This window comes from Vanellus vanellus, assembly GCF_965231255.1.
Source record: "Vanellus vanellus genome assembly, chromosome: 2".
Taxonomy (NCBI): domain Eukaryota; kingdom Metazoa; phylum Chordata; class Aves; order Charadriiformes; family Charadriidae; genus Vanellus; species Vanellus vanellus.
In genome coordinates, this window is record NC_138906.1 from 31,679,920 (window position 1) to 31,752,008 (window position 72,089).

The window sequence follows — 72,089 nt, forward strand, 5'->3', positions numbered from 1 at the left end:
ATAACAGACTGACGCGAGTACAAGACAAAGAAGAAAAAAATAGTTCTGCTTTTTCTTCTGTACGCAGCCAAATAACATGCATGTAAACAATGTTTAAAAACAGAAGGTACTATGCATAAGTGATGAAGTGCTGCCGTCTTTCCTAGAGACACTTAGCAGCTATTACAGTCTTGTTCCCAAAAAGGAAGCTCGCAGTCCAGTTGACTACATCAACAAACTGCAGAATTTGGGGTTTGCAGTGAAGAGTCAGAGACTGTGGGGTTTGTGCATGAGGTAGCAAAAAATGATAGAAATATACATACGTTTCAGTGACTACAAGATTTGTGTATTGAAGCTTGCCAAACTTCTTGACTATAATACAAATCTTAAAATAATGCTTCTGGATATTCCTTTCATTTAAATAAACTCTGTAATTGCCTTCAACATTCTCGCTATTTTCAAGTCTCATACATCCATGCAGCATTGCAATTTAATTGATACACTTCTTCAACCATGATGTCTTTGTGCCTTAGAGAAAAAAAATATGTAAAAAGAGACTTTAATGACTTTTATGATAAAGTTTAAGAAACTATTTTAATGAATCTCTGCTTTCCTGATATGCAGCAACACAACATTAAGTTAAATTTGTGGATACAGCTTGTTTATTTCTTTAAGAAAATGTGCCATTTTAGTCAGTGTATGATACAGCACTGTCTGATTGATCAGCAATGTGTTTTCTAGATTAAAAATACACTAATGCTTTGCAGGATAGATTTATGTAAACATTTAAATCAAAACTATTTCTTTTTTGAGGTCACATTTTGGAAATCCATAGTGCAAACATTATACTCTTTATAGGATGTGTTGGTTTATATTTTCAAAGTCTGTATGAACATTTATTAATTATTTCAATTTCTTAAACATATTTGCCCCATCTCTAGCAAGTTATCTGCTATCTGACCACAAATGGTATTGGCATTGTATATTGGACTTGATAAAGTAGAAAAATATCTGAACTCTGAGTAGTTTCAACTGGGAGAACTGAGGCTGGATGAAAGTTAAACCATTGCTGTCTTTTACCCATTTCATACTAAAAATTCCTGCACATTCCAGGCACCAGTATAGGTTAGGGGCAGACCTGCTGGGAAGTAGCTCAGAGGAGAAGGATCTGGGGGTCGTGGTAGACAGTAAATTATCCATGGCCCAGCAATGTGCCCTTGTTGCCAAAAAGGCCAATGGAATCCTGGACTGCATAGGGAAGAGTGTGGCCAGTAGGTCAAGGGAGGTCATTCTCCCCCTCTACTCTGCACTGGTGAGGCCACAACTGGAATACTGTGTCCAGTTTTGGGCTCCCCAGTTCAAGAGGGACAGGGAACTGCTGGAGCGAGTCCAGCGAAGGGCAACTAAGATGATTAAGGGCTTGGAGCATCTCCCTTATGAGGAAAGGCTGAGAGAGCTGGGACTCTTTAGCCTGGAGAAGAGAAGGCTGAGGGGAGACCTTATTATGGCGTACAAGTATCTAAAGGGTGGGTTGAAGGAGGATGGAGCCAGGCTCTTTTCAATGGTTCCCAGTGACAGGACGAGGGGCAGTGGGCACAAGTTAGAACACAGGAAGTTCCGTTCAAATACACGGAAAAACTTCTTTACGGTGAGGGTGCCAGAGCACTGGCACAGGCTGCCCAGGGAGGTTGTGGAGTCCCCTTCTCTGGAGATTTTCAAGACCCGCCTGGATGCAGTCCTGAGTAATGTGCTCTGGGCAGTCCTGCTTTGGCAGGGGAGTTGGGCTAGATGATCTCTAGAGGTCCCTTCCAACTCTGAAAATTCTGTGATTCTGTGATTATAGCAGCCACATTACAGCTTTCACATAATGTAGTAAAGTACTAAAAATATAGGAAAGATGGGAAGGATAGAATATGCTCTCTTGGCTGCAGCAGGAGACCAAAGAAATATATGGGTTTATAAAGAAAACAGCACAGGTGAGAACAGCAGCATGTAATTAAAGATGAACATAAAGGAAAAGCAGCAGCATGCAGAGCTAAAATCAGCTGGGTGATGTCCCAGCTCCACCAAAGGAATTCTACTGGCACCGGAAAAGCATCTAAATACGTTGAAATGAAGAGAAACATCACAGATGATGTGAGAAGAGTAGAATGCTTTCTATTTCAGATGTCACAAAAAAGGTTAGTGGTAACGAAATGCTTAAATTACTTCAGTGAATGACTGTCAGCACTCAAGCAAAGGAACGCAACAGAAGATTACATGACAGAACAGCGAAATGGTCATCATTCACTGTAATGCAACAAAGTAAAGCTATTCCCAAAGTTACACTGGGAATAAGGAAAGGGATGAACTGAGTGACAGTGTAGTTAGTTGAAAAAGATGAGGGCTTGACTCCATACGAGCTAAGAAAGGCAGCAGTGAGATCCTCTTCCCCCAAATGGGGCCAGATGCTGGAAAAGAGCCTAGCGGTTGCTATGAAGAGGACAGTTATCAATTCCTGCTGCAGCCACTTAGGGAATGACAGGAGATAATCGGTTTAATTTGAAACAAAGGAAATTTACTTTAGGTGTTGAGAACAGTTTTGTAAGTATTAGGGCCTATAAGTTACTGGAATAGAATGGCTCTTAGGAATTTTGAATTTTCCCTCACTGGAGACTGAAAGGAAGACATCAGACAAAACACATTTGGTGTATTTCATGCTACATCATCGGACAAAGGTGGACTAGATAGTGACTCCCAAATCACTGTATCTGAGATGGCATCTTGACTCTATACATACCTGAATTTTCTTCCCACAGAGAACTCCAGTATAACCAGGACGACAAGAGCATACGTTAGGCAATACGCACTTGCCTCCAAACAGACACTTCTGGTTGCACACCGCTAAAATAAGAGAGGTACATATTTGGCTTAATTAATGAAAACAACTTGGTGAGGGAAAAGTGACTACTATTTCTATGTACTTATTCTAGCTGCTTACAGGGGCTGAGAACTTGCTAGGTATTTTCACAGGGAAACACCCCTCAGCATAAGGAGACCTCACAGTCATGTGGAGCCAACAGTGTTTGTTCTTCTGTCTATCCCAGCCCACTGATGCTTTGATGCAGATTTATTATGGGAACGGGCTGAGGGCATGAATGAAACTGAGAAAGGGACATGAGTAAAGTGGTTTTTAACGCATCCTACTATTTCAAGCCATTGCAATGGCCTCTCAGAGTTGTTGCAGCAGCACATGGTGTTAGAGCAAGCCACTGCGTACTGCCATGGTCCCAAGACCACCGTCATGTTCTGGAGCGCTTCAGGACGGGCAGAGGGATCCCTATTATTTATCCTTCCTTTGACACAGATTTGGGTTAAAATACAGTCTGGAGAAGAGAAGACGGAGGGGGGATCTTATCAATACTTACAAATACTTAAAGGGAGGGTGCCAGGGGGGTGGGAACAGTCTTTTTTCAGTGGTGCCCAGTGATAGGACAAGAGGTAACGGGCACAAACTTGAACACAGGAAGTTCCATCTAAACATGAGGAGGAACTTCTTTCCTTTCAGGGTGGCAGAGCACTGTCACAGGCTGCCCAGAGAGGTGGTGGAGTCTCCCACTCTGGAGACATTCAGAACCCGCCTGGAAGCTGTCCTGTGCAACCTGCTGTAGGTGACCCTGCTCTGGCGGGGGGGTTGGACTAGATGATCTCCAGAGGTCCCTTCCAACCCTGACCATTCTGTGATTCTGTATAGGACTTCTAGGCACTATGTGTTGCTGAAGCATTCTTAACTGTGCTGAAGCAAGAGGTTTCAGAGGTGACATCATTCTTACGTGTTTGACACTGGATTCCTTCCCACTGCGGAGGACAATGACACGTGCTTGGTCCAATACACTCCCCACCGTTCTTACATTCCTGAAGACAGATTGCTGCACAGACATCATCACAAAGTTTGTTATATCCCAAGTGATTACTGTTACTTATTGTTTACATTTCAGGATGCCCAGGAGTGGTTGAGTGCTTTCCCTACACAAGAGTCACATCATCTTGACTGAAAACCCATCTAGGATCAACAGGATATGAAAGAAGAGAGGCAACTAGAAACAAAAAACGCTACAGCCAAAGCACGCATTGAGATGTTCAGATGCATCACAAGTTGCTGCAAAAGCCTGAAATACTGAATTAAGTCAGCACCACTAAATATCTTTGTTTTTTTCCAAATTTACTTTACTAAAACCCACACCTTAGTGAGAGATCTTTTGTCTGTCATGCAATTTAACACATGATGAATCAACTCATGAACACTTCATACAAAGTTATTTTCTATGACCCATTTTTCTGCACATTCATCCCTGCTTATTAAGCCATAATCTAAACCACTATTATTTCTCCTTGGTTAACTGACTAGTTGATAATCAAATCTCTTTTCCATGGTGGTCAAGAATATCTCACCCCTGTCAATACAGGTAATATTTTTTTCAATAAAACTTTCCAATAATTACAGAAAGTAATACAGGGGAAATTGTTTTTTCTCCATGCCGTTAGAGATGCCATTGGCCATATCAATATCTGAGCCTCGCTGGGTACTGTGACAGACAAGAACACTTTATCTATTGGATTTCTACCACCCATCCCCATGCTGATTTTCATGCACCCTGTGTTTTTACCCACACTGCCACACTTTATTTATGCACCATCAATATCTGCATTAAGATACAATATGACACAGAGCTGTGCTACTATCACAGTCCTATTTCTACCTTTCCTAAAGAGCTTGTGCCCATTGCATCTTCTATTCCAATCATTTCCCACTACGTCTCCACAGTTGTCCAATCTTTCACTGTACTTCTTTTTCTACTATATCTGCTTTTATGTCCTACAGCACAAATTGCAATTCTTTCACTTCATTGACTGAGCTCCTTGCAGAAATACAGGTGTTTCTTATTTAGACAAGAATTGAGAAAGAAACAAATATTATTTGCTATAAAAGAATTTAAAAGATATTTTGGTCTCATGATTTAGCTTAAGAACTGCACGGTATTAGTTCTCCATCCTAAATTTTGCTGCCCAGTTACAGACCATTATATTTTCAATGTGTGTATATTCTTGAGTTCTTTGGCACTAATTTCATATTACTTGTGTGGACAGAGTTGTCTTTGAGTCATATATTACTTTTAAGGTATGGTTCTCCTGCTAACCTCAAGATACTTACGAGTGTTACATCTTTTTCCTCTCCATCCTGAAGGACAAGAGCAAACATTGGGCCCTACACACCTTCCTCCATTCATGCACCTTGGCTCACAGACACCTTAAAATCAAAAACACCTGCTGTTTAGTATATTCAATTCATTACAGAATAATTTATTGGTTACTTTTGGATCTTGGAAGGCTTTTAACACTGCCTTACTTTTTTCACATCTTCTGCCTGTGTACCCATCAGGACAAGTACAGACATTATTTCTCATGCAATGACCACCATTCTTGCAAGGCGGGCTGCAGACAGCTGAAAGACACAAACAGGAGGAAAAGGCTGCAAGTTGGCACTTTGTTTGACTTTTAGCCATATACTTCTAGGAACACTAAAATTCTGATAGCTTACGCAGACATTCAGCACTATCCAGCCTGTCTCGTAAGAATCAAATTAATGTGGATTGATGCCTAAGTCAATAGTAGAGACAAAATCAGATAAAAAGCGATCAAGGTTGGCAACTGTATGTGCACATAAGTAACCAGACTACATAATATACAGTGGAACTGGTTGAACGCTGCTCAAAAGTTGAGCAGAAGACAAGGAAAATTTTGAGTCACCCTTCTCCTTAGACACTTGCTGGATCAGCCATAAAATCTAAAAAATAATGCAATCTCTGTTTTGCACCACTTCTTAGGTACGTGACTTGATTGTGAATTTTGTGCCTTAGGATAACAATGTTTTCTCACAGATTTGCTCATAATGGCAGCTAAGGGGGGAGGGGGGAAAGAAACAAACAAAAAAAAGATTACCATTCTGACACTGGGCACCGAAGAATCCATGTGGACAGAGGCAAACATCTGGCTTAGTACAGGAACCACCATTGAGACACACAGGGTCACACATCGCTGCAGAAACAGGGTCAGGAAGAGTGGGAAGCACGACATCCAAACAAAGGCTATAAAACATGTGCTTCTGTTGCATGGACAGGAATTAAACACCTAAGGTAACTGCAGGTAACACCATTCACATAAAATCTTTACCCAAAATTTTAGGAGGAGTATTAGGCTTTCTAGAGGTGCTGCTGGCAGCAGGAGACACGAGGGAGCGCGGAGGCTCTGCGGCCATAAGCAGCCGCCCATCGCTGCTGTCTGAGCCACGCGCTTCCCAATTTCAAACCATGGGAGGTCCTACCGACGCTCCCCCAGGAACACAGAAGTTGCAGGAGTGTTACCTGTACTGCAGGTAGGTCCGTACCACCCAGGTTTACACTGGCAGATGTCTGGAGTAAGACATTCACCACCATTTTCACAGTGTCTGTTGCAAACCACTGCCATCCAAAAAGTTGGGCAAAAAACAAAGGAGAAAGGTGTGGGGGTGGGGGGGGGTGGGAAGGAGGGAGAGAAAGAGATATATTACAAACTATGCTCAATTCATTTTTCTTTTTTTTTTTTTCCCAAATATTAACACCGGAAATAACATACAATTCTACAAGTAGAAGAATTGCTGAATAGATTCATCCAGTCTCAAAGCCATAAAAAGCTAGCACCAGACTATAAAGGTAAATATTCTTTAAAGACCTTTAAAAAGGTCTTTCCATGTTATTATCCATGGTCTGGTTATATTCAGTGTTAAAAATATAGGAAATTTCAAATAAATTCTAAAAAAAAGTAGGAAGGTCAATACTAAGAGACAAATGGATCACGTTACATGACGGATTTGATAGACTCCAAGAAGGTTCACTCAAGTGTCCTCCATCACTTCAGCAGATGCAGCTGCAGGCAGAGTGACATGAGACTAACAAGCAAAGACATTAAAATAACATGGCTGTGGAAAACCATGAAACACTTCTCCAGGACAACATGTCATTCTCTTTAGTATTGCTTAATAAAGAGCAGCATTTTTTTTTTTTTTCAATTGAATTGAAACTAGAATAAGAAAAAGTGAGAATGAAGAGTCCTGGGATTTGACGAGGAGATGAAAAAGGAACTTTCTCAATTCAGGGTCAATAATGCAGTGGCACATGCAGGTGAAAGATATATAAACAGCATGTCTAAATTTGGACTCTCTGAATTATAAAAGTTACCAGTATGAAATCTACCCCAAATTTGGAGTTGCCAAATTGCAGCATGTAGAATTTGATACATAAAAGACAATTTAAGTGAGATTAACTAATTCCAATCTTTCAGCTATGATCACAGCCAATTTTCCAATTTTCACGCCAGACTAAAAAAAAAAAAAAAAAAGACCTCATAATGTGGTTCTGAACTCAGTTTTCTTGTATCCCCGTTTTTCTGACTCGCCATTCACTGATACCAATTTCTGAATGTACCCCAGCCCCTAACCAATTTAAGATGATAGAAGTTAAAAAGCTGTAAGGACATATTAAACATCTGTGTTTGTTCTGAAGGTAATATCACATGCGCAACATGTTCAATGTTTCCACGTTCATGAATCATAAATAATAAACCATTTGCATTTTTTATAGTACGTTTTTGCATTTTTTTATAGCATGTTATGTTTTCAAAGTCAAGTGCAAATACTACCTAATGTGTCTGAAAAGTCAAAGTACGGGAGCCTTCAAAGAGGCACAGGTATTTCATCGCTTGTTAGCATTAGTCAGAGCACATCAAAAATTTAAACCATAATTTGCTTTCTTGCTCCTAAAGAATGGGAGAAATATTCTGTATTCTTCCCTTATGATTTTTTTGCTTACTTGTATCACATCTTGGTCCCACAAAACCATATGGGCAGGTGCAGAGATTTCTGGCCAAGCACGTGCCTCCATTTTGACAGGGTGGTTTACAATGTGCTGCAGAAACAGAATTATGTTGTTCAAGAAATCACCTCTAAAAACATGCGTGGATTGGTTATGCTTTAGAAAAAGGGAAAGGGTAACAATTGACAGTGAGCAAAGAACTTGAAATAAAATAAGGAGATGTATGCAATGCCTTTTGACAAGAATAAGTAACAAGAAGGATTTAATTCCAACAGAGCACACAGAGTCCCACCAGTAGTGGTCACCCCGGAGAAAAGAAATCTGAGACAATTTGCAGACAGGACTTCCCACTCTTTGGGAGTGTTTAGCTTAGAGATATCTACATGTACTGGTGAACTCCTCTACTTACTGTGAAAGCTAAATTTAGGAATATCCAATTACAAGCAACATTTACAGCGTGTATCAAAAAAAGCAGGGTATATACCAACATGTCACTTAGAGAGTTCTGTTAAAGTAAAAGTAAAATGAACATACCTCTTTGCCGTCTGAATGAACAGTCTTGGAAGTTATTTACAGCATCCTTTGGGTATTTATGGATTCAAAGGCAAAAAAATATTGTATTTACCTTCCTCACAAGCAGAGCCACTGTATCCTGGTACACATTCACAGACATTGGGCTTAATGCACTTCCCATGGTTTTTGCAGTCAGGTCTGCACAGAGCTGTGTAAAAAAAAAAATCAGCAGTGATCTTCAAATCATTAATTTGTGGAAATGAGTTACCACAGGCTAAACCAAAGTGCCATACTCACCAGCCTGACAGTTATAACCAGCATAACCAGGCTTGCATTTGCAAATATTGGGTGCCACACACTCCATATTTTTGCCACATGTTTGTCTACATCTTGCTGAAAGGCAGTGAAGAAAACAAAGAAAGGAATAAGGAAAATGAAAGTGGCATCTCAGCACAACTGTGTCTTGCCTAACATAATGAAAAGATCACACAGATTCCATTAGGTCCCTGCCCGTAAGTGGGGAGTCTGAGACTCATCAGCAAAAATATCTTTAAGTGCAGCTATACAACTAAAAGCCTTTAGGCTATGCCAATATTTATAATGAAAATGAGAAAATTCAATACTCTATGCATTTCACTCATCACAGAGTAACAATCTACTTTCAGGTTATAAAGACATCACAAAATTATTTTCTGCAAAGCATTTAGTCCAGTTATTTGTAATACCTCTGCAACTGAAGCCATCTCCATAATAACCGTAAGGACAACGGCCACACTTGACGCTTCCATCTTGACTTAGCTCACAAGGTACACCAGGAAAACAGGGTAAATCGGTACAGGTTACTGCTTTAGGAATCACTATTTCACTCAGTTCTTCAGGAAGCATTTTTGGTGGGGCAGTGACTTCAACGAGGACAAAAGGCAAAGGACCTGCTTTATGCTTGGCTAATAGGTGCTGAACTCTGTGAGCGTTTCCACCTTTGAATACTTGGCTTGGCAAAGAAAGCCGTTTGCTTATGTTGGTTCTGCTGCCAGGAGAAGTCTTCTTGCTGGTCTCAAAATAGCTGTAGGCCTCAACTTGTGCCTTTGTGTTCTTCTCAGGTGATACAGCATGGCTCCTTGAAGATGCAGTCATCACAGCATGTACTGAAGAACTCTCTTCCATGTTAGCAAGGTGACCACTGGTGGTGCTGAGAGCATGAGCAATGTTTCCAGTAACAGCAGGTTGTACAGAAGCACTTCTCTCAGAATTAAGTGACTTCCAAGAAGTGATTGTTTTTACTGTGGAGGCTGGTGGAGAGCTGCTACTGCCCATTTCTGTAGAAATAAATCTCTCGGGGACATCTGTAGAACTGGGAATATAGCTTGAGATGCTTAAAACCTTCTCAAAGGATGATTGTTGAAAACCTACAGCATGTTAGAAAGAAGAGGGGAAAAAAGTACAGGAATGTTATGACCCTTTTTTTTTTTTTACCTTCTGAGGGTGGGGAATGTCTTCTGAACAGAAAAACGTGCAGCCCATTCATTCTGTACTTCAGGAAGCATCTCCATGTGCTACATCAGACTACGCGTATGCAGTAGAACCTAACTCCTAACTGGCAGAACTGGAGAAGATCAAAGTATTCTGGCTGTGTCCTTTCCCACCCTCACCATGGCCTTTTCTTGGCTGGAAGAGAAGGAGAAAGCACCGTGTATATGAGGCAGATGGCAGAGATTTTCCCATACCGGGTCAATAAACAGCTTTACTGTCGGAGCAAATTACCAGCTCCGTGTGCTGCTTCCAACGAGATAAGTGAAACGGAGCTTAAAGAAAAGATATGGCTTCTGGTTCATCAGTGAGTCGAAGTGCTAGTAACAAGCCCAGAGTCTAGAAACAGATATTTAATCACAAGTATGTGCATGCTTAAACTTACTGATGCACCATGGGCAGTATTTTAGGTGAATAATCCACCACCTTGTAGCAAAAGTATTACTGTGTTTAACTCTCCAAACTTTTTTATCAACTTTCTTAAAGTTTCTGCATGGGTTTTGTTAGTGGGATGTTTCGTGTGTTTTATAAACAACAGAGACGGACTCGGACTCCTCCTTGAAAGGAGTGCAAAGTGAATGAATAGTTCTTCATATTCTGCCCAGGAAAAGCGGGTGGTCTGGTGGGTTGCGGAAAGGAGTATGGCACTGTAATCCCGGAACGGCAAAATGCTTTTAGCATTACAGGGCAGAATGATACCGGAGGAGCTTATCCAAACCCAACTTAAGCTCTGTCCCTAACCCCATTTAGAATGGTACTAATAAATGGTCTACAAAAGGTTAAACTTTACTGAATCCTATTACAGAGTGCTGTCTCCCACTGCTGAAAAGCAAACCATTTTGCAGCCGAGGAAGAATTATCCAGCACTGGCAGCGGAGTGAGAGAGTCTTCCTCCTCCCCCAATGACAATTCTGAGATAAAGGGAAAAGACACACAAGAATTTCCTGCGAAGAAAGCCCCAGCAGGCACAGAGCTGGAAATGCCAGCAGCAGCATTTGCAGAGTTTTGGAATTAAGATGTTCACATGCCATATCCTTCACCTTTCCTTTGAGTTAAAGTAGGAAATTGGCATTCAACATAATGCCATAAACTTTTGCTTATTTCATAGAGCAGATGTCCCTATCCCCATGTTACCTATTTCATGTCAGTGGTTAGTCACAAAAAGAAAAGGCAACGGCAAGAATGTCATACATCACACTGTCAATAAAATGACTTGACTGACCTAAGGGATTTGTTGATATTGACATTTCAGTTTCACTTTTCAGATCAGACTACAACCCCAGTAATGAATTAAATTGAGTCAAACTGAAAAATTAAAGTGAATAACATAAAACTGACTAGAACCTTTATTTGCCAGCTATAGTCTTATCAGTATGTGAATCAGAAATTCCATTTTCTTCATGAAAAAATCACCTTTATTCCCTCCAATTTCTCCTGTGGAATCCTTTCTTTCAACATTAGTGTCTTCAAAGCTTTCTAAAACCAAAAGATGTGAAGGCACATTAGTAGTTACTTTTTTTTTTAACTGCAAATAAATTACAAACAAAGTTAAAATTTTAGTACATAAAAATAACTGAAAATTCAGAAAGCATGTAAAGGGTAAAAATTGTTTCTTAAAATTTTTCAATAGAGTATTTTAAAAATACAAATTATTCAGTAATTGCATTGTAAATAAATGTTTGGGCATGTTATTTGGCAAGTGACTTGATTTGGGTAAATAATTGTATGTTAAGCAATCTAATAGAAAGATATTTTGTCAATAATAGCTCATATTACGAAAATAATGAAAAAAAAACCCCACATTTCATTGTATCCTACTTTGATATAAAAGAATGTGGGTATTTTGTATCTATTTTTTCTCGTTACCTCAGAAAGTGTTTTACAACTACGTGACCCAGTGCAGTCTGACTTCATGAACTGAGATTCTGTCCCAGCCATCAGTCAGAGACACCGTCTTGTTTTGTTGACTACTGAAAGGAGTTCTGAGTTACAGTTACATGAGTCACAAGCAAAGGTATTTTAACTGAATGACGATAAGATAATAGCATTCGTGTGAAAAACAAATAATTTTACCATAACATGACTTCCCATCTCCTTGCAGATTATTTGGGCACAGACCACAATAGTAAGATCCAAAAGTATTGAAGCAAAATACTCCAGGGAAGCAAGGACTGGACACACATTCATCTACATCATCTTGACAATTTTTACCTGCATTGAAATACAGATTTATTTTTTTTTATAATATTGTTTCACTAGACTTTGACAATATGTTTGTAAAAGATAAAAGTAGAATGGATGCAGGTGCTGAAATACAAAAAGGGCATCTATCCAGTGCAACAAAGTATTTCAGTACAGCTAATAAGTAGAGCTGACTAGGTTTGCTATTCACATTTTTTCATCTTAAGTATCTTGCTGATCGCAGAATATGGAGAAGATGGGCTGTGGGGACTGCATGGTTATCTGCAGGCATAGGAGGAATCACACTGCAACCAAACTCATCGCTCCTATGTTTCACCATGTTGCTGAGTTTACCTCTGCAGAGGAAAACAATGGAAATTTGCTCTCATAATATAAACCACCACTGTATTCATGCAAGAAAAATACTGAAGTACATCATATAACTTCATCACAAGGCCATAAAATTTCTTCATACTATTTACAGTCTTTTAAAAAAAAAAATTGTAGACATGAAATCAGAAATTCCTATTTATCACTAAATGTGATAAATGTGTGTAAATAGAGTAGCAATTTACCTTGAAGTTCAGGTGGACATTCACAGTAATAGCTGTTTATTCCATCCACACATCTGCCAATACCACATTGGTTAAGTTTACAGTCATCAGTATTCACTTGACAGAGATCACCTTCAAATCCAGCCACACACACACAAAGATATCTTCCACTTCCAGGTGGGAAATTAACGTTTGTCACACATGAGCCATTATTTAGGCAATCACATGATTTTACACTGACCTACAAGACATGCCCAATAAGACAGTTTTCTTTTTTTAATGAACTAGCAATGAGTTTTGTAATTAGATATCTTAAACATCTTACTAGTAGGTGTCATTTTACTGTAATATTCATTACCTCTATTTCTACCTTAGTCTTTGCATTGCAGTCATCTGTCAAAGAAAATGTTAATTTATGGAGATTCATTGACACAGCTTTCCACAAAAGGAGACCCGAAGGGGAAAGACTGGCACCTTCTGGACCAGAATCCAGTGTGAAATGAATAGCAGAGCCCTCTGGATCTGAAGCCAAAAACTGATATACAAAATCTTCTCCATAAAAAGTCTGTAGCGTACCCTGGAAAGTTTCAAGCACTGGAGGCTGGTTGTCTGTAACAAAGGAGACATTTTCCTCTTTTAAGCAAAAGTTGCGATACACTTATAAAAATTAAAAGAAGCATATCTTCCCATTAAGGAAGTCACATGTAATTATTTCTCTTAAATCCTAATGTAATTTGAATAGCACAGGAAAAACACTAGATATTTTCATTATAACTGTAACAACATAACCAAGAAATTACTTACGCTACGCAAGAGCTTGTAGAGATGCAGTGCATCTACACACAGAAAGAACTGAGAATTTATCAAATTTAACTACTGTATTTTAACTGCGCAGCGAGAGTTTGCAGATGAAAGTACAGGAAGCCATAAAACTCAGAGGTGATTGGTGTTTCCTCTGACAGATGAATAGACATTGTTAAGCAATACTTGAGAATGGGCTGCAGTGATTATCTTGGCAAAACTGAGCATGAGGTAATGGAATACGTTATTCACTCATTGGTCCTAGGAATGATTTCAACCACACAACAACTTACTCACTGGTAAGTCTTTGTCTATTGAGACGCATGCACTGTTGAGCTCTAACCTATTTGGCAGGAATAACTGGATTTCTAGAGACACCAGGTGAAACCAACTAACCAACCAAACCCACAGCACAGGACAAGTTCTGTGAAAAAGAGAAGCAGAAGTCCTGGGGAGACCGTAGGTTTTGAAGTTGGGACATAGGAAGGTGATTAAGATTGCTAAGCTTTGGGTTACAGTGAAGTGATTGCTCCAAGCAGGAACCCACCCACTGTGGCAGAAACCATGAAGGGAGAAGAAGCTGTAATCAGTGTCTCAGCAGTTAGATTCTGACACCCTGTTCTTAATGATATCCACTTTGGAGAAGAGGTTGTGCTCCTTGATTTTGGGGAATTGCCTTTGGTTTACAATCTTCCCCCATTTCCAACTTCGGCAATATTGAATTCCAGTCTGTGGCTGTAACATGGAAATCCCTTGACTCCTTGACTGCCGGATGAGTTTCATTTCATTCATTTCTTTCAGGTTTGATTCTTTTTGGAATAGGTATAGCTACCTTGGCTTTCAGTACAAGTTTGAACTAGGAAGACTCAGCAAGATAGGCACCAGAAGTCTCACTCATGCAGGATCCTTCCCAAGTCAGGCAGAGTCTTGCCAGCACATTCACCCATGAAAACACTGATGGAATGTTTGTATTTGAGATGTTATGGACTTGGTTTGATGGGGTGGGCTGGATGGCTACTAGTAAAGTTCCAGAAGACATCCCATTTGGTGAAATGACCAATATGATTTGTATATCCAAAGACTAAGGTCTGAGCCAAAAGAGCTACGGCTTCTAGGCTAGAACTTTGTACTGTGGAGAAGTAAAATGAAGAATCTGGACTTGGGTTTTCTTTTCATAGTGTGGTTTCTAACTGGACTGAAGTACGACAGCCTTGGATATACTTTCAAGTATCTGTTTAGGTCATGTATCTATGTAGATTATGTCCAAATATTAAGTGGCTAATAAATATGACATGATATTTAATTCAGTTTGCATTCTCTTCTTGTTTGGTATCAAAGTCATTTGTTGGAAAATACCTTTTATTGCTAAATGTTGAAGACAAACATTTGTGGATGTAGCTGTGCCAATTATCATAAGACTTCAAAGTGCCAATTAGGCTGAGAATTGTTAATTTTCATTGATTATTTCTAATGGCCACTAGTGAGGAGCAGGGCAAGAAAAAAGAAAAATGCCTGACTTCTACATGTATGGTCTGGAAAACAAAGTATCATTTTCAGAAATTAGGAGAAATTTTAGATGAAAACCAAGATCAAATTACAAGCTAAAGTAGTGGGTAATAAGCTTTAAAAGAAACACTTAACTAGTTAAACTTAAAATTTCACTCCTTCCATAAACTTAAAAACTTAGTAGATTTTCAACTTCTTGCTATTAAAAAAAAAATTAGAACTTACTTTCAATAACTGACCAAGTTAACTTTGATATGTCAGGTCTGCAGAGTAAGCAAGGGCTCGTTGGATTTGTGTCACCTTCACCGTAACAGAGTCCATCTATGTTGCATGTTTTCTCCTTTTAGAGAAATGACAATGTGATTCGTTAATTTTCGGTTCTCAAACAGCAAATCTGGATGAATTTGTACAGTGTCAAATAAAATCAAATCTATTCTGCATTTCCACTAAACAACTAAGGTTGTTTTTAAATCTAAACAACTGACAGTGCATTTGGTTTTATTTGGTAATTGTATGAAGTGCTTTTGGTTTGATTTTTTTTTTATTCCAAAATTGCCTCATCCCAGCTTATCTTTCTCTGCTTGCCATTTCTGTGCATTGAAAAATCTCGGTTGGAAACAGGAACAGTGTATGTTCTGCTGATGTTTGTAGATTTTTTTCTCCCTGAAAATATGCTTATTTTCATAATAAACAAAAGGAAATGAAATACATACCTTTAACGTACATAACCCAGGATCTTGTGGTTCACATGTCTGACAGGCTCCATCATATAATATCATTGTTTTAGAGTTGCTATAAATGAATCCATCATTAGAAATCTGCAAGATGTACAGTAAAAATAGATTAACCCATACAGGTATCAATATATCACCAGCATGGACTGCTAGCATGAGATTCCACCCATTGATAGACACCTACATTTAGCTGTTTAAACTCTCATAATAATAATAATAATCAGAAATTTAATCAATCCTGCCAATAAGCCTAGGCAGATATTTGACCAATCACATGTAGGTGTCTACTTTAGGGTAAATTAAATAGTGTGTAGGCTCTATTGACCTTACTGACTCGATCCATATGACAGCTCAGATATCTGCCTCACATGGGGTTTCGTACATGTAGACTGGGCTCATCTCAGTTTTCCCATAAATGTGTCTCATGTCATTTGAAATGCCCTAGGGTAACTACCTGGCCTTTAACTTCCACTCTTGAAGAACATAACATGTCTCTGTAGGTCCTAGGTTGTATCCACCAGTCCCCTGGCAGGAGAACGCTCTCAAATGGCACTCAACACTTAAGCTTAGGTGATGAAACCAAGACCCCAAGTTAAGCAAGCTGAGTTCCACCTTTAATACCATTAAAAGAAGGATAATACCTATGTAGTATATTTTCATCTTAATAGCAATATCTGTAAGTGAATATTTGAAATTTCTGTGAGTACCTTTATTTGCCACCGGGCGATGGGTTTATCATCAACCAGATCCATGATATCAGACTGCTGGCCATCATTTGGTAACTGGCAGTCGACAGTCCTGGCATTTTGGAAGGCAGCTGGCATAGTCAGAGGTTCTCCAGGAATCCATTGTCTATCACTATACTAAATGTTAAGACAGAAAATCTGTTTTTTTCAGTGAAATACGTTATGAAAATATTTTCATCAGAATAAAAAAAAAAACATGTATTGCACAGTATTTGAACGAGTCTAATTATTTGCACACATAGATTTCTACCTAAGTCTGCCACTGTGGAAGAAAAAGCAGAGCAGTCTTTCCTGCCGCACGGCCCTTTGGCACTGGCCAAGGACAAACAGTTCTTCCAGCTGGAGAGTGATGGGAGGGTTAAGCAGTGGGTGATCCTTTAACAGCACTGATCTGATGCTTAAGTGCCTCTATCCCTCTCCATCTCTGCTCCCAGGAGAGGACAAGCTTTCACTGAAGGAACAGATGAGGTTTTTGGCAAGGCTCAGGTATCATTCTGGTGCTGGAGGAACACTGGCCGTTAGCCATTAAGACCTTGCACAAGCCAATAGATTACACCAGTAACACCATTCTAAACTGGATCCCTCTTGAGAGTTTGAGGTAACAGAACAGGGATGATAACACTATTTGACTGAAGTATTGATGTGGAAGCAGGGATAAGCATATGGAAAATAAAGTTAGATGGAAGTAAGAATCCAGGCAGGCTAAGAATCAAGAAAACAGCAAGATCAAAATCATTTTGAGCTTGACTAGGTTTTACTGAGCTGGCACATTTTTTTGGTTACTGGAGCCAATCAAGACATTTATTCAATCCCAATCCTGACATGGAGAGTCATCTATTGACAAGGCTTTGCTTTGCACCCCCCCCCCCCCTTTTTTTTTTTTTTTTTTACAAAAAGAAAAATAACAGAAGAATAAAAATTTCTGCTGAAAAGACATATGAGCTATTTTTGTTCCAACCAACTATTTTGTTTTTCTTCCACCCTATACTCAGTTAACTTCACAGCAAGGGTGAGTAAAAGTGTAAAAGCTAAATATGTCAAAATATGTCATTTTGAGTGTATTTAGTACCTTTGAAATGTGATGCAGTTTATTTCTCCAGAAACCTTTTGTTATTAGCTGGAGGCAAGGTCAGATAATTTTTTCAGAAACATATTAACCTTTCAAAAGCCAATTAAAAAAATCTTCAGATCTACTAGCATCCCAGATCATTATGTTCATAGAAAAACTTAATTCTGCAGTTCAACGTAAATAAGAAGGAACTAAAACTGTATTTTCATTTTGGGGAGGTTAAACACACTCTCATCCTTTACAAAAATCTGAGTAAATTCTGGATCTATGTAATCATAGGTTCCTTGGCCATGTCCTACTCAAACCTCTATCAAGAGACACGTAGTAGTCCTGCATCTGTGAGCAACTTCAATACAGAATGCTCTGAGTCACCTCTTTCAATATTACGCAAAAGACCTACATTCTTCCTAACATGGTAGGACAGTCTATGGACATTGGGTTTGATTTAACCTTTCAAAAGTGAAAATATAAAAAAAATAAGAAATTCAGCGTGTATTAGCTCTAAATTCTGCCAAAAAGACTCTTCTATCAAATTTTCATCATTTAAGTTTAATCTCAAAATACTCTGGTTCTATACTGTTGCAAGTCCATTCACATTTGCATAAAGTCGTTATTACTTTGGCCTGAAAATTAAACAAACAAGACTAAACAAAACAAAACACCCCAAACATCCTTCCTTTTGCACTTTCAAGGAAAAAATTCTCAGCTTCCCCCTGAACTGCAGATAACAGCAGTGCTGTTCATTTTTTAACCTGGCTCTTGTGAGTGATAAGATCATCAATAAAAGTGATTAAATAGAAAGTTTTTGTAGTTGGGAGCCAAATACACTGCCACAAAGGGTGTTATATCAGAATATCTTGCCACGAGTTAAAACTGAGACATTTCAAACTGTGATAAGTGAACTCCCAATAATTGCTTCACTGTGAGCTTGGTATAAAAGTCTTTTAACCTAATGGAGTGTAAACTTACTCTCCTTGATCATTTCAAGCCAACTTGCAGATGAGTGGGCACATGTTGTGTGTAGAAAAATCTATAGCCAGCACTGCTTAATCTGTCAAAATAATTTTAGCATCTGCTGGAAGTAGCTAAGGAACTGTCTCAAGAACAAAATTTTCCCATTGAACTCTTCCCGTTTCACCATCTGCCCCCCACCATCATCACATCGATGAAACCCAATTTTACTTTGAAGATTTTTTTTTATCCACGTGTCTTACATGACATAAAAACTTGTAATTGCCGATTGTTTATTCCAGGCTAACACTTGTAAACTGCTTGTAAATTTGCCTCGAGCAAATTCTAGGTCTGAGTAACAACAGTCTCTCTCTATAGATTCCTCTTAGCTTACAGTGCAACGTTTTTAATCTCCTGTTCAAACCTGGGCTATGGAGCTGACAGGTACCATTAAATAGCCATCGTATTCTACCCCAGGGAAATGGACAACACTTCAAAAATGCCTCTCTCTCTTCATAACAGATTTATTATGTTTATAAAAGGGCTATTTCAAGCATTAGATTTGAGACAGAAATCTAGTAATGCCTTTAACCTTGCTGTCCTTCTCCAAAGAAGTGGTACTTCAATGCCTCTCCATAAGCACTTAAAAAAACGACCAACGATGTACTGGTTGTTACTAATAGGGTTGCCCTTGCCCTTTTCTGATGGATAGCTGCCATATGCTGTTATCTCCCTCTCGGCTGCTGAACATTCCCATTATGTTTTGTATTTCTGTTATCATGGAGGAAATGACAATCTTGCAAAGACTTGAGTGTCTGCTGCAAAGTGCTGAGTGCCTTTGCTTTTAGCTTCTACTAAAGCATTGGGTTGTACCCACATCAATAAATAATATGGTAGACTTTTTTTTCCCCTCGTTCTCTGAGAAGTTTAAAATGTAATTGTTACTATTCAGGGAGACCTACCTGTAATTTGACAATTTCACATTTCAGATTCAATGACTCCCTGAAGCCATGTCCAAAAGCTCTCACCGATGTGCAGTCGTACTGTCGAATATCGCAGAGCCCGGCATTCTCCAGCTCTGTAATTTCTGGAGCCTGGTCTTCGAAGTAGACATTAGACAATGAATGTCAGTATTTTAACTCATTCATATGCATTTACATTAAGCAATATGTTTATTTCTCTATACAACTAAGAAAACTATGTAAACATTGAAATCTGGACCCAGCTGAAGAAAGGCAGAAACATTTTTTTATTGTTTAAATGAATCTTAACTTTAAAGCTAGGCTTTTGTCTTCTCTTGAATATTATGAAGCAGAGAAAATACTAATCTCATAACAAACACTTGTGAATATGTGTTTTGCTTTCTCATCTATGGTTCTTTCCATCGCACTTGTTGAATAAAATCTAAATGAAACTCAGGCCCCAGTAACAGGAACTGGAAAGGTCACAGATATGCAATAATTTATAAAGGGATTCTTTTGTTTAAAGGCTAAACAAAAACATCTCAGGTGGAAGTTATTTCAGGAAATGAACTGTCAAATATTAGAAGACTCAAAAATAGTTTTTATGAAGCAAACCCAGTTTATTTGACTTCAAGAGGAATAAAATATTTCTTTTTATTATTCTCTTACCTCTTTTTCTATTTGCTTTTAAATAGGTCACTAAACATTAACACCGTTGCAAAACAAAATATTATCAGGTTTTGTTTTGAAAGGGTTTTGACTTTTGTAGTACTTTTCATATTTTTCCAGTGTACCCACTTAACTGAATTTTACTGAATGTCTTATTTGCTGAATCAAAAAAACAAAACCAAAACCTGCTCAGCTCTATTTGCCGTATCTCTTTTTTCTTCACCATCAATTCCGCTCCCACCACATCGAACAGTTAGTTTGCAGGGATGTAACATCGCCAAAGAGAAAAACATCCCACTTACAGTTAATAAACAGGATCACATAGACTATAAAAAATTAGGGAATGGATGGATGTGGCAGATCTTTCCTGAAGAAGACAGTGTGTAGAAACATCTCTTGGGGCAATACTCTGGATTGCAAACTCACCGAGTGGTAAATTTTTAAAATCTGACATACCAGAAACAAAGCCTATATTTTGCCCTTTGGAAACAAGAAGGCTGAATAGAAAACAATTATGGCTGTATCAACCTGGAACTAAATTGCTGGGTAACAAACATGGCCACTGTAGGGAACCCTTGACAGCGTACAAAAGCAGGAGAGAAAGGCAGCAAAATAAACGTATGTACGTTGCATGAACATTATTTAAATAAACCTCTTCCTCCACCACACACACTTACCAGACATTATGCTGCAGTCATATGAGCTGTAGCCTTGAAAACATGCACAGCCCCATTCTGTACATTCCCCGTTACCACTGCAGAGACTGGGACACTTTAATGCAGTAAGCAGGCTCTCAACCGAGCCTTCAAGTTCCTGCCCGTTGTAATTCATTTCTTCTAAAAGTCTTTTCTCACATTCGTTCTCTAGAAGAGCTAAGGAAGCTTCTGCCCAACTGAGGTCATCTTTAAGCTGCAAATCTTTAACACACATATTGATTGCATCCTCTATTCGCCGGCCAAGAAGGCCACCACAAGATCTTCCTATACTGGAATTAGCTATTGCCTGACGGCATAGTAACGAAGCACTAGACTTGGTGAGGCCAGACGGTGTGGGCCAAGAAGGAAGAAACTTTCGGTCTGTGTCAGTGGCATGGTCCTCTGGGAAGAAATAACTATATCCTTCTAAGTCTCTTTGGCTAAGACTCTGGAATAGAAACAGTGGATGGTATTCATAATAATTTTGGCGCTTCCCCCTGCTTGTAACAGATTGACTTTTGTGAAGAGGACTACTATAACGGTGAGAATTTCTTCTAATGCCTGAGCCTGAAGTTCCTTCTCTTTCTACACCAGTATTTCCCACTGAGGACCCAGAGACACGTGTGTTTACCAGGGATGTTTTGTGAAGTTTGGTTTGATTATCCTCTCTCTGCAGAAGTGTAGATGAATCCATTTCATGTGCAGAAGAACGTTTCTTTAAGCCTCTGACAAGATCAACAGGACTGAGATACTCAGCAGTGACATCCAGTCCTGGTATCAAAGAAAGAAATCTACCATTTTCACTTTCTTTACAAGACAGAGGAAGTTCTGACTGAGAAACTGTCTCTAGTTTATTCACTGATGGATATAATCCAGCCTCTTCAAGTGCGCAGTCACAGAAGACTACTTTTCTAGAAGATGTTAAAGAAGCAGGTGTCTTGTCAAACAAGCTATCTCCTGGTGAAATCCTAGAGAAGAAAGAAAAAGATGAAACTGTATCTGAACTATTTTCGTTGTTTCAGTTAAGCATTAACGTTGGTTTTGCTTTTTGTTGTTTAATACTACTACAACACAGATCACAGTATCTGCAGCATACAGCTATGTTTAAAGACCAGGTAAATCACAAAACCATGGGAGTAACTTATAACAGAAGAAGAGTCGATAATTTCTGTATACCTTGATAATTTGTTCAGAACCTAATCAAACTAATCTTACACCATACTACTTACACACTAATTTGGCACTTCAGTTTCAATTTTCTCTGAAATTAATTATGGAATGTAATGATGGCATTCTAACATTAACTTGAAAAACTAGGATGATTTTTTTTTTTATTATTTTGACACATTTATAAGAGTGTGAAGGAAAGGTTGAACCAAAAATTATGACATTTGATTGAAATACAAGTATTTTGTTACCTCCATTCCTTAATAAAAGAAAAAGGAACATTAGCATGGTTTGGGATTTCCACCCCACTTGCAGTGTGATAGTCATTCTCTGCACTTCCGTCAAAGGTGCCACAGAGTCCCATCGTATGTCTGTAATCTGAACTGGGTGCCCTAAGTGTTATGCTCATTCCCCATTCACTCACATCAGCACGAACAAAAGCTCCAGAAGAGAACAAAACCTAAAACGAGATTGACGATATCATCATGAGAAACGCGATTTTTATTTTAGCTAATAAAACCAGGTATGTCTGTTGGCAAGGAACAATTGGTAAAGGCCAGGCATATAAGGATATCCCATTAAATTCTCGCTCTAACTACTCTGGATCAGACAAATGTCATTGTTCTTCTTCCTATGAAGCCTTGTAAATAAAAATCCTACACATCTCAACCTTAGCAGGCAGCTAGATGGTGCACTATAGGTCCACAAACTTCATCAACTATTAGCAGGCCTATTGTAGAAGGTCAGCGACTGCAAACCCACAGAGAATCAGAGATCAGCTGGGCTGCTCACTATTCACATAGCTAACACATGGAAAGGGATGATGCTGGTAACATGAATAGACTCTTTGTCAGCACCTTTCCCAACTTTCTTTTTATCAGCTACGCGATTCCCTGTGCTAGTAGCTCCATATAGTTACTTTCTACCCGAAACGCTGATCCTAAAAGTTTAGATAGCTCAGAATAGTCTCAAATATTCACTATTTAATTTCAGGCAACTTTACAATCTCTGGAAAGAAATAGAATTCTCAAGAACAAAATCCACTGCAAATTTAAATGCTGTTTCTATTATGAACCTGCTGTACAAATCTGAGCAAGTCACTTAATTTTGCTGGTTCCTCAGTATCCTTTTAATTTTTCTGTTGCCTAATGTCATCTTAATATTTCACTGAGGTCTTCAGATGAAATACTTCAGATAAAATTTAAATATTTAAAATAGCCTTATACCAATAGCCAACCCCAAGTTGAAAAGGCATATCTGTTTTTATTGCTTGCCTTCCAGACCGACAGAGTGATTAAAGAGCAGTTGAGGGCTTCATTTTTACATTCTGTTTCATTTGAAGTTCAGTGGAGTCCTACAGCAATTCTAGGTGCAGAAGAAAAGCTACAGGAAATTATAAAAGCAAATTTGAATGTTTTATCTGAGGGCCACATTCTCTAGAGAAACCATCTACACTTCTAATTCTGTGGATGTCATTTGGCATACTTAATTATCTGCATGCACAGCCTTCCTGTATGATGCTGGCATGAGTGAAACAGAGCACACAGAGATCTCATTCTGGAACACCAGGGCTGCTAAACAAGTGCATATTGAATTTGAAAACTGCACCTTCCACACAAAGGGCTGTATACTGCGATTGACAACGTGGTTCCAGAAAGATATGCATGTTGACACATCCTTGTTCTTGAGGACAACATCCTTCACTTACAAGCAAAACACTGGCCAAAGGACTACGATACTAAAATAAACATTATGCCATTGCTTAATTGCAGAAAATAAAACATGTTTTAGTTCTGAAGTTGGTGTGAAATAGTAAAAATAACTGCTGAGGTAACCATTATGTCTGCAAGCAATTATTTGCTACTTACTGTTACTTTTCTTCCTAGGTAGGATTCAGTGATTCTGACATTGCTTCCCGTTGTGTCTGTACTTATTACAGATAAGTGTGGCTGTGACTCACGCAGCTGACCACTGCACATGTCAAACGCAATTATATCACTTCCTTCTTTGGCAACAAAGCCACAGTTACAGGATGCTGAGTAGTGAAGACTTCCACAGTCCCACTGGCGAACATGAACTTCAAAATCTCGAGACGTACTCTTATAGAGCACAAACGTTCCTGTTTTAAAATTGTCATAGAGTCTGGAATCAAAAGAATAGCACGTGATATCATTTTGGTTATAGAATAACTGTCTCGCCACATGTCAGCAACTTTGTCTTAAAACAGATTTCTAATTGGTGAATTTTGACACTGCAAGTCATGTTCCTGCAGCAGAAAAACCAAACAGTACAGCCCACAAAACAACACACAAACAAAACCAAAAAAAAACCCCAAACTCAACCTGTTTTACTGCAGAAAAATAATAGTAAGAGAAGGACCATGAGTGGAGTATATGTAGACAATGGTTGTGAATAGAAACATAACCATGCAGCCACTGCCATTCGTTGATGTTGTTTTGGGTTTTTTTAACAGAGTTTATAACAGGGAACTGGAGGGGACTTCTCAACCTTTGTGTTTCTACAGCAGCAGACATATGCAGCAAGAGCAATAAGATGCATAGCAGGGTGCATGCGGGGGGCAGTTGCTGAAAACTGCGTAAGTACCCTCAGCAAAATGATTTAGAAAGTCACATACATTCAAAAAGGCCTGCTTTATTAAGACGGAGATGGGGAGTGCTTATTCCCAAAAATTTGAAAATTATTTAAGATGAAAACCATAAATAGCGGCTTCCATTTTTTTTCTTAGGGTTAGCCATCTGTTCCCTGAAGCACAGTTAAAATAGCCAATTTAATCATTCAGCAGTGAGAAGGGGGAAAGGAAAAGGAAGGGGAAGGGGAAGGGGAAGGGGAAGGGGAAGGGGAAGGGGAAGGGGAAGGGGAAGGGGAAGGGGAAGGGGAAGGGGAAGGGGAAGGGGAAGGGGAAGGGGAAGGGGAAGGGGAAGGGGAAGGGGAAGGGGAAGGGGAAGGGGAAGGGGAAGGGGAAGGGGAAGGGGAAGGGGAAGGGGAAGGGGAAGGGGAAGGGGAAGGGGAAGGGGAAGGGGAAGGGGAAGGGGAAGAAAAAATTCCAAACTTTTGCTGCAAGTTTAACAGCCTCTTGGCTATAAATGGCATTTGACAGTTAATTGCGGAATTGCTTTATGTATAATGGCCCAACAGACAAACTGCAGATGGCTACGCTACTGGGACTGCACAGGATTACCCATGGTTCAGTAAGGACAGTTCCTTTTCTATTTGTTTCCTCAATGTGTAAAATAAAGCAGCAATAGACTTTATCCTTAAAAAGAAAGGTTTTTCACCACAGCATCATGTTTCCAGCCAGACCATATCAGAGAAACTCATTGCTTCACAAGAAAGCTTGATCACAATGTATCGATGGTTAAAATGCCCAGTGAAGCCACCCCTTTAATTTCTACCGAAGGAGGAACTGCAAGATCAGGATAACCCCAGTGACTTTATTATTATTATTATGACTAGTCACAGTGCTATCAGAGAAGCAATTACAAATTGTCTTTTCCCTTCTGTTATCAAGTTCACAAGAAGAGTGGGGTTGTGGGCTGGACATCCTTATTCGGAGGCAACATGTCCTTTTCTTCTCTCCCTGCCACATAAACAAAAGTGCTTCTGCCGAGCAGAGAATATAAAAGTCCCAGGTGTGGAACCTGTGTTTGTTTTGACACCTTCCATGAATTAGAAACACTTTGAAAGACAGAAGCATACCAAAACCATGCCAGCTGTGGCCAAGGAAGCTGTCTTCACTTTAGAAAGAATGTCAGTGATTTGCAAGTGACAGCCGCGATTAAGTCGCTTTCAATGCCACTAATGAACTCAGCACGATGTTACACAGGCAGCAGACAGCTTCTAGCAACTTAATCCTTACCAGGATTCAGATACTGACACCGAGAAACAGGGAGACTATACTGTAGATGGGAAACACCCTTTGCATTTAGGCCAAACCGCTTTATCGATCATTTTATCTTTATTCACATTTAAAAACATTTCTAGCTTTCATAGTCAACAAACTGCAGAGCAACCGCTCCTCTCTTGGCACACTCCTCTAAGAAATGAAAACAGTCGATTTACTTCACTCTTTTGCCACAACCCCAAAACTTGCATTTAGAAATACTAATATTACAAACATCATCATGACTGGCAAGATTTCACTAACTAAAGCACATTTATCCTTAGTGCCCAAAAAAAGAACGTAAAATACAGAATGCAGTTGTGGAAAACCACAGCTAACTTGTATCGCCAGAACAGATTGAAAATAAATAAATAAATAAATACATACATACTAAAACAACCCCATAAAAAAATCCCCACACACTTAAAATTAAGAGCAGCCATCCAGTGATTACCTTCCATCAAACGTAATTATATGAGGGTCTGTAAATGAGTAGCAGTAGGCAGTGGGTAGATCCTTTACTGTAATCTTCAAAACAAAGAAGCACATAGTAAGCCATGACAGATTAGGAAATAAACAGACTCAGACACGTTCTTTATCTTATGATTGTAGTTTACATTCTAACAAATATATTCAACTTTTAACCAATCTGAGTAGTTATATCAGTATTCAAATGGAAAAAAAAATTAATTCAAATGAAAACACAGCATTTCAATGAAAACTAAACAATGGAAAATTGAGCACTTGGGAATCTTGGTGTGAGTCAGCCAGTCACAACTGAAGTAAAAGCTTCATTAACATCAGCCACATTTGTGGCCAGTTTACAGAGCTTAACATGAAGATTTTCAACCTGTGTGCTTTCTGGAACATAGCCGTTCCACAGGAAGTTCTCACTGGATATAGGTTCGACTGCAATTCTGGTAATTCTGTCTCCATCCTGCATAAAGTCTGTCACAGCAGTGAAATAAATTACAGCTTGACTACAGATTCCGTTATTGCAGGGTTTCTGGAGAAGATCCACATGACAAGAAGAAAGAGCCAAGTTTAGACCTAACTGCTCTTTACCTGTTTTAATGAAAACACATCATTAGTGAGTTTTCCTCTAAGTCACATTTTGTATACTACTGTTAGTATAGATACTAACTTATTTACAAACATTTTCATAAATTAAAATAATTATGCATTTTTCTTGGATTTGGTCACACAAAACCCCCTCTCTACATCTTCGTACACACACTCAAGAAAATTATTTTGAATTTTCCAGTTCGATAGACAAATGGAAGTCATCATAGGCTTGCTAATATGACATAAAAACAGTTGTCTGCATAGGCAAGCCTCCTCCTGGGGTTCACAGGACTTGTGCTTGAGAAACTACATAAAACAGTAATAATAGTAAAAAATGAGAACTTCAAAACTGCATATACAATACTTGCAACACAACGGGTCAACAAAATGAACTGAATTATAAACTTTGCAAGTATTGCAGTATTCTGTCTATTCAAGTTAAAGAATGTGGCTCCAATATCCATAGCTGCCAAAAACACCTGCTAACTTCAACAAGTAACGGATTATGGACACATTCTTCCATACTTTCAGCAGCAGAATATACAGCCTGTGAATATTTTGTTTTAAGATTTTAGAAAGTATTTTACAATGTAAGAGCTTCTTCAAAGGAGGAGACCGGCGGGATTATTTAGAAAAACACATTAAACACACAAAATGCAACAACAATAACGGTAATACTTACCTTCATCAACAGTATTTAATCTTAGTGAGATTTTGCAGTCACTTTCAAGCTGGCTAAACTCAGGACAAGGAATAGGAATGCTACTTTCTATTGCCAGTCTGTACTCCTTCCCGTCTTCTGATATATCATACGTTTCTGGATTTATCTAGCACAGAAGAAATTGCACTTAACATGCAATCTTGGCGAGTAAACTACAGCACTGTTTACCAACCAGCTAGGACTACAGTATAAAAAACTAAAGGATGGAATGCCATGATGCACAGCCTGCTCGACTTGATCCGGCTTATTTTGAAGGTCTGAAGAACAGCAGCATACTGGGGAAAAGATGAGGACACAGCGGCAACAGTCTTGAGGAGGTGGGAATAAGGGACAAGGATAAGGAAAAGGCAAGAGTAAAGGCTAGCTAGAAAGGTAAGGAATTAGCAAACCACAATAACACCACAAAAATTTATTCTCTGGGTAGCTTCTGGAAGCTAAAATACAAGCAGTTTGGTGTATTGTCTGGGGGAAGGGAAGTATTTCTCTTGGGATTCCTCTCTGTAAACTTACAACACAGCTCACTATAGATGGACAATCAAAAACACAAGTAGAGATCAGTAACAGATACCTACAACTGAGCTTTGTACATTGGGTGAAACCCTGGATGCAGCCTCACGGGAAAACAAAAATAATGCACTCACACTTTGCTGTGTGAACCACAGACCTGCACTTACAGGAGATAAATCTGGGCCCTGATCCTGCAGAAACATAAACTCAGGCTTAACTTTACAAAGGGCAAATCCTTAAGTCAGTAGGACTCATTCCAACATTTAATGACACGTGGGATGTCTTTCTGGGGTGAGGATCCCATTCCTGGCCAGTAAGTGGGTCCCTATAGCGATATCCACAGTAGGAATTAAAATGAGTTTGGGGCTCGGCCTCTGACCAAGTGTCACAGCACAGCTCATGTCCCAGTTTCCCTCTCTAAGCCCAGACCAAGTTGGCCTCAACCTTCCCTTACCACCATGGCCAGCTGGGAAGAGGCCCTGGCCAAGGCTACCCCGTGAGCCTCGTGCTGGGAGAGCCTGTTGGAATAAGCCAAAATCATGCCAGAAAAGGCAGCGTAATGGTCAACAATGTGTCAGGGCTCAGGTCTGAGCCGTGGCCCTCCAAGTTTACAGATACAGTGTCAGAGTCAATTTTAGGAGCTGGAAATCAAAGGCTTTCACTACGTATGTGAGCCTTTCTGCACCTTGAGCACATGGGGAGCACAGAAACAGCTTCGACTCTTCTGCTTTTTGACAAATTTAAGTTCACTACAGTCAACAACATGCCCTAGTAATTCACAATTAATACATTTTGAGTGCCTTCTAGTCAGAGGATTGACTGCTGTAGCAATACTCAGAAAGATTCCTACTATGACAAAGTAAAGCATTATTTTCTTTCAAAATTACCTTAACGCCAGCAAAAAACTCCTTGCTCTCAGCAGAGGAACTATGTATATCCGGCTTCTCCGTGAAAAATGCAGAACTGCTACAGTAGACCTGTAGGGCAAAACCAGTATAGTAGAATACATTTTTGGTACAAAGTGGTCACGTGGAGACAAAACCCAGCCATCATGAGTCAATTCGATGGATTCATCACACCCATCCTTCTGTTTGCACCAGAAGCTACCAATTGCCAGTGGTGCTGCTTAAGAAAAACACAGGAACAGATTGAGCATCCCAAGACCTTTTCCTGGCATATTCCATCAGTGGCGCAGAGACTTCTTGAACTAAAGGCCACATACAAACCATGGTGTTTAACAAGCTCCTAAGTCTCTATGGATTTAACAAATCCCTTCTGTAGCATTTCTGCACCCCATGACATCTGGTGGAAACGCATTCTATACTTTACTGTTGTTTACTTCTTTTTTGTCCATTTCACATTTTTTGCCTTTTAATTTTGTTGAATGCCCATTTGATCAAAACAATCATCCCCTCCTCCTCTTCTTACTATACTTTTTTCCTGGTGTTATGGACCTGGGTAATGTTTTTCAAGCTAAAGAATTTACTGTGATTTCCTTCCACTGAACCCTCTCCATGCTACTAGACACTGTGGTTTTGCTATGGTTTTGTATTTTTTTGTCTTTATTTTGCTGTATCCCTTTTGAGGGATCCCATTTGAGGGACTGCACACATGCAATATTTGAGATGCTTAGAAAACCAAGGATTCACAGCAGCAGCAGGTCGTTTATGATTGTGCCTTTCCTTTTGACTGTCACTGAGCTAACACCATCAGGCAGCTATTCACTAAATCCCCAAAGGATTTTTGAGGATTAGCAATCACTATTGTTGTCCATAAGCCACCCAAACAGCCTGGCTTTGGCTTGAACACACATGCGAATACACATCAACCATGTGCTTTTTTGGTTTTTATTTTGGCCAGCAAAAAATAAGATGTATTTTGGTATATAAAGGTGGAAAGCTTATTGATTTTCCAATTCTTAAGCTTTTTAAAGCTACCGTGAGAGCCTAGATCTTGATTCTGCTACCACAGAAGGTAATGCAGGTATTCCCACTGCTTTTGATGGCAGAGATTAAACCATTTAAATTCATTCCTAGCGACAAAACCATCAAAAGCATCAGAGCTTATTATTGATTCAGAGAACAAAAATCTACCTAATGAATCACCAACACAGCTTCTCACAACCTTTGGCTCTTATAGCCTCTTACTTAGATGCAGTTGTAGCCAAATATCCTCTTAATTTACAGTATCAAACAAAATCACCGTAGAGGGCAAAGAAGATGCAACTTGAATAAGCATTTATCTCCTGGAGGCACACTGTACTGAGACAGACAGTCTCAAAACCTTAATGGCAGTGATAATTACTGATATATACTCTGTGGTATTTCCACTGTTGGTGTAAGCAACAACTATAAGCAGTATGCTTCTGCCAAGAAAAATTATACAGCAAGATGCTGGAACTCTGACCCTAGCAACTGTTAGTGTCTACTGAGCATTTATGAAATCATATGCCTTTAGATAAAATGGCTATGAAGGAGAAATAACACATTTTAAAAGATACAAAGAGATTATAATTATTTTTAACATACTCTGTCTCCAAGCCTGACATTTAGCCCATCTAGTTCCAGAAGAGAGAAGGTATGAACTCCTGTTTCACGTTTCAGTTCTTGCTTGATACCTTCAGGAGAAAGTCTTGACCAAGTTACAATGAATCCGACCGAGCTGTTTGCAAAAGGAATGCCAAAGGTACACCTTAGGTAAATGCTGCCTTTGATCAACTGTGCTACAACTTCAGGAATGGCGGGTGGTGGTGGTGCCACGGATGGAGATGATGAAGGTGCCAGGTTACCTAGTCAAACAGAAGTGTGGTTTGTGCTTTTTATTCTGTACAAAACCAGCATCAGATGAAATGGCATTGACATATTTTGTCAATTAGTACACTAATAATATTTACCTTTTTTCATATGTGGAAATATTACATAATTGCTTAGAGAATCAGAGAAAACGTGTATGCTCCTTTTATTAATTATTAAAAGGAGAAAAACTCTTTATCAGCCTCTGATTATATTCTAGCCCATAGGAAGGTTCTGAAGAGGGGTGAAAAAAAAAAAACAAACCAAGGGAATAAAATACATTTAATTATTTTACCAGGTAGGAGAGAGCAACATGCAAAGGAATTTGCCTGAGAGAAGAATATTTTCTCTACTTATGAAGAAAGGGAAAACAACCAAAAAAAAAAAAGAAAAAAGGGCTACATAACAAGGAACAGAATAGGCAACAGTACGGTCTGTAGATTCATTTATATTTGACTCCCAAAGAACCAAGGTAATCTGCATTATTAAAACTACTTTTTAACATTTTGGTATTTATTCTGAACATTATGCTGAGAAACTACTTTTGTAATACAAGGTCTGAAATTACCTCCCAACTGCTCATTTTGCAGCAGACTGAGCAATACTGTCAATAACATGAACGTGTTTTCATTCAAGACATAAACATTGACATTATTGGGTCATAGACGCACAGAAAATCTCAAAAGTCAAAACAATATACTTACTGCTACAGACACCTTGAATTTCCATTGCCTCAGGATCACAGGTCTGCGGCTTTGCGTCTGAAACAACTACAAATTGTTCTTAAATTATATATTCACACACACACAGAGTAGGTACGCCAACACTCTTAAATTACTGCCCTTTGTTAAAAATACAGCACGTATCACAAGACACTAATTGAAGTATAAATTAACAGAAGCAATCTTGTAATCCGATTCATGTACACTTTCGGTAGCAGTCAGTACAAAGCCTTGCGCTGGAAATCACAAGGAGCTTGGCTACACCGAGGAGGAAGGGTAGAGAACACTCTACCACCTCTACATCTTTTACTGTAGACTTACCCAGCTGATACCTACAGATGTTGTTAGTGAATAAAAAGGAATTAAACTACTCTCTTCAACATGTATTTTGTCTCCCCAGACCTACATCTGAATGCTTATTTATTGACTGCAACCCTGCACAGCCAAATTCAGTGCAGACCTGCTTTGAAAAAAAGTCATCTTTCCTACAGGGTCCTAAGAAAAAGTGCTTGTGCGCTGCTATTGATCGCTACTTAAAATGTTATTTCAAAAAAGCGGAACTTTGATGAAACCTGAAAACACCACTGCATTTGTAGCAGAAGTAGAAAGAGGTTAGTCACTCCAGTCAAACTAAGTCAAAAGGGCAGCAGCAACACCGAGAACCCTGTTCACCAAAAAGAATGAAGAGCAGATTTCGATGTTCCACGCATCAGTGATACAACATTTGAATTCTGTGGCATGCACAGGAGAGACTGTTTGAAAATTTGCATCAAGTGTTTACAGCTATCAGGCGTGAAAACAGAGTGCACGTGGTAACCTGGATACAAAAAGCAGCACAAGAGTACAAAACACTTCGCCTGAAAACACCATCTTAAAAGAGGGCTTTTAAACTCAAAACATGTTTCAGATTTACAATATTCAGCAGAGCCAAACCAGAGTAATGTTTCTTGCCTACTTTTTTTTGAGGCAGTACAAATGTGCTAGCTCGCTGCCTGTGGTTTTTATATCCTCTTTCCTCTTCATGAGCCATCATCCAAAGCAAATGCAAAGTCCTATATTGCGGGAGTTCTTCATTGCTTCAGTCACTTGCGTGCTGAAATGTCCCATTTCTGGCAATTTTTTTCTGTCAATAAACCCTTGGAGAATGCCTTAAGAATTGGTCCTAATGGTATAATGGTGGGCCAATAAAGCATCAGAAAAACCACTGTTTTGCAAGCAGTCAGTAATAGAGAACATGACTTAGAACAATACAGTATATGACGCATAAAAATATTGCTAGTATTTTCACAACAGTGTTATACAAGCTAATAAGAATCTCCTGCTACACTAATCTGTCACTATTTCACAGTATTTATAACTGTAAGGTGCAAGATTGTCTCTTTTCCCAAGTAACAGGCAACAGGACAAGAGGAAACGGCCTCAAGTTGTGCCAGGGGAGGTTTAGATTGGATATTAGGAAAAATTTCTTCACTGAAAGGGTTGTCAAGCATTGGAACAGGCTGCCCAGGGAAGTGGTGGAGTCGCCATCCCTGGCGGTATTTAAAAGATGGAAAGATGTAGTGTTGAGGGACATGGTTTAGTGGTAACTTGCAAGTGCTAAGTTAACGGTTGAGCTTGATGATCTTAAAGGTCTCTTTCAACCATAATGAATCTGTGATTTAACTATGCCTTCCTTAAGTTATCTAAAACATCTGGCACGAATAATGAAATACTGAAGTTTTGAGCTGCACACTTTCGCAGCACAAGGGTTCAAGACAACGTGAGACATTGCAAAAGGACTCCAGGTCTTTCTCACAGTTCTAATAAAGGGTGTATCAATAGAGCATTTCTGTGTTGAATTTTCTTCTGGCAACAACATGTATACTCTCCAGAATAATGATAAAAGAAAAAGATTCCTAACAACGCTAAACATTAATCGATAAAAATACAGTTTGGTCAAGTTCTTTAACAAGATTTACTCTGACACATAATTCTATGCATATTCAGCACAGAGTACGAGTGCCATTGTAGGTACTTTGAATTTTGACTTCTAGATGTGTCTTATATCCCCATCTCATTATATGAACATTTCATTTCCTAAGTTTCTGTACTTTGAACAATACTTGAGTGTTAAATGTAAAAGAGGGGTGGTGTGAACTCACCTCACCAAACGAAAAAATTTTTCTGTCGTATCAATATTAAAAGTAAGGATTGCAGGAAACTTCAGCATGTATAACTATTTCCAGATATTTCTGCTCAGACAGATGTCAGAGAAACACACTTACAAACACACAAACTCGGTTGAATTAGAGGACGCATTTTCTCACCTTCTGCGCAATACCCCATGCATCCTTGGGTGGGCTGCAGCAAGTAAACAAAGAAATCTCCGCAGTTCCTCACGCTGACAGGGATTCGGAAAAGACAGCAGTCTTTTGAAGTGCTGAAGAAAAACTGCCACGTAGCACAAGCTGTTAACTGTTTGATCTCACCGGGCCGAGGCATGGATTCTGACTCCCTCAGAGACAACCAGACAGGGGCTTGAGTACCACAGTGATTCATCTTGAGCACCAGAGAAAAACATTAGAAAATGGTTAACGCTGTATCAAACTGTTGCTGTGCTTTAATGAGAGGTACATATGTATTCCATTAATTTCCTGCGTGAGCTTTTAGCAAAGCTTAGACCAGTATAACTGAGGGCCTGCTTATTTTCCTCCTCGAGGTTGAATACAAATAGACACAAAAGAGGCTTAAGTACTTCTTTGAGTCTAACGACTGTGTTTCTAAAGACAGGCTATAATTTAGCACCTGAAGAACTTAACCAGGAGCGGCCACACCTGAGTGTTTTACCCAAAAAAAAGCTACCAGTTGTGTTACAGCTCAGTGAGTTACTCTACACCCGTTAACCTACAGTAACCGACTCCAGAGCACAGGAGATACGGGGTAGAAGATACATAAGCTGAATATCAACTAAAGGTGCTAAAGCAGACACGTTTTATCTGCCCTTTGCCACAGACTGAAGGCTCAGCTGAGTCCTGGATTTCATCTAAGAGATGTGGCCAGCTGGTGCAAGGTTACTGATTTGCAGCCCTAGCCAAAAATGCAAGACACCTGATAAGCCCTGTCTGTCTTTCAGTTCCCCACCTTTAGAAATAGAGATGCTTGTAGCAGCCCCCTCCTGTAACAACCACGGTGACTTTGTTGTAGCAACCCTAAATCCTTTGGTGTTTACAAAGCAGTGGACTTCACAAGGTCTGTGATTCAGATGCCGATTCAACAGGTGATTTTAGAGGGCTGTTGTTCCCTCTCTCGCAAACAAAAGCCTTGTTAAGTGCTTTTCCTCAGGGAGTGAGAAGTGTGCTGTGGAATAGCCTCCTTTACCCCCCACCACGGTGGAAAGGTCTTCACCTCAAGGAAGCTGCCATGCAGGTCATAACTTAACAGCAGTACCAATCATGGTAACCCAAGTGTAAGTCTGGTTTAGCAGGCACCAGAGTTTACCAGTGGAATACAGAAAAATGAATCCTGAGGAAAGGAGACAAAGAAGGAATCTGATTCATGGGTTATCGGAATGAGTTAAAGATCGCCTCCTGTCTTTCATGTGCTTGCAGAGAGCAAACTGAAGAGAAACACCTAGAAGGACACAGTGTGCTATAGCCAGCATCTGGAAAATATTTACATGAAAACTATAAATTTGAAATGGTGAGATTTTGAGAACCTCTTCTCCTTCGTACGTCACCTCAAGTATTCCTTTCTTTGACCTGATAGTGAAACAAGATCTCAGACCATCTTGTCTTCAGACCTCTTGGTCTAAAGAGTACTGCAGACTCATTGAGCAATTACCCATCTCAAAAGTACACTTTTCTTTCTTCATCTAGAATATCTGAGCCCGTCATCAATCCATCAGACAGACAGAATTAATGAGAAGTAGACAGAAATGGAATGGGTTGTTTAACAAAGTCTGACTCTTTGACAAGGATTAAATACAGCTATAATAATAGTTCTCCTAAAGGGAAAGAAAGGAGGAAACTTCCCACACAAGACATCCATTTTAGTTTCATTTTAATGTTTTGACTTTGAGATTTCAAAATAAATGCCGTGGTTTTGTCAACAGATGCAAAGAAGCAGATGTGAACGTGTAATTTTCATTTGCTGAATAAATTTTGAATCAATCTCTTTCCAAATGGAATTATCTGGACTCCTCTGTATTAGGATGGTAGCCTATTTTTACCAAATATTTACTAAGCACTGAGAGCTTTGGTCAGTTTTCTAAAACTTTCCTAGATGACCTGAGCAGCTATCTTGCTAGTCTAACCTCTGTTCCAAAAAACATTGTTTTCTCCCCTGGTTTTTCATGCTGGTTCTTTGCATAAAACTATCCACTTTGAGAAAAAACAACTAGCTAATTAATTTGTTTATATTAAATCTAACTGAAAGAAAGTGCTTCAGGAGTTATATTTTTTGCTAGGTTTTTGCAGCATAAAAGCCTGGGTAACAGTAGCGTCTGCAACATAGCCCTCAGCCCTCGAGTCAGCTGCACTTTAAAAGTACTTCAGTGGCTTTACACTGTTGTAAAGATTTAATACAAAATAAAATAAATAAATAAATAAATAAATAAATAAATAAATAAATAAATAAATAAGAAAGGGGATGCTATAAACTCAATTTAATTTTATTAGTATGTTTGTTTGAACTGTTTTGTATTCCTTTAAAATTGTTGGGGTTTCATTGTTGGGGTTTTCCTTTCCTTTTTTTTTTTTTTTGTTTGTTTATTTTCGGTTTTGTTTTTGTTTTTTGTTTTTTTAAGAGACTGTGACCAGGCAATTTCAATTCATTAGAAAAATCACAGGTAAAATATCCTTTTCTTTTTTTTTTTTAAACAAGGAAATGTTTTAAAGTAAGAAACTACAAATATAGATCTCCTTAGAACATAACAATTACAGAGATGTTGGCATGCTCCAAAATAAAGCATTGCAAGTCTAAAGTATTAAATATTCCAAGTAATTCTTGAGTCTCAGGGGACTTGCCGATGAGAAGGCAACTAATCTTCAGAGTTAGCTCTGCTAGTTCAAGTCATTTTAGGCGTAATTGCTTCTCGCTAACATGATCACTTTAAAAGCTCCTCAATTACTGGATTCATGTGGCTGCACGTCTTTATACCGCTTTCCCATGGCCTTCCTCACGGACTGACCATCACATAGCTGCAGCTTTACAACGTGACAGCCCACTGCCACTGAGGAAATCTTCCGCAGCGACTACAAATGACAGTTTTTGAGCGCTCTAAAAGGGCTGTAATTTATCGTCCTCTGCTATTGCCCATTCAGTGTAAAATTGTCAACTCTTAAGATTTAATTGTCCAGTTAATACATTTTAACACACTCAAGTATTCAGGGAGAACAGTCACTCTGTATTCCTCCACATCATTCTCCGTAACTGTATTCTGGTTTTATACCTATGCTACTGAAAAGTTCTTAAGTAAAAATATGTATTTCTCATAATCAAATGAGTTGTAGCAATACCTCCACGCACTTGGTCGGCATCTCAGCAGGCTTATCAAAAATCATAAAGCGATACCATCCTGGTGTGAGGGAATGGTCACATATTAAATCCTGAATAGCTGATTGCTGGAGGTGGGATGAATCAAAATCAACGCTTCGGAAAGGGCTCTGCAGGATCTGATGTCCACCAGGAGAGCATTCAAGAACTGTGGAGCAAGAGTATTTCAAGTATCAAGGTGGAATGCCTAACAAGTATGTTAGAAAATATGGTAAGCATTTTTAACGGGAAAACATGGATATATCGCAATATGATGTGAAGCTACTTTTACTGAAAACCATATTGAAGTCTTAGTAAAAACAACAAATAGGTGCGTTAGCACTTTAAAATTTAATAGAATTCATCATGCCCTAACTTTCCCTTCTTTAAGTGCACAATAAATGCAAATTAATAACCACATTAGGTATTTACCCCAGACATAAAAACAGTGGAAAGGAATGTGTTCATACCTTCTCTCTGGATTTTGACTTTCTAGTTTCAATGAAGTCTATGAAACCTAACAACCTGAATAAAAATGGGGTGTCAGATAATACGAGAGGATCAGAATCTCACCTCTAGAGGAGTAAGGATTATCCAAAGGTCTTCTGTAAGTAGGCTACCACTTTCTAGGGTCCCTATGCACGAAATGAAGAATTCTCTTAAATGGATGAGAGGTAGTTGCATACAGTTAGCATGTATACACGCAGATCATAGCAGAAGTGTGTATGGAAATGGGTAGATATTAAGTTATGCATTTTAAGTCAATTTGCATGACTGACATGCTGAATTTTAATAAAGTAAATACAACTGACAAACATATTTTTGGACATCTAAGTGACCTTGTGGCCTAAAAAAAAAATCACAAAATTGCTGATAGGTAAAGTGAAGGATCAGAATGTGAAGATGTCTTTATGACAATTTTTTTTAGAATGCAGACTCATTCAGAAATAAAGCAGAGTGCCAGAATTTCTGAGTCTGATCTGGCAGCTGAGCTGACTCCTGTCAAAGACAGTGACAATAAAAGTTCTGAATAACGGCCTATTTGTATGCAACATATTGAATGGCCATTCTTGCTCAGGAATGTGCTTGGGAAGTGAAAGTAGAGGAAAATAAACTAAGAGAATATTTAGAAATAACATTTTAAATATACCTATCTATTTACCTTGCTTTTAAAAATGGATACCAACTGATGCTGATTGTGAATGGAATTTCAGGTTGTATTGAATGACACAGTTAATCTTATTTCTTGCCTCTACTATGCTCCTAACGAATTAAAAAAATGCAGCTGTAAGCAAAGCTCTGTCACCTTACATTTTGAATATTAATACTCTGATCTTCAGTTTTCATTCCCAGGCTTTTCTATATTTGTCCCATATTTTGCATGGGGTAATTGTGTCACTGATTACAAACCTAGTTTTGTTCAAGTTATGCAATAATTCACTATCTTCCACATTTTTCATGCCATTGTCCAGATAACCACAATTATAAAACAGTTTCAAAATCAGGTAATTCCCCTCCTTTAAATGGAGAAGATGCCCCAGTGAAAGAACAGGCTTCATCTCCTGCAAGCACAGTATGAGAATCCTATAGTCTTTCAAAGACTGAAGATTTAATCTGATATGGCTTTAGGCTACCCAGGCAGGTAACAATAGCTTTATCTTCTATCCTCTAAGGGCAGATGGAAGTCAATGTGATTGACTGTGCCACCACTGTGCTTCTGAGTTGCCTGTAGTAGCCCGTAGGCTATTCGTGTCCATACAAGTTGACCTTATTTCGAATTTATCCTTCACTGGAATTTGGAGAAAAGCCCTTGAAGAATCACAGGTCAGTCATGTGTGTTACTGAAATCTTTTCCAAGCAAGCTTCAGCACAAGCAGTTTACGAACCATGGTGAAATTTTCTTCCTGTCTTCTGGGTTTTTTTATTGCAATTCTCCCTTTCATACAGCACCCTCATTAGTTTTCTTTCCTGTAACTGAATCACTCCTGAAACAATTAATATCTGTTACCTTTTCCATGAATAAATCAAGCTGGACATGAGACAAGTCTTTATTTTCTTTTCCTCCACAGTTTAATTGGATCATCGTTTGATAGATCTTTAAAACAGCTGACTGTACTCACTTGTAATAGGGTTATAAATCCTACTAAAGATCAAATTATACATTTCTTATTATTATGCACATCACTTTGAAATGTCATCCAGCTCTTTGTGTAGTCTTTCTTCCTTTTTAGAATTATGTAATATTTCCATGGTTATTGCTTGGAAATCTCACATTGCATAACACCAGTTGATTTTTTTTCTTTCCTTTCTTTTCCTTACCTAGTCTGAAAAAAAAAACCAAACCTGCAAATAACTGCCATCATCAATAATACAAATTAAAATATTTTATTACACATCTGAGTGTAACTGATGTGCTGTCTAATGCTAGCAACAGCAGAAACAAATAAACCTATCATATTTATGGACACTTAGACAAGAAATGAATGTCGTGTTCTCTGTGAAAAAGTTACCCTTGCAGACCAGATCTGCTCATATCACAGGCATTTAAGAGGGGAGTTGGCTAAATGTACCACTAAAATAATGATTTCCTTAATCAGGATTTTTTTTTTTTTAATATAAGCATTCTTTAAAAATTCATTCTCAGAATGAGGAATACTGATTTTGCTGTAATGCTCCAGAAAAGCTTTACCTGTGTCTAACATCCAGCAATTTTCAGCCTGATGAGTCAAGTCTGACAAAATAATAAGAACTGAAAACTGGGTTGGATAACTTGAATGTGCTAAGGAAGCTTCCCTACAGGGCAAGCTTACCTACCAGCTCTGCCTCATATGGGAAAGGCATTAAAGGATGGGGAGGAATATATGCTACTGTTGACCTACAGCATCTTCATCCACAGTCACAAAATATTCTGACATGTTCTGACACAAAAATGGAAAACTCATGTTTCTTTTAAAAGAGTTTATCATTTAAGAATGATTATTCTCAATGGGAATCTTTCCATAGTCGTGGGAATATTATTTTTATTTTTTTCTTTTTGGACCCTTAAATGTATTAGTGATTTAGTAACTTTAAGTATTTGCTTTAGAACAATGAAATCAAACTTCTAACCACAAAATACACAAATGAATAGTTAAGACTGTGAAATTCAGCCTCCTTTGTAGATCGTGCACCGTTGGTTTAATGCAAGCTAGTGGAGACACACATGATAGGCCATGAGAAGAGACTTATTTCCGGGAAGTCAAACTCTCCCATTTTGTTTGGAGGTCAAGATACTACAGACTGTCTGCTAGAAAAGCAATCCCTCTTGGGAAAATATGCAGCTGTTTCCCTAGAATTTGATAAGTTTACTTATGATATTCTGTGCTTCTTTCCACAAACACCCTACGTACTGTATATGGCTCTCTACTCTCTTTAACTGAGGTCTCTGCACGCCAGGAAGAATTCCGTTCCCTATTTGCTTTTTCCTGAGTGTCTTCAGGATTAGTACAGAGAGCTTTGCCTGGATCCATCCCAGATCTACTTGGTCCTGCCAGTTACTGAGAAATACGACCCTAAGCCAGAAAAGCCAGAAAAGAATTCAACTTTTGCAGCATCTTAAACACAAGGATAGGATTGTGCTGGCAGATGAGCCTTTGGGGAGAGATATAGACGAAATGTTTGCCAACGTATTGGGGTTTGTACCATGAGTGCCACAAACTGGGTCAGGCAATAGGTACTCTGAACACCACAAGTTAACCAAAAGTCAAAGATGTTCTTGAAATCAACACAGGAGCTCATTTTCCGCATAGAGATATTTAAGTGGCTCCTGGTGACTGCCTCTGAGGCACTAGGGTGGAAAACGGGTTCCACAAAAGGACTTTTCCATTCCCTGTTCACATCTCTGTTCCAATCCGTGTGCAGAGAGGAGACAATGATTTTCCACCTGTCCATAATGTTTCCAGCATTATGGAGTAGACAGGGACTGAGGACTGCTGGGTGCAAACCCAAGTAGAGATGGGAACAGGAGCCACTCGTGGAGCACAGACAAGCAAGGGCAGACTGGCAGGACGGACAGCCCAGTTCCTCAGGTACGGATAGCTTATCAGTTTGCATCTCCTGCTGGCCAAAGGCCAGGGTCTGGCAAATGACTACAGATAAATAGTGCCATTAGTAAGTGCCCGCTCTGATCTCGAAAGTGCTTTTTCTTGCATCTACTGACCACAGAGGACGCAGCATATCCACATCCCAAGGCAGAAATTAGAACTAGAGCTGTATTCAACAAAAGTGCTCAGATCTATATGTGGATTTGAACTCTTTCAAAATACTAAAATAGAAAGAATTTCACTTTTTGGAAGAAGTTATTCTGAAGTAATTATTTAGGGTAATACTTTTAAAGAAAAATACAAAACTGTATACAAGACTGTAACTATTTACCTAAAAGATACCATTTGCTTGGATGGGACATAGAGACGTGATGCCAAATGCTGTAGCAATGACTATTTGCAATGCAACAGGAATATGAATGGAAGAGCGAAGAAAATAGAACCAACACTCACACATCAGTACATCTTTATAAATAACCTTATTTGAATGGGTGTTTAAACACTTTTCAGCCACTCATGCCCATACCCTAAAGGGTACTTTGTAAAGGTAGTTGCATAACCTTTAAAAAAAGGTTAAAATACACGCCTATAGAATATTTTCTAGCACTTCTCAATATAATACGCTATTGTATCTACTCTTTATCTGGACAAATTTGAAACGATACGGATATGTTTTTTGCACAGGCTTCGCAGATCATTTTGCAGAGGTGCCGGGTCCCGGCGTGCCAAGGCACCGCCTGTGCTCCAGCACGGAAGAGAGAGCCGGAGCATCGACGCTTCTGCTCTGCCGTTTTCACTTGGTGGGTTTTTCCCTGCAGGTGCACCGTGACAATGACAATTCCTACTTTGTCGGTCCCTAAAGTTGAGCCTCTTCCACCCCAACCCGTAACCATCGGGCTGGAAAACACGCCATGTGCGGGCACCGGGGACGGACCTGACCCCGACCCGCTGCCTGGGACGGGGCGAGGCGAGCGCTCCCTGCCAGGGGGCGACTTCAAACCCCGCCGGGGCCGAGGGCGAGCGCTGCCCCTGCTGCTCTTCGGCGCCCGCAGCGTCCGCCCCCCCCCCCCCCCGCCGCTTCGCCCCCGTTCACCTGCCGGCGGCGATGCCCCCCGCCTGCAGCCCCTCTGCCCCTCTCGGTACCCGGCCCGGCGCCGCTTACCTCGCCGGTGGGGCCCGGCCGCCGCCAGGCACCCCAGCAAGGCGGCGCAGAGCCAGAGGGACGTGGAGGCAGACCCCCGCATGGCCCCGCCGCTGCCCCCCGCCGCGCCGTCGGGACGGCCGGCGGTTCCCCGCTCTTCTGGCAGCTCCTCCGGGCGCCCACCCCGCTCCTTAGTGCAGCCCCCTCCCGCCGTGGTGTGGGGCGGGGGGGAGGGGGGTATCCTCGGCAGGGTCCGGCCCTCCGCCCGCCTCCCTCCCTCCCTCCCCGCCGGCCCCCGGCCCGGCCCCGCCGCGGGTGGCGGTGGGGCTGTCGCCTCCCAGCGCTGGGGACGGGGGGAACGGAGGGGGGGGGAGGGGGGCGGCGGTGGCTTGTGCCCGGGGAGGGGCGGGTAGGGCGCCCCGGGCGGCCCCGGTGGTTCCCCTTGGGCATCCCCTGTGGGGTGCTTGGGGGGCGGGGGTGTGTGGATTTTTAGCAAGAAAACAAACGAAACGCTCAGTGGTTCCCGTCGGGGGATTTATGAAGATTTTGAATCCTAGGCAGACCCAAACGCTGGTCGGTGTCATGAAAGAGCGATGTCCTGCTGTCCTCAACCCGTAACTCTGTTTCTTTTCTAATGTGCGGTAAAATGCTGAAAAGGAGCCAGTTTCAAATTGTTTGCCGTGGATGCTTTGGTCGTTTCCTTAGATGACCCAGAGTGTTTTATACTTCTGCTTTAGTGATAATTGCAACCTGCTGTGTTTGATACCGTTAATACAGAATGAGTTTAGCAAATACTTAACAGTTTCAAGCACCCAAGATTCAAGGCTTGCTGAGAGACACTCCTCTTTGGAAATGTCTAGCAGAGGACAAAGAAGAGGACAACTCTCAGCGTTTAAGATTGGGCAATGCCGGTATTTTTCCACGTAGACTTGAGGTTGTGCAGGCATTGAACTACTTTGCATGCCCAAGGGTCTAAAGCAGCCCACAGAAATGGTTCACATTCTCATTAAGGGTATGCAGACCTAAATCAAACAAATAAATGTTGCTGGTGTTAAAACACAGCTTAGTGCCATCCACTGAACGCCTCCAAGGGCAAAATGTTCAGCTTGGAGTGGTCTCAGGAGTTACTAACCTGGGTGGCTTTCGGCAGAGCAGGTTTTCCCTGCGGAAGGAGGTATCAGGGCCTGGGGTCAAGGCAGAGACACAGCGGGGTTGTGGGGGTTACCTCAGTCTGCTCCTGCGCACACACCCTGAGCCTCCTCTCTGGAAGAAGCAGTTCAGCTCCATGACAGGAATGAGTTTTTGAAAGGAATCACTGACACAGCCTGAGAGTTGGATTCAGGGTCTTGGGTTTCTGTCAGTTCTCCGCAGCAGATATGTTTCTCCTGGACATTCAGGGAAATTTTAATTTGAGTTTTCTTAACTGTTTAGACAACTATCACGGTTATTTATTACCAGATACAATAAAATTTTATCCTGAAATAAGTTTGTGTTTTGTTTTCACTTTTCCTGAACTTTGTGTTTATAAAGAAGACAAAAGGAAGGGAAGAAGTATTTTACAAAGCAAGTTACAAAATAAGGACCTAGAAAAAGAGACGCGAGAAGCTTTGACAAAACTTAAACATGAAGCTCCTTCTTTGACCCCTGCTAATCATGATGGAGTGGTATTTACAGCAGGATTAACACCTTTCATCATGGGTCATGCAGGAGACCGAAAAAGGTGGCAGTAACGGCTGCTGGGGTAAAGGTACCTTTCATCTTTTCTGCACTGGTTTTCCTCTACCAGCTCCCTCTGCTACTATCAGCTTTGTAGCCTCTTACAATGACAGCAGAGGAGGAGCATACTGTGGTTAAAAGAGCTGACAACTTGCCAAAAGTCATACTTGGCACTCACGGTGACAGAGTTGTGTCAGTGACAGTGAATTTATGAAAAATGAAAGTAATTCTAGGGCAGTCTCATGCTTGTGATAGGAGTATAGGTCTTTCCAGCAGATAGCAATTTCAGAAAGTTTTAGACAGTAATTTACATAGTTTTAATTAAGTAGATCATAGGCTATGTAAAATCAGTTTGCACTACTGAAAACGCCTCCTTCACTTGCAATGGAATATGAAGTCAAACAACAATTTTGTGTGCGCATATTATTAAGCAGCAGGATCTTTGGAGGAAAACAAGACTGTCAAATGGAGCAAGAATTTAAGATACTCTAAGTGATTATGTTTAAAGTTTAAAGTTTGACTAAAAACACAACACAGGGAGCAACAGTATCAATGCTAGGGAGCATTTAGACATTGCAGCACAGAGCAGCATTTCCCAGAGTGGATTTTATGAATAACAGTGAAGAAAGAGATGTAAGCCTGGTTTTGAAAATTATTCCAAGGCTAACTTCCAGTTTAGTAATCTCGGTCTGTTCGGTAAAGCTTTTAAATACATATTTAATTTAAGATGGATTCTTAAGTTTCATCTATGAATGAACTAATTTTTTTTTTTTGAATGAATGAAGCCTGAGTAGAAGTGCTTTTGCTGACTCAGGAGTGACTTATTAGGGAGGAAAGAGCATAGTGATAAATCAGAGAAAACAGACGTGTTGGATGAGAAGGAGCAGGGACCAGGCAATGCTGAAAATAGAGTCATTGCAGAAGTTTAACAATCCAGATAAAAAAGAAGGTGGATCTGCTGATGCTAAGTGCTTGGTGCTGCAACTAGATTGTACTGGTTTAATGGTTATCTGCATAAGTTCAAGACTGTACAGCTCCGGCATGTGTGTGTGCATAACAGGAATCCTAGAAAAACTGTGAAACAGAAAAAAGGGAACTTTCTCATAAATGCAGCCAACATAGCAACTTGTAACTTCATCTGTCATTTCTATTGCCAACGTGCTAGTGTGATCTCTATAACAGCGCACCTTAGATCATGAACTCAATATATATGAAATAGACATCTTATGCAGTATTTAAGAAGATGATATTAGCTCAAATTGCGTTTGAGGGAACAGTCCAGACAAGGCAGCAGGTAAGTTGATAGCAGGCTGATTAAAGATAAAGGAGTAATAGCCTTAAGTATTATAGGTAACTAAGGAAGAACAATCAGCAGTGTTTGCCAGAATGTGTATATTCACAAATATGTGTGGATCAGGTGTGAACTGGAAATGAGAAATCACCTTTGAATTTTAAAAGTATTTGGCTCCAGACGAAGCAGTGAATGTTTTTTGTAGTTGTATCCGAGCCCTAAACTCAAAGGTAAATAAGGGAATCACCTAGAACAAAGGCAGCGTTTGTGGTAGGCTGCTTGGAATAACAACTAATTAGTGTGAATGGTGGTGCGCAAGGGAGGGGAAGCAGAGATGGAGAGCTGAGGGCAGCAGCGGGGTGGGTGGATGCTGCCCTGAACAATGAATCTCCAGATCTGACACTTAAGGCTTCTTAGCGATACTTTGTAAATAAAGGTAAACAATTAGAGAAGAATCTGATTAAGTTTAAACTCAAATTGCCCACTATATATGATTTATTTTAAGCCTTTTCTTTCAACCTGTGTAGCTAAGAGTAGGAATGGAAGTCGTTCTTAAATGAATCCCCTGTGCTGTACCATTAAGCCCGTCTGTGTTGTAGGCAAGGTAAATTTGAATAAGCCCTTTAAACCTATGTTGCTGTATTTGTTATCTGTGCAGAGATAGAACATGGATGTTAATTCCAAATAAAGCTGTGAGCAGAACTTGGAAGCTGGGAGAGATTTCCCTGCAAAGCTTCAAAGGGTCACTGCAGTAATGCCAAGCGCTGAATGTTTGGGAAGAGTTGCCTTCAGCAGATAACACCCCTCCTGTAAGGAGCAGATGGCTGAGAGCGAGCCTACAGCTTCGGGCAGATCGAAAGCATCAGAGAGGGATAAGTTCTCTTGCACTTGCCCTTTAATGGTTTTTGTTCTTTCTGTTTGTAAAAATATTTTCTTTTCAATTATGCCAGTTCACATATATGAATGGTAAGTGAACTTGTCCTTTGTGAAACAATAAATTGTTAACATTCTTTGTCTAATCTAATCAATTCTGTCCTTAAAGTCAAATTCCAGTCTTCCCTTCAAATTGTGGGTTGTGTGACTTTTAACTTAGCTAAGGTTCATTTGATTTAAAAACATGGTTAACAGCTCTGAAACGAATGTCCCAAAACACCACTAAGATATAAGAAGACATGCTAAGACACATTGCCAGTTCCAGTTCAGAATGAGATATTTCATTCTATCCCCATCCCTATCTTCGACACCAAATAAATAGAAACAGAATCAGCAATGGTCGTACGCATTTATTTATTTTGGTTATACTGTGGCTAACATTACAGCATTACCTGAGGTTAAATTTGTTCATGTTTATACTGCTGGCAGCTTTTTCTGAAAACGGCACGGCTTTCGAGTGGCATTTGTTTTTCAAAACACTTTTAAAATTTGTAGAGGGTATTTTTTAAACTGCTATGTAAATGTACTCAGCATTGACAGTCTGTTTAGCTTTAAGAAGTAATGACATCTTTAGTATGTTTTAGCTCCTAATTCTCTCTCATATTTGACCTCTTGTATATACTATATTTGACTTGTGTAGTAAAGGACTTCAGTATAAAAATCTAATGTAATTTGGCTTGGATAAGTGTATAAGGTTTAATATAAATCATAGGAAATCTATCATCTCCAGGGGTTAGAGCCAAATAAAATCAGTGGTAGGCTTTCCATTAACTTCAATTGTCTTTGGATCAGCCCCTTAGTCTTTCGTGATTTTCAAATATTTTTATATTTTTTATTACATAATGGCTTGAAACTTAACTCAAAGGGCTATCAGCTGTATTTACTCAGAATGTGCCACAATATTTTGAAGTCTGGGAAGTCCCTTGGCTAGTGGAATATTAATGGAATAATCTTTGTTTTACCCATCCTGAACTGTGGCACTGACATGTAATTACATTGATGAGTTGCATGCGATACAATTCTCAACTATCATTTCTTCTTTTTCTGCCTCCCATGCGGTTTAGTTTTGTGTGCACAGCTTACTTAGTTGCAATTTTAAAAAAGAAAACATAGAATTAATTCTTTAGCCTATATGGAATAAATGCTACTTGAGTAAGGTCCAAAGCATTGATCTTGTAGGTAACCATGTACTTCGTACTCTTAGCCTTACTGACTTTAGTCTATTCATACTTGCACTACTGTTTCTGACATTTGTGAAATAAAAATTAACATCAAGTAAAAGTAAAAGTCTTGACTAAAGTATGTGCTCTTCTAAAATGCAGATGAGAAAAAATATTCTTAAAATATATATGCTGTTCAGATGACGAACAAATAATATTTTTCTCAAATTCTCAGCTTTCCTTTGTTCGTATCAAATGCTTTGGTCCTGTAAAGACTAAAACATATTTTAGTGAAATCCCTCAAGCAGGGGGATTTAAAACCAAACCTCCTACATCCTAGTGCTAAGAGCTATGTTCTTTCTTTCTGGGCCTATCGTTTCTCCTCCTAGTTTTTACCTTATATTTGGGACCAGCTCACTGGGTTGTGAGTCAGTAAGATCACTGAACAGCCAGCCCTGGCTGTGCCCAAATACAGACATGGCACCCCTGATAAGAGGTACATCTTAGCCACACGCAGTGGTTATCTGATAAATATATATATATATATATATATATATACACAAATAAATAAACTGTGGTTAGCTCGGCAAGGAAGAGACGCATTCACCAAAGCAGAAAAAGCATGTACTTTGGCTTTGCTTTATGAAAAGGTCTGGTCCCTGACTCAAGGAGAAGGTTCACGGTGGAGGATCATAAAAAGAAGGAAGCACATGAGTAAGGTTTCCTCAGCTTTGACTATGAGCCAAGTTAGTCTGTGTCTTTGCCTGCATTGTAGAGAAAGGCAATATTTAATAGAGAGTGGGGGGTGGTAAGAACAGATGCACTCTAAAGGAGCGGAAGCACAGATCATCAACTAACTTTAGCTGGGTGGAGTTGCACTGATTTTTGCTGAGGATTTCACCCAGAATTTCCATTTTCAGGCATGTCTTTATACAGTAAGAGGAGACTGAGAAATATGTCCCCACAGAGAGAAGCAGAGGTGATTTTATTTTCCCCTCCCAATTTTCCATCGGGCTTTAAACAAGTATTTAGAGGAATACAGATTCCCCCTGCCTCACACTAATGGAAAATATGTTTCCTGTCTGTTCCCTAGATAAAATGGTTTATATTTCATGGATAGGAGTAAGATATCTCACTGCAGATAGCACTTTCTTGGCACGGCAAATTATAAAAACTTTTTTTATCATCTTTAGTTTGAAGAAACTGTAAGGACAGTGTCTATCTGGTGCCCTGTTAACTTCCCTCTCTGATGGTTTGGCCATCTGAATTATTAGGTTAACCGCTTTGGTTTTTAAAACACTGAAAAGAACAGAGCATGACTTGAACTGACAGAAATCTGCTGACACAGGAACAGAGCACAGAGTGTTTTTTGAAGTAGTAATAAACAAAATGTTCAAAAACTATTTTACAAAATTGTGGAAGGTAGTGCTGCTAGTTGGATTTCTAAAAAATCAAACAATGTGAAAATTGACTCCAATATTATCTCAGTACTCCACCAGGTTTAAAAGCCTGGTGCTAAATTAATTACACGGAACTATTTTGAGGGCTAATTATTTCAAGAAATGTTAAACATGATGCAACGTCTGGCTCAGGAAGCCATAAGCATCAAACTGGAGAAAATTGAGAACAGAACAAAGAATTATTTAACTTGTGTATTCAGTTTTCTCTAAGCAATATGGTATTGGTCACTCTCAGGCACTGGTACTGAGTGATATTGTTTGACTTTTCTTACGTTCTTAATCTTCAGTAAGGGGCGTAAGTACAGAAAAAGAGATGCATAAAATAACAAGGCAGGCAGCTACCTAACCATTGCCAGATTTACATGGGAAACCTTAGATGGCTTGTGAATCTATACCTTTTCTCTCTTTTATTACCCATATCTTGTAAAAAATTCATGGCTCAGTTGACAGATAAATAATTTAATTGACTTCTGGCAGACATTGAATTTAAGATTAAAAGTGCATATAGGCCCTTGCTATTGGGCCCCAACTACCTTTGGACTTGTAAAAATCTGTCTTAAAATGGAAAAGGGATATAAGTGCAAGGCTGGAGAAGCTGTGATCTAAATGGGCTGGGAAGAAAAGTCTGCTCAGGTAACACCAGGAAGTATTACAGGGGGAAAATTGAGAGAAGTTGCAAGCCAACCTCAGCTAAAGTGTGGGTCAGCCTGAAAATTTCAAATTAATATTTCTGAATCTGATCAGTTATGGGCATCTGAAGGGAGGAAAAGAAAAACAAAGCCAAGGTACTAACAAAATCCCCAATCAAACCAATGCAGGTTGGGATCAACATTGGTAGTTCTTCTGGCTTGTTTCAGTGCCCCTGGGAGACGTGGCAGTCTTTGTATAGGCTTTGCCTGGGACTGAAGCATCCAGATCTTTCCAAAGTACATTTACACTTCTGTATCTAAGCAAAGGAGGAGCATTCAGCTGCCAGGTGCTGAAATCACAGCAAAGCCTCCAGCATCAGCTCTGTTTATCATTTTACAAGTTTGTCAGATTTGTACTTTATTTACTTATCCACATTTTCTGACTAAACAAGATAAGTTTACCAGTGCGAAGTGTTTCCTAATTTTAAAAATATTTACACTATGTAGATTCCATAAACACCCTGCACAGAATAGTTATTTACTAGAATCTCTGTAGAAACTGATGATAAAGAGACAAGGTGGTACCAATGCCTCCAACATCTGGCTTGGGGTGTTTTGCTCATAGTTTCAATATTAAACAAATCACAATATTTGAGGTTAGGAAAGATTTTTTCTTTGAGTCACACTGTTACTGTTATACCCTAGGGTATAGACGTGACTCACACCATAGAGAAATAGAGAGCAATGGTCTCAACCAATTCCCTACTGCAAGGAATCATTACCTGATCTTGTTTAGTCTGGTTTGGTTTAGTTTGGTTTCTCATTCTCTCCTTATCCTTCCTGTGGAACATTATAATTTTGGCTACCACTACAGATCATCAGTTTGTTAGGAGAGATTAGAAAGAGTCCCTTGAGTGTCCAATGGATCCATCTGGACTAAAACTCTTTTACATGGTTGCCCGATCTTCCTGTTGGCAGGTTGTTCGGAGCAGTGGCTTTATTTGTTGCACATCTATTTCATCAACTGAATTCAGTAGATCTGAATTGTCAATGTGCATTTATCATACGTTTCAAAAGAGCGTCAAGTTTTGAAGCTAACAGTAGGAAGAAACAGAAATATTGAGATTGGAAAGCTCTAGGAGAGGTTCTGAAAGGGAGAGCTAAAAAAACTCTAGAAAAATCTTCTCAGGATTGAAGTGCAAAAGCCCCATGTAAGTAATTTAAACAGAGGTCTGAAACTGCAGTCAGGAGTCTGTTTCAAAGAAAATCTTATTCTGCCAAAGAAAAAGGAGACAATTGTGTGGTTTCCCCTATGATGTAATTATTGTTAAGTTTTATTAAAAAAAATAAATTAAAAGGTAGCTTTTCTTGATGAGTTATCAACATTTGTATGAATTTAGTGCCAGAATGCAATCTGATTTACAGATAATGGAACAAATCTTAAAGTTGTGCAAAACAGCACAGCTGTATTGATAACTATACAGATATGTAAGCTTCAGTTACCTGCAGATGACAATTGAAAATGGAAGGGAGAAAATAATCTAATTCAATTAGATTAGTTTAAAAGATTAATTCTCATTTTATTGGTAGTATAAGCAACTGTGGTAAATGCTATGTAATTTTTTTAATTGAATGTTTTTCTGGCATAATGTTGATTTAAGCTCTTTCTTCAGTTTTACTGTAATTTGAAGTTTCTGTTCCATTACTTTTCTTCCTCTATGGTTAGGAATTTTGATATAAACTGTACGAGATAATGAGATGGCTTATGGAGACAGGGTAAAGGATAAAGGATAAAGACAGAGTAAGGATAAAGACAATGTAACTGCTGTATTCTGATGTTTAATAGTGTTAACAATATTAGTTTTGTCATTTTAGAAATAGATTGTAAGTATATCTGAGAATGAAAGCCAGATGGTCAGTGGGGAAAAAACAAATCCTTTTGGCATATTTCTTTATGATGCAAATTTTGTTCCAATGACTATGTAGGTCAAGAATGAATAAAACAATAACTTCAGCAATGAAATTCAGAAAGAGATAGTAATACTACTTAAAAAAAAAAAAAAAAAACAACCAAAAAAAAACCCCAAACCAACAAACCAGCTACTTCATTTTTCAGGCTAGAACAAGGCTGTAGTGTTTCAGCTTCCACCAAGTTCATAGAATCATAGAACGGTGTAGGTTGGAACGGACCTTAAAGATCATCTAGTTCCAACCCCCCTGCCTTAGGCAGGGACACCTCCCACTAAACTAGTTGTCTCTCCTACATGGGCTACCTGTAGACATTTGTCTCTGCCTTGATCCTTCCCCAAAATCCATGATTATAACATTTTTTTTAATTTTTCCATTTAAGAATGCACCCCTTCTGTATGATAGTTGTCTGGCTTCAGAGCTGCTGTTTACTTCTATGATCTTGACAAAGGGTTAACTTGTTCCATTTGGTAGAATATTGTTTGTATTTGAGAAAAAAAGTAAGCAGGTCCATTAAAAGTGAACTCCTTCACATTCCTTAAGCAAAGATTTGTTATCCCAACCTGTTGGGGTAATTTATCTCCTTTGCAGTAAAGAAGACATTATCTTTAATCTGACTTCATAGGTGTTATTTTTATAGTACACCAAATATTTTATAAGGGTATATAAAACTATGATTTCTATCTAGAAATAATCAAGTATTAGTGACATAAAATTAATAATTAAATAAATGGCTGCATTAAACAATGTAAATGTATGAATGTGTATCTGATAAAGAGAAAGATATTGAATGTCATTGCTAGAATTGGAATACTTTGTTTTACAGTGTGGATGTCTGACACAATTACTAAAGTCCTGTCCTCATCTACTTAGTACCAGGCGACACTCCTTCAAACTTGAAAATGTTCAGAAGATGTGTCAGCAGCTCATGCTCTATCTGACAAAGAAATCTGGTTTTGACAAATACCTGAAGGTTTTGATAGGTGAACAGAACAAAGCCGTGAACCTCTGTGTCTTTTCTGCCAGCAGCAGAAAGGCTGGCGTTGGTAAAACACAGTCCTTTTCCTGCTGTATCTCAACTTTCAATTAAGTGGAATTCATCAGCTGGAAAAGCTTTGATCTGCTGTGTTTTAACACAGAAATACTGTGTTAGTGTCAGTAGTAGAGCATCCTACTAGTTTCGGTATTCTAAGTGTTCTTTATGAGCCTGAGCTATGAAAATATAAAATTAAATAAACGTAGCTTATTATTAATGATCTTCTGTTAAGCCTATTGGTCTGTAATACTGTTCAGTTTTCAATTCCTTTGCTGTATGGTTCAGAGACCACCCATGGGCTTGGAGAATGCTTTTAGCAGGTTATTGCTGAAACTGTGAGAGGAAGTCAACAGTGAAGATACCAGAAAAAAACAGTAAAAAGCAGAGCCAAATTATACTGTTCTACTACAGCAATGTCTGAATGCAATTTGGGGGAAAAAGGTTGAAAAGAATGAAAATGTTGGGTGCTGTAATAGTCCAAGTTACACTGGTGGGGCCCCACTGAACCATATGACTTTGAGCTGGTAAAAGTTGGTCATAGGATTTATAAGATTTTAATACAGTTCCTGTAGTTAGGGAGAGAAGGCCTTGCATTTAAGTGGGTTTTCTTTCAGTCCTACCTGCGTGTTTTTAGTTTTCCATTGCATATAGTATTTTTGCAGGATCTACTGTCATGAATTCAAAATACAGTCCACAAAGATAAAATCAAAACAAGAGCTAATGAATAACACTGGATATTAAAATTTCCCATATCTTCAACAATCCTCAAACACCTGTTAAAAATTTGTTTTGTAACTTGCCCTGAAATGTGATGGAAATTAATGCTTATGAATCCCTTGTGAAAATATAAAATATCACAGTTTAAAGCTTCACGTACCGGTCGACAGAAAACATTTGTCTCAAACACATCTACTGTGTCCCACCAGGACTATTCCAAGCTGATGCTCTCTGCTTTCAGATGAAAAGCATAATTATCCTGGTCAGTGCTGTTCTTTAACTGTTGGAAAGCAAATGTGATCTGTTTACTTACTAACCTAAAGTGATTATTGCTCAGAAATGAAGATATTTAGAAGTAAAAGTGATCAATACAATGAAACATTTCCTTTCTTTTATTCTGCTGTATTTAGACTTGTCTGAGCTTACATATATTACAAAGGAACAAACTGTTTAAAATCTGTCCGTTTTTCTTTACGTGGTGATATAGACTTGTTCATAGGAAAAGGGACTGTCAATAAAGAAGAAAGATAATGTAGGGGAGGCCAAAAGATGTTTATTTGCCTTTTGTATACTGACAGTCTTAGAACTAAAAACATCTTTTAAGCAAGAGAAGTCCTCTGTAACATTTTTTTTCTCACTCAGTCCTTGATAAACTCCTTGGCTTCTCTTTTCAGAGTACCCCTGCATGTGTAGAAACCAGCTCATCTGTATTTTGAGGATGAAGGGTCATTTGAAACTCCACAACCCATTAACAGCAGGTTTACTGAAGTTAAAACACTCAGTCTCTAAGCCCTCTGCAGAGGCAATATAATCAGTTAGACCTTATTTCACATCCTTCCTCTTTGATGATACAGATTTAATCTAGAGATATTGCATTTGCCGATTTGTTGAAACTAGGAATTCCCCTTCTGTAGATCTGTGACTCTTTGTGATGCGCTTACTTCTCTCTGTTTCCAGACTTGCTGCTAGCTAAGAACAGACGTCCTGCTGTTCGACTGGAGCCTTAGCATTGTGTATTTGAAGATAATCCCTAGACCACCAGCATCTTTTCGGCATCTGTGAACATAAAGGTTATGACAGTTGCCCCTTCTGAGTATAATCTTTGGTTTTACAAGAATTCTGCTACAAGATTTTCAAGCTGTGATTATCTCTTCCTGCTTTGTGTGGTATTGCTAAGAGAAAAAATAATAGTGGAACTTTTAAAAGCAATACATTCTGCAGTGTTTTAAGACCTCCAATTTGCAACTAAATTATGTACTTAGCTTTACACACTTGACTTCTTTGGACTATTTAACAGCTTACACTGCAGCACATGTTTAAGCGTTTGCAGGATCAAGATCCACATCCTCTCTGAACCATTAAATGTTTTGCAATTGAACAGTGGTTAGATTCCCCAAGGGGTTGTCTTTTATGTATAAATGGAGAACATCCATGGCTTGCATCTGGGATTTCTCATCTTGAGTGATCTAATCTCCTTAGTGTGTATGTGTGTACTCATGCACTTAAATATGTAGACATAGTAATGACCAGAATAAGCTTGCTGGGGGGAAAAAGCAAGCAGAAGGAATTGCCAGATATTCTTGTTGGGGTTTAACCCTAGCCAGCAACTGGGACCAGGCAGCCTCTCACTCACTTCCCCTTACCTCCTGAGAAGGGTAGGGAGAAAAGGAGGGGAAAGGGGAAAAAAACCTCATAGGTTGAAATAAAGACAGTTTAATAGAACAATAATAGAAAAGGAAAATAACAATAATAATAATAACAATAATAATCATAGAATCACAGAATTGCTGAGGTTGGAAGGGACCTTTGAGATTATCAAGTCAAACCATTAAGCTACCCTGACAAAAACCACTTCTAAACCATGTCCCTAAGTACCACATCTACCCTTTTTTGAAACACCTCCAGGGATGGTGAATCCACCACCTCCCTGGGCAGCCTATTCCTACTACTACCACCACCACAAGAGCAATAATAATAATGGTAAAAGAATATACAAGACACAAGTTACTCTCACCACCCACTAAGTTGGTTGCCCAGCCCAACCTGAGCAGAGATAGCGGATTCCCCTCCTTCCTGGCCAACCTCCTTTTATATACCAAGCACTGTTGTTCTGTCTATGGTCCTTCTCAGCTTCTATGGGAAGCCAGAAAAAGTCCTTGACTAGTATAAACATCACTTAGCAACAACTAAAACAATTTGCATAATTGACATTCCTTCTTACCAAATCTGATAACACAGCAACCACTAGCTTCCAGGATAGTAATAATTGTCTAGGCATATCTCCATCAATGAAGACAAAGTACTGCCATGAATGAAGACAAAGTACTGGAATATACCTGCAAAGTGCTTGTTTTTAGATAATCTGATCATAAATCAATAAACAGGTTTTGCAGATTTTTGCTAATATAGGTGCAAAGAATATACTGGTTTACTTTCTCATGAAGTTTTTGTAACTGTAACCCATGGGCTCTAGAGGAGTCAACTGATTAATAGAAATCATCAAGACTATTTAGAGAAATATTTCTCAGCTGCTTGGGAACGGCGTGTTTTGTCAGCAGTTCAGTATGAAGATGTGCTCTCTGACCTTGGCTCTGCATTAACCTTCTGGTCTGTAGTATGACCATTTGGCACCGTGGATGTGATTGAAGATGTCCCACACTATAACTCTGCAGGACTGAGAGGGCTGCATGCATGCGTGCATGTGAGTGCATCTTTGTGGTTGTTTCAGTGGTAGTTCTAGAGGTAGTTTTCAGTAAAGGATTCCAGAAAGGCTTACTGAATAAACATTAAAGCCATTAAGAAAACCCCTTGATGGGATAGCTCTAAGTCACTGAGACTCATTTGCACTAGAAAAGAAACGTGTTTGTTTTTTTAAAAGCTCTGCTATCATCTGTTTTTCAAACACACACTCCAGAAAACCAAACCAAAATAATAGGAACAAAAATAACTGGATGCATACCATTGCTCAAAGCAGTATGATAATGAAATAAAAGCTACATATTTGTTGTTGGTAGAATAGGGTTTTCCTCCTATTAAAACGTTGGTCTCCTGTGTATATTCCTCTGTCAAAAAGTAGAAGATAAGAGAACCTTTCAGACAGAAATGTTATTTGCCTCTAGAAGTAGTTGCAAACAAAATATTTCAAGGACAAATTCTATTATGTTTTCTCAAGTAGAGAGAGCACTTTAGGACCAGGTTCTACAAAAATGTAAGGGCAAACATTTTGATTAGAAACATTCCAATTCATGTAAATCATGTGTACAGAGCTGCAGCAGCATCCTGCCATGAAATAATTCTTCCTCCCTTCTAAATGCCATCAGCCTTTTTAAAGAGCTGCCACAGACCTGGAGCAGTATCAACATTTCCCCTCCATACCTTGGTATTTAGATTATTTCAGTATAAGCACCTATGGAGTAAAGTATTGCCATTTAAGAGATGTGAGACAACACATTTTTTTTTTAATTTTATGACTCAGTTTAAATACATGTTTTTTAAAGTCACTCAGACAAAACCTCTTTTGTTATATGTATAGGAACAGCTCTGATTTCGTGTGGCTTTCTAAACTAGATCTACATGAAAGCAATGACTGGGCATGGAGGGAGGTCACCCTGTATAGGGATTTCATTTTCCTAGAAAGCAAAAAACATATATGCTGAATTGCTATAACTGGAATTGACTTTCATAAAAGTCTGAATATTTGGTAGATGTGAAAACCATTCGTTATATGTTATATCATTCTTTTACTTAGGACCTTATACTTAAAAAAAAATCAAAAAGTTCTATGACAACTTTTCATGTATCTCAAAAGTTCTTTCTACATAAGACTAAGCAGAATGCAGAAAGCATGAAGAATGTTGTAAGGATTTGGAGCACAAGTGGCTTCTTGTGAAGGATGCAATTTAAAAACCAGCTTTAATTATGATCTTTAGACAGTAATGATGGCTTTGAAACTGGCTTGTTTTCTTGACCAAGTCAAATGCAGAATGTTGCTCCAGGGCACATGTTTTCCCAATCATCTTTTCTTTTGGCCATGAGCAGGGAGCGGGCTGAGGGGCAGTTTGTTTCCAGTGCTGATGAAAAAGAGTGTGTTGATGAAGGATTCTAATATGGGGCTCAGCAAAGGGGTGAACCTGCTTACTGAATGAAGCAATGTGATACTTGACAGCTTATCTTGCTATTCAGCTCTTATTACTCAAAAGGAAGTGCATATCCTTGCCACTTTTTGTGTGTCACTTCTGACAATATCAGCAACAAAATTTACTGGGGACAAAATTTTGTTCATTCTCTGGTGCTCCTGAAAAAGGTTTTACATATTGTAGTGATCTTTGGCTCTACCTTTTGTGGAGTCCCTTATAAAAGAATATTTTTCTCCTGTTGTGCTGTTTATGGAAATGATAAGCTTAATTTGAATATTGCAGCGAATATAACCTTAGAAACATCAATGGGCAAGTAAAATCCTTTATCTGCTATATGAATCTGATAATATCTTTTACTTATATATATGAGAAAAGGCACACAAACACATACATGTAAGAAAAGGCAAAGTTGTACAAAATGCATCTTCAGATTTCTTATGTGTGCAAAAAATGACTTTGGAATGAAACTGGAAACAGCTCTGAAGGGCTCTCTGTCCCCTTGGGATAAAATGCATAGCTAGCTAACTTAGGTATCTTTCAGGAAGGATTGATCCCATATTATCTTTAACTTGTTAATACGCGACTCTGAACAGTTTCATTATAGAGGTTTTGGGTTGCATTTAAGTTGGACTTCCAGGGAAAATCTAAAACATTGGTTGAAAACTGACAATCAAGTGTGAAAATTTTTAAATGCTTTGATGTTATAGAAAATATATGCAACTCTCCAGTCGTTGGATGAAAGACAGAAAAAAAGATTTTTAAGGGATCTTCTAGATGAAGAAAAGTATATACTAAATTTACAGGCTTATACAATTTTATGTCTGGTCTGGCATACTGTTATTTCTGAAGGAATGATTTTAAATTGAACAACAAAGTTTTAAGAAGATTCAGGATTTGTAAACAGTTACTTCTTTTTGAAATTGATTATTCTTGTGGTGTCTTGGTTGAGCCACACTGTGAATGTACCACTGACTTCTCCATTACTTAAAATATACTTCTGCCTATGTTAAAATTAATGGTAATTCTAATATTACCTTTGATGACAGCAAGAATAGTTTTTTGCCTTTTGAAAAGTATCAGTACTAAACCACACTGTTATGAGTTTTTCACAAACATTATCACAAGAATTTGTCTCCCCAGCAAACTCTGAAGTCATGGTCCCCTGGTTATCGCCTCTAAGTCATGGCCACAGTCTCCCCATCGTTATTGTCTCTAAGTATTGTACCTATGAGATAGCACCTCTAGCAGATCTAAGAACAAAGCTCAAATCTTATGATGAGTATTAGTCATCTGAAGTGCCTTGGGGCTAGAAGCAACTGTCCAGTTTTCTACTGTCTCTAGTCAGACATAAGTTCTCTCTCTGATTTTGAGTTGTGTGGTAATATCTTTATTGAAACCTGTTTTGTACCTTTGTTTGTAGATACCTATATACTTCTCTGTTTATTAAAACTTTTGGTTATATCCCTGATTTCAACTTTGGATACACATATTTTAATTCCTCTTGATCATCTTAAACACGCATCCATTGCCATGTTCATTAGTCATGAGTGCATATTCTCATGTGTGTTTCTGTTTGAAAAGAAGCTTCATTAATTGCAGCTGTATGTGATTCATGAGGAGATGCATAATATGTAGTGACTCCTTTGTTGGAACTGTTATTGCTTTTCATATCCAGAAATGTATGGAAGGGAAAAAATCAGACCACAGGACATCACTGTGTGCTCCTTCATACCTGGTGTGGGTGAGATGGCAGTGGGATCAGGATTTTATTGGCCAAAAAGACAGATGAAATATTCTGAGAGAATGACATAAAATTTCAGTGAAGTACAGATAACTATGCTGTATTTGTTCTAAGGCTCCCCAAAATATCAACATGGACAGGTCTGCAATTACACTGTAATTAGGTCCCCAACTGTGCCTATTTTCAGCTCCTTCCTTTTCCTACCAGGAGGTCTGTGAATGCATGGCACAGGAAAAATCTAGTCCAAATTAGAGCAGGCTGGCAAAACTTCTGACAAGACAGTTTGTCCTGATGAAAAGTACCTTCATTCCTATGAAATTTCAGTGAAGCAATAGTCTGGTTCTTTGCCTGGCAGGCTGCTTAGGAGACCAGGTTTCCTAAGTCTGTGGCCCCTGACAGCTTCATCATGGCTTCTTCTGAGGCTGAGAATCTTGAACAATAAAACAGGGAAGCTAGAAGTACAGAAGACTTTTAGATAAGTGTGGTGGGTTGACCCTAGCTGGCAGCTAAGCACCCACCCAGTTGCTCACTCAGTTGTCCCCCAGTGGGATGGGGGAGAGAATCAGAAGAGCAAAAGTGAGAAAACTTGTGGGTTGAGATAAAGACAGTTTAATAAGCAAAGGGAAAAAAGAGGAAAAAAAACAAGCGATGCAAAAGCACTCACCCACCAGTTGACCAATGCGCAGCCAATCTCTGAGTGAAGGCTACTTTGGAGAAGCTCCCCCCAAGTTTTACTGCTGAACATGACATTATATGGACCCTCTGGCCAGTTAGGATCAGCTGTCCCAGTTGTGTCTCCTCCCAACCTCTTGCCCACCCCCAACCCAGTATTCGGAGAGAGCGCCTTGACACTATGCAAGCACTGTTCAGCAACAGCCAAAACGTTGATGTGTTAACAATGCTGTTTTGGTCACAAATCTAAAACACAGCACCATATAGGCTGCTATGAAGAAAATGGACTCCATCCCAATGAGCCCCTGTATGATAATGATAAAATTTTAATAGGTGTTTGGCCCTGCATTCAAAAAAAAAAAAAAAACCAAAACCAAAACTGTGTCTGTTGTAACTGTTTTCTAGGGGAGACAGAGTACTTTTGCTCTGTATTAACATCCTAACTGCCTAAGAAAATACTTGGAAATTACATCAAAACATGTTTGCCAATTTGTAGTTTTCTCTAGGAAGTGGTGATCGCTCGCAAACAGTAAAGGCTTCATATTTGCAAATAACCTGTTTGTCAGTCATAACTTCTTCTTCTCCTTATACATGTTTCCCAAAGAAAGGAGATTTTAGATTTAGAAGGAGATTTTAGATTTAGATGTTGTGTGCTATTCACTATTTTTCCACTGCCTGAGTTTCCAAAACCCTTTTTTGCATATTTGATGTGTACCTGGATAACTTGGTAGTTTAGAAAGGGAAGGAATGCAGCATAAGTAATTTCTGCAGAAGTCAGCGTGAGGCTTGTGTATCATTAAAGTTACAGATGGATGGTTTAATGTGACTTAAATGATGCACTAGCTTTGTACTGACTCTCACGCTATGTGGACTGTGGGCCAGGCTCTTAAAATTTTGAATCTCTAGCTCAATATAAATACCTAGCTGTTCACTGGAAGTTAAACAGCTTTTGGAGACGTTAGCATCTTATTTATTTTTTTATATCTTAAACATCTGGTACTATGTGGCTTTCAGAATTGGGATGTTGAGATTATTGTAGTCTTATCTTAAAGTAGAATCAATCCCACTTGAAATCTGCTGAAGACAGATCTATCTAACTTGTAGTTAATTGACCTTTAGGTTCAGTCCTTAAAGGTTCTTTTAGTTTCCTGAATTAGAGGTTATTGCACTCTTTTTAGGTATGTACTAATGACATCTTCTATTAGGAATAAATTAATGGATTTTTTTTAAAGATTGTTTTGTTAGAGAAATGAAGTTCACAAATGTCTCATAATACAGCCTACAGGTGCCACAGACACTTTGCCAATTGCCCAGGTGAGCAGCCAACAACATGGGAAGAGCTGGTGGGTGGTGAAGTTAGTTTTCTCCCTCAGACACCAGCTTGGCTTTTCATTCTCTTTATAATTATATATGAGAATACATTGTGCAAGCAATCAGGCTCAGGGGAACTCCTCTTATTTATTATCTGAATAAAGTACATTGACATTAAATAACTATCATGAAGAAATAAGTCATTGTCTCCCACAGGGAAGCTGTTCCTTTATCTTGTCTTGGAGATTGATAATTTCAGAGCCCACAGACAGGTCTCATCTTCTTTTCCATGTTTTTTCATTTACATATGCTAATGGCTATTCTTTCTGTAGATGGTACCAGTTTCCTAAAGCCATTGTTACAGAAAATTAAATTTCTCAGAATTGATTGATGACACAGTTAAAAATTTAACTTAATTAAAAAGTATAATTAGTAGCATATGAGCTAACCTTGACATAAAAAATGCAGCATGAGGAGTAGACTTAAAGAAGTACTATCACAAAAATAAGCTAATATAATACACAGAATGACATTTATTATAATCCCTCAGATCCCATACCGGACAAACAGAACAGCTATTTTATCACTATAAGCACTATCAGAGTTGTTTTCCTCAAAGAAAATAAAATCACTTCCCTGATTCTCATAAGTGGAAACATAACTGTCTACTTCAAGTTTTAGATGAGTATTTTAAGCCGTCTACTGTAATAGTCATAGATGCTAATACAGTTCATGCTGTTGAATGAGGAGGAAAGAAACACACCACGCAGAAATACCTCCTTCACTACTGTGCAATGTAACTGCTGAAAGTGCCATGCATTAGGGTTTCACCTTCCCATGTACACTTCAAAGAGGGGGAAAAAGGAGAAACTAGCATCTCACTTTTGCAAGGAATTGCCTGTGTGTACAGCTGAATCTTCTACTGAAACTTGTATTGCGCATATTTGAATTTCCAGAGTGCCAAGGAGGTGTTGGCATGGAGAAGAAAAAGTGTTTTCATGGCCCCACAACTCTTCAATCTGTGATGATTTGCTGTCTACAGTTCTTATATTCAAAGCTCTCAAGTTGCCCAGCTCTACAGTTGAGCAGAGCAAGGATTCAGTAAAAGATTCAGCAAAATTCCTCGGTTGACTTTGCCCTGAGTGCCAACTCAGTGGCAAACCATAATCTTATTTTATTTATGTACGAAAGCTGAGATTGCATTTAGAAACAATCTACCACAGCACAAGACATGGGGAAGAAGAGACAGTTCTTGGGAACAACTAGATAGCACTGTGTATGATGTCTGCAATGTGGCTAGAGGGGGCAAGTTCTAACTTATGCCTAGGGCTCCTACTGATCTAACATAACTTCTACATGTAAATGGCATAAACACATTTGAATTAATCAGTCCTGAAATGGAGTCTGCCAGACAAGGTTCTTAACAGGTCAGTCTTCATGTTCCAAAGGAGGATGTCTGTAGGTTTAAATACAGTATTCCATATCCTCGCTTTGACTATATATATAATAGATATGACATGATCAATTCTGGATGTTTGAAGAAATATGAAAACATTTTTTTATGGACATTAAATATGAAATGAGGACATGACTTCAGCTGGTGCCTCAATCAAATACGTTTGAGTTCCTTTTGGCTATGAAGTACTGACTTGTAGTATTTAGATCATGTAGGTTTCAGCGCTCACAGGCTGGGCTCCTTTCTTTAGAATTATACCCTCACAGGTCTAATTGCTGCAGGGAAAATGTTGCTTAAATACTTCATTAGATTGCCAAACTAGAGATAAAACAATTCCTTCTTTAAGTTGAAAACTCAGCAGTCTCCCTAGGGATTGCAGTCATGGACTTTTTCTTCATTGCTGGTTTATCCTAGCTCTTCAGGAAGAAAGTGAGTTCACAGATCTTAAGGTCACCTTCCGTGTCTTATTAAAAACAACATTACTAACATTTCTCCTCTGTGTCTAGGTCTGCAAGTGTATTGTGTATCTTGCTAAAAAAAAAAGTCTATACTTTCATTTCCTGCGGAAGAAACTAGAGACAAAAAAGTTAACCCTCAGGGGCTGAGGTTGAGAGTCCTATCTTCCTATCTCACAAATGATGTAGAAAAGCTGTTAAACAGGACATTTGGTAGGGCCAAATTCCAATAGTACTTCTATAGAACCTGTTTTTTCTCGGCAGCTTTGCTCATGCAACCTAAGGCAATTAAAGCTCCAACACTTCAATGCATGACAAATTTCTTTTTGTCTATAGTGAAGTAAGGACATATCTAAGAGCATTTTCTGGTTGCTGTGTTTTTTGCCTTGATGCAGTTGTTGGATTTCAATAATAAAATAGTGTTCACTCAAGCTTTCATCGTTGCTGTGATTTCCTCCAGAGCGAACCTAACAAAGCAATGAATATAAAATTGGCCCTATCTAGTCTGGATATAATTTGAGAGTAAATGTTAGACTACAGTGATAGTTAAAGGAGGAAGGAAACTCAGACAGGGCCCACTGAGTTACTGATATTCCCAGATGCTGCATGTCGACAGGCAAAATTTGTCTTAGGAGCTTAAGGCATTTTTTTTCTTGCTTATGCCTTTGCCTTTCTTACTGATATATCAGCAGTTGCAGGAGGGACACCAAGGGATACTAGCTTTTAAAATAGCTTTTCACAGCTATTTTTGTATTGTTTTCTTCAAAAATTTTCTTAAAAAATTCAAAAATGAGTGTCAAAAGCCCTAAGGTTTGACAATGCAGGAGTCCATGTGACATTGTTCAAAGAGATCGAGCCAAAGCACTTGAGTTAAAGTTGTTCATCTCCACCCTAATATACCCTACCTTAGGACAAAAAGCATATTGCAGGCGAGCGTACATAGACATAGTTTTACATCAGCATGCTAGTGTGTATATTCAAAAGTTTATACTCTCTTGCAGTCTGAATTCTGCCACACGCCTACCAATCAGATAACCATCCTCATGTGCAACAAATAATTTCCCAGATATAAAAACTGAAAATGGCCGAGAACTTGGTTACGCCAGAATGGGGCCACATACTTGGTAGCCACATTGAAAATTGTGCGAAAACTATGTCTCTTCACCATTCAGCAGTCTTTCCCCTTTCTGGTGATGTTGGTACAATTAAGGTTGAGTGCCGTCACGAAAAGAAGTTTAATCTTTTGGCTGCATTGTAGTCATATGGTAAATTTTTATAGCTATAACTACTCCTGCTTTATTTGTTATCCCAGCAGGGTACGGCTGAGATATAACAATATTGCACAGCAGGGCTGTCTCTTTTCACAAAACATTTCACTGAGGCTTTTGAGCTATCTCCTACTAATCAGATTTCTCACCGAGTTGCCCACCCACCCAAATCAAGTGTGGTCAGTGGACCTGGCAAGTTACCACGTTCCAAACAGTTTAATGAATATCTACCCATTTAATTTTGCTTAAGAAGAACCAGCAGGGTGGCTTCACAGGGTGGGATTATCGCCTCTGCATCCTGTTGTTCTTGACTGTGGGTTTAATTCCTGCTTCTGCAATATGAGTTGGTAAATGTAAGCCGAGATCGTACATTTGATTGCACTGCTCCTGGCAATGGAATCCTATTGAGCCACCTATTCCAAAACAATGTGTGGAGGTTTCTTATAAACCTAAATATTGCCTGACATAAAATAGCATATCTAACTGTAGAGCAACAGCTGGCATGCTGAGGATATATTCATTTGCACCCTTCTGCACTGCCTCCAGCAGATATTGCTATACATAAAAGAATTGGAAGATGACATTAAAAATATTATTTGTAAAGATGGTATTTGTTTCCACAGCTGTTTTCAGTCCTCTTTTCTTCTTCCTAATGTTTTGCACTTTCCTTCTTGTTTTTCTAGTAGTACCTGTGATGCAATTTTGAAACTTTAATAAACAATATTCTTTGCAGAATCTTACGTGTAGAATTGTAATTTGTTTTATAACTGTTACAATATAAATCATTAATTACTTCTTAGGCATATTATCAGACAGCTTTCTGGTCCAAAGGATTAAGAAATTAAACAGAAAGATGAAAACTGGATAGCAGATAACTTGGACACGTTCTGAAATATCAATTATTTTGCTATCATCTGGTTTATGCCTTGCACAGTACAAGGCAGCCCAGAATTCAGTCTCAGTTCTGTATATAAATGTAATTTTTTCTGATAGCTATGTTCCAGCTTTACCATTAGGGAATTAATTCTGCAATTACTTATGAACAGAATTCCTGTTTAAGTCCCTGAACATGCATTCAGATTACAGGAGGGAAAAAATGGTATGTAGAAATATGATTGCACATACAGCGATAAGCAAGTGGGTTGCTAAAAGTGTCGTACAAAAGAAGACACTTAGCATACAGGTTTTCATCTGATCAGAAGTTCCTGTAAGACAATAAGAAAGATATAGCTGTCTGGAAGACAGTTATGTTTTCTCTAAAATTAAGTGAAACTGTAAGACTCAAAATGGAAACTTAACTAGTTTTTTTTTTGTTTCTTTCTTTCTTGCTTGCTTTTTTCCCCCAGTCTATATGGTTCATTTACATTTCTCTCCACTCTACCTCTTATTGTGGGATTTGCTGGTCGTTACTTTGCAAGCGCAACTCGCAGGCATTCCTTAACACATCGTCTTATGAAAACAAAGTTTGTTTTGTTTGTGGATAAATGATTACGTTAATTTTTTTGATGTGACTGTCCTGACACAGGATCTCGAACTTCAGAATGGAAGAGTGGCTTAAACACAGAGCATTCAAAAAATAGAAGATTTTGATGGGGTACTATGTTAGAAACTTCACAGCTGCACTAAAAATTTACCTTTTAACTGCCACAAACAGTGCTGAAGCCCTCATGCAAGAAAAATTGAAGCTGCATGGAGAACAAATCTATCATCTGCACACTGGTAAGATCAGCCTGAGCTTCTTCTCCAGGCTAAACAGTCCCAGCTTTCAGCCTCTTCTCATCTAAAGGATGCTCCAGTCCCTTAATCATCTTCATGGCCCTTCACTGGGCTTGCTCCAGTGTGTCCATGTCTCTTTTGTATTGCTGAGCTCAGAAGTGGACACTGTGTATTGTTACATCACTAATAACTAAAAGGCAGACAGGGAGTATAATATAGCAGAAGCTCCAAAGTAACATTTCAAAATGATCCCATGTGACTACCAGAATTAATGTACCGGAGCTGTGGGTTTCAAGGGCTGCAAAACTTACACAAAAGTGACTGTTAGAAAATACGAAATAACTGTTTTCTTTAAGAGAAATCAATGAAAACCAGAAATCAGCGTTCAACATTTTGGATCATCTTTGCAACAGAGAGGTTTAGGAATTCTATTATGCTGTTGTGGTGCTGCAAAAAAAAACCCCAACATTTTAATCAAACTTTTTACTCAGTATTTGCCCTTTTCCAGATGCAGTGGCTAAGGGGAGAAGATAATGGCTAACCTACTGTACTCCAGGAAGCAAAACCTGAGAGAGGAATAAAATGGAGTTATTGAACTAGTTAATGAGCATGCTGAAAGCATGCTGAAAGCATCTGTCTTTTCATTCTGCTTATAATTTTTCAAAAGAATGCTAATATATTTTGACATGACAGAATGAATGAATAGGAAAAACAACAACAGTAGTGCACTGGAAAAAAGGGAACTGAAATCTCAAGAGGAATGGGAAATGAGAAATTTTCATGTTCTTCCATAAAAAGAATCACTCTTTATCTAAATTCCTAAAGCCCAGGTTGAAAAGCATGAAGTAATGCATTCAATTTCCTGGCTCTAGGTAGTTGCTTATAAGAGACTGTGGTGGGGTATATTTCCTGTTCATGTAAATGCTGAGCTTCTGGAATAAATCAATAATATTTTGTCCCCCCTCCCAGGACCAGTTTCAAAGGACACTATTGAGAGATGCTGTCAAATTTGAATGTTTGGTTCCTCGGAACTTAAAAATGAAACTCTTTATAACTGCATGTATCATCAGGGGGTTGAAAATAATGAATGCCAACTTTTTTTCCTTCTGTTGCTTAGGAAGTAAGATTGAATCTTTCCAAAGTCCAGGAGCTTTATAGCTATACGCTGAATGTTCTGTTCAGCATCAAGGCAAATCCCAAGTTAAGCTATCAGAGATGAAAAACAACAATACCATCGCCTTATCTAAAGATTTCCTTCAGAGGATTCAAAAACATTCAGTAAACATTAGCGAATTTAAGTAATTCTCTGTGAAGCAGATAGTCAGAATTTTCAAAAGCCTGTAAGTGCCAGGAAATCCATTAACTCTCTATTATCAAAGGGCATCCCAGAGTAAGCCAATGAAAAATAGAGTATGTTAGAAGAAAGTCAGTCACAGATTACACAGACTCTTACTGTCAAAAGAGTATAACTTGAGAAAGAGCTGATGTATGCAGTTAGTTTCCGTTCCTTTTAGGTTCTGATTAAGTGCTCGTTAGTGTTGATAGGAATTCTCTCATTCATTTTCATGGGACTTGACTCCTGCATTCAGAAAGAGTTCTGAAATTTGATCTGACCGTTACAATAAGAGCATCTGAAGTGGTGGCGTTTTTTGAACCTAGAACTGGAATCTCACCCTTGGTCATATACAGTGGAGTAGTGACTGTGAGGTAGAAGCCTTCCAAAATTTTGAGATCTCTGGGTCATGTGCCAAGCCTCTGCTGAACTCTGTCTTTACACTATGATCAGATACTGGTTAAGAGAGAAACTCAAAGATCAAACACCCATCAAATCTCAATCAATAAACATCTTTTTAGCCTGGAAAGTAAACTAAGTCTCAAGTCTTATAACTTACTGTTCTTACTTCACACTTCCTTGGTGGGTGGCTGTTTAAGTTCAGCATCTGAAATCTTTTGGCACAGCATAAATAACCGCTCTAGTGAGCTGTCATTAGACATATTGGTTTTACTCCCCCTCTGTACCTGGTTGGTATAAAATAACACCATCAATCTTGTAAAAAGGACCCCTTGTTTTCCTCCTCCAGCCCAGTTGCCACTGCTGTCTCTCCATAAGTCACGAATACTCCTAGCACAGCAGGAACACATTAATGATTTATTTTTTCTAGGGAATACCCTTATTACAAATGATTTTGTTACCTTGCTGGGTACTCTCACTGCAGGACATTGTTGCTAATAGATCCCCTCGAGCATTTGCAGTCTACATTCCTCATTTAACTGGATCCCAGGTGCTATGCATGTTAAATACCTCATCTATAATCTCTATAAGCATGAGATTTCAATCACATTCTCTTTTGTTGGCTGGGCAATTTCTTGCAGCAACAGTAAAAACAGCGCACAAATTTCCTAAAAATCACAGGAGAAGTTGCTAGTTGTAGTTATTCACAGTTGCATGCAGTGATGGGCTCATATTTAGGGGGAGCATCAGTTCCAGCACCCCTTATCTCTGCCACTCCACATGACTTTTCAGTTTTCTGAAATCCTAGATCACTTTCAGACCCTCCTATTATTTTCTTATACGCCTCTCAAACTGTGGCAAAAGAAGTTTGGGCACATAAAAATCCAAATGAGTTCTACCATAGACTGCAGTGGGAACAGGACTGAGTGCCAAGACTGAATGCTTTTAAAAATCCTAATTTGCATGCCTTCTGCAAGATTTTGTTAATAGATCCCTACTGACAGAGAAAATCCTTAGTTATCTGAGGGAAAGGTTTCAGAGGTAAAAGGACATAGAAAAGGGCTGAATGGCTGACACAGTCCAGCAAGTGTGGGTTGTGCTGGACTATGCAAGGTGGAGACTCACTCTGTGGTGTTGAGGGGAAAGACTGAAAAATAGTGAGATGTCGTTTGGGAATGAAGAATGGATCAGCTGGGAGAAGTGGCTTGTTGTCATAGGAGGAGAGTCTGATGCCTGTCTTGTGGACTTAGTAGTTGTTATAGATTTTGTTGGTTATATAGCAGGTATGAAGGGAGTATCTAACCAATGGTGAAGTGGTATGTAGCATGTATGTGGAGTGTGCAAGCCTCTTGGATTGCATCTCATATGGACTGCAAACCTAAAGGACAGCAATATTGTGCTTCATGTCATCATCTTTTACTAAATACATATCAAACAAAGTTTATTTGGAGATGCTTGAGGACTTACTTTTTAATTTTGCCGGGAATATTTCTTTATTGCCCCTTTTTTCATGCTTTTGCACATACTCCTTTGTAACTGTAATTGTAGCTGGTGCTTGTGTGTGATTAGTCTGTCATTAAAGTTCTACTATTTTTTTAATGTACATTGTTCCAAAATAAGGTCTTACTAAATCTAAGTAAGTGTTTGAACACGACCCTGTGTTGTTGGATATGTGTGATGCTTTGCACTTTTTATTCCTCTTTACAAAGAATCAGAAAATATGAGATTAATTCAAAACACTTATGGGAGGGGAGTACATGGAAACAAAGAAATACAGATTGACACTATTTTGGCACTATTTATAAACAGAAAGGCCTATAAATAGGCCTTCTTTTTTTTCCAAGTAAATGTTGATTCATCTAAGTGACCTATTGTAGTGTTTAAACACATCTGTTCATATATGGAGACTAGAACATAAAGTGCCATATTTCATTTACAGTATAAGCATGAAATATTAGAAAAGAGTATCCTCAGCTTTGCAGGTCCCGCTGAAAAATTGCTTCTAAAATGGTGTGGGCATTTTAGTCTATTTCTGAAGTCCTTACAGTCTTAGAAGTTGTGCCTTGCAAAGGGACAGGAAAAAACAAAACAAAACAAAACAAAAATTTGAATGGATTGCGGAACTATGGAAAGCCGCCTAAGAGGAAGTCTTTTTGTTTGTATGCATAATTTATAGTTTTTACACGTTCCTTTAGAACAGATCTGCAGGGTATATGGCAGATGGGCCTCACATGTCCTGCTGAGGATTTTCCTCTCACTTGCCACTCTGAGCAGATAACGTAGGCAGGAATGGCCGGCAAGGGAATGCACTGCTGCTCAGCCAGGCAGCTTGCAACTGGGCAGCCACAGCTGACGGCAGAGTCGCTGAGAGTCAGCCCCAGCTCTGTCTCTGTGGGCTGCATGACACACAGACTTTGGGGCCAGGTGGCCTCTACAGGTGAAGAGATAACGGGTAGCCAGGTTGCTGCTGCAGGGAAAGGAGGTAAGGGCCATTGTATTTTGTTGAAAAGAAAGGTTGGTGACAAGGTGGCAAGCAGGGACTGCAGTAAGGATGGGGCTAGAGACATGGGAAAGAAACCGCACCAAATGACTGCATCATGTCACTGCTGATATGTGGACTTTTCTGACTCCAGGATAGCAGCTGATGAGGGCCTGTTACTCCGTAATTGCTTGTTTGAGTCAGGAACACCTAAGCTAGAATAGTTTTCTTTGTGGTTGGATTTCTGTAGCAGTAGTTGTCCAGTTTTCTTTGCCAAGAGACAATATTTTCCTGTAGTTAATTAATGTGCAATATATTTGCTTGATACATGCTAATATGCAATTTCTGAAATGCAACACAATCACATGACATTGCAAGCTGTAACCACAGAGAAGCTATAATGTCATTTATGCACTATCTTAACAAACAGTGAGCTACATTGTGGAACAAGATGTGTCACCAATCGTCCACCTGTGGGAATCACAGTAATTCAGAAGTAGTAGTAATGTCATCAGAGACATTTGCAGCCTTCCTCCTCCAGAGGTAAGAAAATAAACATTTCTCCCTCTCCCTGGGACCCGAGGTCTTGGTAGGTTGAAGAGATATACTGGTTTCCTCCTAGATTCACAGCATCTAATCTTTCAATCTGTGTTGGTTTGGTACTGATCCTTACATTCTCTACTGCTTCTGCAATATTTGTCTGTTCTCCATATTTAAGAAAAGCTGATACACAAGTTGCATATATTATCTACAAATTGAAGAGTCTTGATAGTGCCTCAGGTCAATAGCACAGCTTGGCTCCCTAGCTCCAACAGAGTTCAGTTGGAAGAATTCTACTGAAATAAGATGCAGAGTAAGTTGATTTTCTGAGACGCCAAATACACTGGCTTTATTGAAAACATTTCTGCAATTCTGCACTTACCCTATATAAGTAATATCTGATCTTTATTTAGTGGAAACAGCCATTGACACCAATGGCAGGAAGGAACTTGGTAGAATAAGAATGTTTGGTTTGGATTAAGGTGTTTTTTTCCTTTTGTATAACCTCTCCCCCAAAGAAAAGGCTCATTGAATGAATCGTGTTTGCTGGGACAAAATAACTCTCTTTGCTTGGAGACGAAAGAATGAGGGATTAGCAAAGTAGATGGACCCCATGGTTCTCAGATAATGGGCCTGTTTTACCAGAACACTCTACAAGAGGAATCTACATCCTGCTAGACAGACAGTGTTTGTTCCACTGAACCAGGCTCATCTAATGTGAAATGGAAATGCGATTTTCTAACTTTTTTTTTGAACATTTAATAAAAAACAGCCCCTTGAAACCCTGACAATCTCAGTCCCTCATCACTTCAGTATTGGTTTCATGTTTCATTTAGTGTGATGCCAGCAGGAGAGCAAACTTTTGGCTGGGAATATCTCTACTGCCATCAAAAATATTTCCCTTTCTTAATGGAATACAGGTAGAAGGTATAGGCTAAACTGCTGGAGAACAATAGAGTAACATAGAAGTAACCCTGGAATATGGCTGATTATTGTTACAGTGCTGACTGTGGAGCTGTATCTGAAATGCCTAAAAGTAAAAAAAGACATGTTGACTCTTCTGCATGGGAGAAATGCATTGAGCTTAGAGACACTGAGAAACACTGAAAATGGGATTTTGTCTGAAAAAAGTTATGACTCTAGGGATTAGGTCCAAGACTGGGTTTATTGCCAATGGTTATGTTAACACTCAGTAGAAAGCGCCTAGTCCTTGTCCTGGGCCCTCCACTATTGTTTGTCTAGTGCATATAATCCACATATTCATCAAAGTAAAACAAGAGTGCAAGAATAC

At 39.0% G+C, this 72,089-nt stretch overlaps 1 protein-coding gene across 1 annotated transcript; it reads right to left on the reverse strand.

The window, feature by feature from the left end:
* Window positions 1–2,261: 2,261 nt before the first annotated feature.
* On the reverse strand, window positions 2,262–42,485 carry VWDE (von Willebrand factor D and EGF domains; the record flags this gene model as incomplete). Its single annotated transcript, XM_082499150.1, has 31 exons — window positions 2,262–2,306; window positions 2,759–2,862; window positions 3,792–3,887; window positions 5,171–5,266; window positions 5,366–5,461; window positions 5,959–6,054; window positions 6,381–6,476; window positions 7,863–7,958; window positions 8,491–8,586; window positions 8,676–8,771; window positions 9,104–9,784; window positions 11,319–11,381; window positions 11,979–12,116; window positions 12,662–12,881; window positions 12,999–13,249; window positions 15,173–15,287; window positions 15,661–15,765; window positions 16,389–16,544; window positions 19,410–19,546; window positions 20,756–21,741; window positions 22,192–22,400; window positions 23,809–24,082; window positions 26,296–26,369; window positions 26,692–26,906; window positions 27,589–27,733; window positions 29,022–29,111; window positions 30,663–30,922; window positions 31,631–31,696; window positions 33,955–34,186; window positions 37,144–37,328; window positions 42,404–42,485. The coding sequence occupies 31 exons, from the start codon at window positions 42,483–42,485 to the stop codon at window positions 2,262–2,264; spliced, it is 5,601 nt and encodes a 1,866-aa protein (XP_082355276.1).
* Window positions 42,486–72,089: the final 29,604 nt, after the last annotated feature.